General features: G+C 46.9%; 2 protein-coding genes and 1 long non-coding RNA gene across 3 annotated transcripts; all 3 read right to left on the bottom strand.

Moving 5' to 3' along the window:
- Window positions 1–4,099: 4,099 nt before the first annotated feature.
- LOC128928567 (uncharacterized) lies at window positions 4,100–11,859 on the bottom strand. Its single transcript, XR_008473844.2, has 4 exons — window positions 11,625–11,859; window positions 10,824–11,041; window positions 10,221–10,570; window positions 4,100–8,166 (listed from the first exon to the last, which is right to left on the bottom strand). It is a non-coding gene; the product is annotated as an uncharacterized LOC128928567 (long non-coding RNA).
- A 10,213-nt stretch (window positions 11,860–22,072) lies between these two features.
- KRT2 (keratin 2) lies at window positions 22,073–29,743 on the bottom strand. Its single transcript, XM_002752508.5, has 9 exons — window positions 29,087–29,743; window positions 27,893–28,107; window positions 27,426–27,486; window positions 26,500–26,595; window positions 25,665–25,829; window positions 25,225–25,350; window positions 24,230–24,450; window positions 23,050–23,084; window positions 22,073–22,949 (listed from the first exon to the last, which is right to left on the bottom strand). Exons 1-9 carry the CDS (start codon window positions 29,672–29,674, stop codon window positions 22,534–22,536), a joined length of 1,923 nt encoding a protein of 640 aa, XP_002752554.1. The 5' UTR covers window positions 29,675–29,743; the 3' UTR covers window positions 22,073–22,533.
- A 22,181-nt stretch (window positions 29,744–51,924) lies between these two features.
- KRT1 (keratin 1) lies at window positions 51,925–57,581 on the bottom strand. The gene is made up of 9 exons (XM_002807106.6): window positions 56,911–57,581; window positions 55,715–55,929; window positions 55,343–55,403; window positions 54,844–54,939; window positions 54,514–54,678; window positions 54,258–54,383; window positions 53,465–53,685; window positions 52,902–52,936; window positions 51,925–52,809 (listed from the first exon to the last, which is right to left on the bottom strand). The coding sequence occupies exons 1-9, from the start codon at window positions 57,520–57,522 to the stop codon at window positions 52,379–52,381; spliced, it is 1,962 nt and encodes a 653-aa protein (XP_002807152.2). The 5' UTR covers window positions 57,523–57,581; the 3' UTR covers window positions 51,925–52,378.
- Window positions 57,582–64,617: the final 7,036 nt, after the last annotated feature.

Raw genomic sequence — 64,617 nt, 5'->3', positions numbered from 1 at the left:
TAATCATTTTCTTAGATGTCTTCAGTTTCACTAAAGGTACTGCCACTTGGCAATCCTTTAATCTTTTTTAGCTAACACAAAGTTTTTTTGTTTTTGAGACCTAGTTTCACTCGTTGCCCAGGCTGGAGTGCAGTGGCATGATCTCGGCTCACGGCAACCTCCACCTGCCAGGTTCAAGCAATTCTCCTGCCTCCGCCTCCCGAGTAGCTGGGATTACTGGCATGCACCACCACACCTGGTTAATTTTGTATTTTTAGTAGGGACAGAGTTTCTCCATGTTGGTCAGGCTGGTCTCAAACTCCTGACCTCAGGTGATCTGCCCACCTCAGCCTCCCAAAGTGCTGGGATTACAGGCGTGAGCCACCACCCCTAGCCCAAAGTTTCTATTCCTTTGTAAGTTTCTTTGTAAGGCACAAAGAAGATCAACAAAACTGCACTGTGATGCATTGTGATGAGGATGCTGAGTATTCTGGCCAGAATCACTCCCTAATTGGCTCATTTTGGCACACCAGCATTGGGGTGGAGGTGATTCAGACCCATGTCTCACCAAAACTATGAACTGCTGCATGTCACAGGCCTTGAGATGACCCCCAATGGCATTCATGCTGTGAATGCCAACTCTGCAATGTGGCATGGGAGGACTTACGAGCAAACAGCCCCTCTCCTTAAGATTTTCCCTTCCCTTCCCTCCCTGGTCTTCTCGTCTTGTGAATCTACCACAGAGGCACCCCTGAAAACCTTGTCTGTTCACTTGTCCTAATCCAACCACTCCTCTCTTGCCAGCCTCCCATATGTTGCCTGTTGTCCAAACAACAGCATCTATTATATCAATTGTCTCTTCTAATTTGATGTCTCTACCTGTGTTCAGGAGGTATGTCAATATTTCCTGATGGCCGGAAATTTTCCTGAGGACCAGACCCAGGTCCTATCCTCCCTTTGGTCCTCTCTACTCACTTCCCAGAACTCCAGTGGCAAAGGACTCTCAGGCAGTCATGGACTGGGCTAAAAAACTATTAGGTGCCCTTTGAAATCCTTCTCCCTAAGAACAGTATCCCTAGCACCTGTTGTTAAAACTCCTCCAAGTGGGCTTTCATACAGTGAGTCCTTGTATTTCACATCCTTCTATTGCCCTCACCATTGGAAACTCGATGCCAGATGAACTCGATTACCAAGTCAGTCCCACTTCCCACAGAGGGGCTGTCTTGCCATTAGTCTTTGCCCAGACATTAGGGCAAGAGTTTCTGGTGATTTCAAGGAAAAGAGAGAGAGAGAGAGAGTGAGAGAGGAAAGCAGCTTCCCATCAGTCCCAGGGGCAATCAAATAAATATTGTGAAGTCAGTATTCCACATGTGGATATTCCACATCCAGAAAGATGAAATAGACATGCTCTTCCCTTCTTCACAGATGGAAGAAGACTCTGAAAGGTAGAGAAGAAGGCACACCAACAGGGACCTCAGGATCCAGTGAAAGGCATGATGGTGAGTTCTCTAGGTTTTCTATTTGTCTCCTATATTCCAGACTTGGGGCAGAAGAAGGCAGGAATCTGGAAAGGCTCAGATTTTTAAAGACCTAACAAAAGCCTGATCTCTCTAGCCAAATCATCAGGAAAGGGGCAGCCTAGCAAGACAGGAAACTTATAGAGAATAATCACTCTATCCTATCTCAACACTATAGAAAAATTATGGCCTCACCCACATCCACCTCAGCAAAAGCTGAGTGGGAGGCCTAGACCCGACTGCCCCAACTGCCGCCTCCCCCAGCAGTTAGGTGGAATCAGGGAAGTCCGAGAAAGGAGCTAGGACTTTATCCCCACCAGGAGGTGACAAGTGCCTGACCCACTTGGTGCCAATGGAAGCCATGTGGGGAGCCCAGACTTCCACCAACGCCTGGCAATAACAAGGTAGCATCCACACTCTTTTCCCCTGCAAAGGCAATGTCAGAAGAAGGCAGCCAAAGCAGAAGACTTAAACAATATCCAGAATCTTATAAGAATACCAAAATGTCCAAAATTTTTTTAAATCACTTGTTATGCCAAGAACAAGGAAGCCTTCAAACTGAATTGTAAAAAAAGATGACTGACAGATGCCAATACCTAGATGACGAAGTTGTTAAACTTACCTGACAAAGGTTTCAAAGCAGCCACAATAAACATGCTTAAATGAGCAGCGAAGAACATGCTGAAAGATGCAAAATTAGAAGGTTTCAATGAAGAAGTTAAAAAACAAGAAGAACTAAATGGAAGTTTTATTTATTTTTTATTATTTTTTAAACCACACCTGACTTGCTTGTTTCAGTGGAGAAGGGGACACAGAATAAATAGCTGGGGCCTGAGTCTGGGAAGAACCCCCACCCCATACATGCCCACTGCCCCAAATAAAAAATAACCAACTATGGGAGAGCAGCGGAGACAGCCACTAGGGGCAGAGGAAGGAAACATGGAACTCGAGGGTGGCAGTGAAGAGACCATGCATGTGCTGGGAGGGCCCAGAGGCGGTGGCTGCACGAATAGCGCAAGTACAAGTCTCTGTGTCTTCCCTGGGGTTATATATAAACATGCAGAGATGAGGCCTTCCCTCCCGCTTCTCTCCCTTTCACTCCATGCTGCTTGGCACCGTCCCAGCTCCTCTTTCCACATGAGGGCAAAGGGAAGTGGGGGATGAACAAGTCATCACTGATTGTGATCGGACCCACATCCATCAGCTTCTGGTCTTTAAATGGAAGTTTCAGAACTGAGAAATTCAATTGCCAAAATAAAAACCTCAGTGGATACACTTAACAGCAGCATAAAAGGCCAGAGGAAAGAATCAGTGAACTGGAAGAGAGGACAATAAAAATTACCCAATCTGAATAATAGGGAGAACTGAACAATAGACTGAAGAAGAATAAAATGAACCAAGTCTCAGGATCAGGGAGACTATAACAAAAGGTCTAACGTTCAAGTCACTGGGTTCAGAAGGAAAGGAAAACAAGGATTGCTGAAAGAGAGCTCAAGGAAATAAGAAAAAAAATTCCCCACATTTGGCAAAAGGTATAAAACGCACAGATTTAGGAAGCTGAGCAAACTCAAAAGAGGATAAACCCAAAGAAATTCATACCAGGATATATTATAGTCAGAATTCTGAAAACGACAGAGACAAATCCTGAAAGCAGCCAAAGACAAACAATGCTTTACCTTTAGGGAAAAAATTTGAATGACAGAAGATTTCTCATCAGAAACTCTGGAGGCGAGCAGGGGGTGGCATAGTTTTCCAGTGCTGAAAGCAAAGAACTGTTGATACAGAATTCGATGCCCAGTAAAAATATCCTTCAGGAATGAAGAGAAAATGAAAACATTCTCACATGAAGAAAAACTACACATGTGCTTCCAGCAGATCTACCCTAAAAGAATGGCTAAAGTAAGTTCTCTAAACAGAAAGAAAACGATAAAAGAAGACAACTTGAAACATTATGAAGGAGGAAAGAACATGATAATTTATTAAAAATAAGTTAATGCAACAGACTTTCCTTCTCTGGAATTTCCTATAAATTACGTTTGATGGTTGAGGCAAAAATTCTAACACTCTCTGATACCACTCTAAATGTATTTAGATGAAATATTTAAGAAATTATATTATAAATGAGAGAGGGTAAATTATAAATGAGAGAGGGTAAGGGGATATAAAGAGGTAAGGGTTCTTCAACTGGTAAAATAATGATAGGAGCAGACTGTGATAAGTTAGGCATATATAATAAAATAGCACCACTGAAAATGATATACAAGGGCATTTACTAAAAGACACAATACATAAACCAAAATAGATTCTTAAAAATGTTCAAGTCACCAATAGGAAGTTAGGAGAAAAACACAAATGGGAAAAAGAGAACAATTAGAAAACAAAAATTTAAATGGCAGCTTAAACCCTTGTATATCAAGAGTTATATTAAATATAAATGGTCTCAATATGCCAATTAAAAGAGATTAACAGAGTGTATTTTAAAACATGAACCAACTATATGCTATCTACAGAAAACTCATCTCAAATGTAAGTGGCTAGGTTAACATCAGATAAAGTATACTTCAAAGCAAAAAGAAAAAAAGAAAATTGAGACAGAGAGAGAGATTATATAATTTAAAAAGACCAATTCACTAAGACCAATTCTTCATAAGAAGAATAGTGACCTGGTAAGAAGACATTCCTAATGTTTATAACCCAAACAAAAGAGTTGCAAATATGTAGATGAAAGACTGATGGAACTAAAACACTCCATAGACAAATGCACAATTGCAGTTAGGGACTCCAGCATTCCTTTCTCAGTCAGCAGAACAGTTGGCGAGACTACTACCAAGGGTGTGAGAGAGCTCAACAGTACCATCAACCAGCAGGGTCAGTTGATATTTACAAGACATTCCACCTAATAAAAGCAGAATAAATATTCTGCTCAAGTGCCCACAGGACATTCACCCAGATAGGCCACATTCTGGGATATAAAATCAACCTTAACAAGTGGAAAATAACTTACACCATACAGAGTATGTTCTGTAACCAAAATAAATAAAACTGAATATAAACAAAGGAAAGACAATGGGATCTATCCAAACACTTATTAACTAAACAATATACCTCTAAATACATCCTGCAGGTTTCAGGTTTCAGCTTTGAGGGCTCCTTATCAAGGAAGTCTCCCTTCTCCTAATCTGGGTCTCTTGTTCCTGAGATGCTCTTCCCAAGACAGCATCTGTCTCACTATACTCAGCACATTCACTTACCTGCTTCCCAGTAGACAGAGGTCTTGGTCACCCTCTTGTATTAGTGTTGGGAATAGAATCTGGCACATACATGGTTGTTGAATGAATGCATGCTGCCTCTTCAGAAGCATAGGAGTGGCTCGAAGGCAGGACCTGTGCCCCATTATCCCTGGCTATCTTCCTCCCCTTGCTGCTCAAAACAGAGCTCACAACAGGGAACTGATGAGACCTGCCTTCCAATACAACAGTCTGGACTCTTGAGTGCAGTGTGGACTGGAAACCGCCTCCCGAGCAAAGCAGGAGCAAAGCAGGAGACAAAACAGGAGAGCTGCCCTCATGACCTGAGCCCCCAGGCTGCTTTTCCCACTCCACAGCCTCTGGCCATTTAGTCACCTGATAATAATCCTCTTACCAATAATGTTAGCAACACTATTACCCCGAAATTAGCCAATAATAACACCAGCTTGGCTGCCAAGCAAGGCTCAAGACCTAAAGTTATTGCTGTAAAAATGGAAGCTGAGCTTTCATAATAGAGAGAGGAAACAAGGGTCCTTTGTGCCCACCTTCCAAAACCAAACAGGTAAAACACCCCTTCCAGTGTTCCCTCCTGTGAGCACAGATAGCTGAACGAGGATAGAACAGAGAATGAACATATGTGCATGTATGTGTGTGTGTATGTGTGCATGTGTGCACATGTGTGCCTTGCAGAGTGGCAATTTGGGGTTAGTGAACAATACTCAGAACTGATCTGATTAGTGATTATTTTAAAAGTTTCCAAACAGAATGAATTCCCCTTGAAATTTACTGGAAAAGTGTGGGAGGGAGGGTAAGGTGGGAGTGGGCAACCCTTTACAACAAAACACAGGATGCAAGATCTCCTTCATAAACTGGAGGGTTCCAAGGCTCTAGTCATACCCCTCGTAGCCCAGCAGGTCGCACTGGATGTTATTTCAAACTAGACTCTGCCAAAGTATGGCCTCTGTGATGGATTTGCTTCTGCTGTTTTTATCTTCATCCCGGCAGATGGGGAGACACCTGAACCCAGCCCACACTCAGGTTGCCCTCCAGGTGTATAATCCACTGGCTTTCTCGGGAAATGGGGTGGGGCCAGGCTGGCACACCTTCACCCTCCCTGTCCCCGTAGATCTTCCTCACTCCTCCTCCCTTTGATGGCCACCCATGGTCTATGAATCCATGGAAAGCAGAGAGTCCCTCTGCCCCAGAATAGGTCATATGGGGCCCTGCAAAATGAAGTAAAAACAACTTCTTGCTGAACATGGTTGCAGGTTATCAGTGCCATGGCTGACATCCACTAAAGTGGATAACCGAGAAGTGATAGGAATCATGTTTCAAAAGGTGTTTATGCACGCCCTTGCTTCAGGACCGGAGACAGGGGAGGAGCTCTGGCTTCTGCACGGTAGAAGGAGACAGTGTGGGCTAAGCGCACGACGAGGCTGCCGGGAGAGGAAAGGGAGAAGGTGACCGACACCCAAAGGCCCACTGAGAGGGGGTTTCCTGTGGGGCCTGGCGTTTGGATGCATATGGGAGAAAAGGAAAAGAATTTGCTTTGACCCAAAAGTCCATCTCCAAACTGCCAAAGAAGGCCAAAAGGTGGGGCAGAGCCAGAGCAGGTATGCATACTCAGGCAGACAGATGCCAGGAGAGAGCAGGGCCAGAAGATTAGGCTTAGTCTCTGGGAGGGAGACCCACAGGCTTCTGTGGCCTGAGCTGGAGCCCTGGACTCTCACTGAACTGGACTCCTCACCTCTGAAGCCAGGACCAGCGTGTCCAGGATTCCTAGCTTGAGGTCTGATCCTCAGAAGCTCTAGCCAGCCCCTGAGGACCTCACAGCCCTGGACATGGACCCAGATGCTGCACTAGATCCTCGGGGGATGGTGCTCCCTCTCAGGAAGGCTCTGTCCCCTGAGCAGAAACCAGACGCAGCTGCCCAGGAGCTGAGACAGTGCTTGACACCACAGCTGTGGAGAGACAGTTCTGTGCACCCCAACACCCCTTCTGCATCCCTGAATATCCTTCTTACACAGAACTGAAGGCAGTTTGGAGATGGACTTTTGGGTCAAAACAAATTCTTTTCCTTTTCTTCCGTATGCATCCAAATGCCAGGCCCCACAGGAAACCCCTCTCAGTGGGCCTTTGGGTGTCGGTGGCCCTGGCCACCATTCCTTTATGGGACACTGCCCCCATGGCTCCCTCGGTGGAAGTTACTTTTAGTCTGTAAGTAGTGGTAGGCAGGTAACAGCTGCCTACCTGATACATTCCTGAGTTCTGTGTATATGTAGAGCACCTGTGTATTAATAAGAATAACCTGTCAAAGAGTAATTAATGTGTGGATGAATCTCTGCTGGGGGCCTTCAGTCCTGGAGAGCTGTCAGCCCTGCAGGCTCTCAGGCTGTTGGTTCCCAGATGGATCACTCTGTTGGCTATCTGGGTGTCTGCCCTTCAATACCTTCAGCCCACCTGGGTGGGAGTCTCCCGACCGAGCTGGTTCTCGGCGCACGGCCACTGTTCCTAGACTTGCACAAGCACTCACACTCTCCCAGAACCTCAGCCTCCATCCCCTCTACCCTTACCCAGCCCAGGACCAATGCACCCATGCCTGGAGCAGGTGAAACCAAGGAAAACTATACCTTTTCTCCCAGCCTTTCACAACAGCAGGGAAATCCTCACCCTTCTCCCTCTTGTTCAAGTGAGGGAAATTCCAGAGAGTTAAGGAGTGCAGCACACAGGGCCAGGATCAGTGCTCATCATGTGCACCTGGGACAAAGGCCCTGACCAGACAGCACTGCTGAATGAAGCCTGAGCAGCATTTCAGGAGTGAATGAGTTAATTAATTGCCCATCATGCAGATGGGAGGGCTGACAGAGAGTGCCTACCATGGCTGAGTGCAGTGAGGACCCTTGCCTGTCCTGTCCCCTCTGGGTGACCTACCTGCATGCCTGGCCCTCCAGGGCCAGCTTGATGCTCACCAGCTCCTGATACTTACAGAGCAGCTGTCCAGCCTCCACTCAGCCCACTTGTCCTAGGCATCCCTGAGAAGATGGCATCCTGCCCATCTTCTCTGCCTCCAGGATGGTGTCTAGCAGGGCAGCACTGTGCCGAGGGCCAACAGCAGGCAGTGACTGGAGCACAGGAGACCGGGTACCTTCCCACACCCACCTGTGCCTGTCTCTTCTCCATCCTCATAACCACCATTTATTGTGGAAAACCTGAGAATATAGACAAGTAGGAAAAAAATCTATCTTAATCCCACTCTCTCCCCTCCAAAGGCTACCACTGTCGAGTTGGGGTCCCATCTGTTTCCTGAGGTTGGTGATTTCCGCCTGAAGTCTCTGGATGGCTTAGTTCAGCTCATTGACCTCCATCTTAACGGTTTTGAGGTTCTCACCCTTCCTCCTGGCAGTGACCTGGAGCTCCTGGTACTGGAATTGGGAGAAGCAAGAGTGAAAACGTGTCACAGAAAGAGCAAAAGCAGGGCTCCTAACCCCAGATCTCTAAGCTTTGGTCAGCCAGGACTTGTATGTCCTGCCCAGGCTGCTCACTGTGGCCAAAAGCAACATACAGAGGAGATACATTCCTGTCTGCTAGGAATACATGGTCTAGCTGTGAAAACAAAACATTCCTATGTAACACACTTATGTAACTACCAAAGATCACCCAGCCTTTTCCTAAACAATAACACAGAATGGTCTGTCCCAGTCAGATCTTGAAGAAAGAGACAGTAACATAAACAATCCACTGTGGATTCAGTGAGAGGAAGACACCCACTATTTTATGTGTGGACCTAGAAGTATTATTTCTACCAAAGAACCACCTTAAATCATTTTCTACTCAGGTGAGTATTAGGAACGTCAGGCTTCCCAGAGATGGGCTTCCTTGCCCTGTGGAGGTGGGAAGGCAGTGGGGAGCCAGTGGAGGGAGAAGGAAGCCAGCCTGAGTTGCAATACTGGCCACCACGATGTGTGGAATGAGGAGCTGACTGCACTGGTGTGGGGGCCACTCAGTGTTTCTCAGAGCACCTGAGCCTGCAGAGTTGAGATGGCTCCCCTGATCCAGGACCAGCAAAACCCCAGGAAACAGGGGCCCTCATAACTTCCAGTGGTCTAGCTGAAGCCTTTCATCAGACGTATGCAGTCAGGCGATCTTCCAGACACGGGGAAAATGGAGGATGTCAAGCCTGCACACAGGGTATTTCTCTGGGTGACCTTGGACTGACCCGGCCCTCCCTGCTCTTTCACTTGTAGTTCTCAGGAATAACTGCAGGATGTTCTAGAAATGCACCATGCTGAGATAAAGGGGTGCAGGCCAGAGCAGCTGGGGCCTGTTCTGCTTTCCCCTGGAAACAGTGTCCTTTAATGCTTTAGCCCAGTGCATCACATTCCCCTGGGGCATAAGGCTCTGGACAGGCTGCTTTTCAGGGTTTCTCAGCTGTGGTGCAAGTCGGGTACATGACTCCCTCCACTCTGGACAGCTTTTCTAAGGCTTGGGGACCCGCTCAACTTGAATCCTGGGTTTCTGTTGTTCCTTGCTGTCTGGAAGTAAAAAAACCTTTTTCCCGTAACTTGTTGGGTATGAGTGTGGTCTGTCTCGCTGGACTCAGACAAGGTAGTAACCACTGGCCAGTGAGCCTGCTTCACAAACCCCTGTTAGTGGAGGGAGGGGTCCTTCAACTTCCCTGGGCATGACCCAGTGCGGAACACTTCTCTCAGTCCTCACTTTGGTCTGGTACAGCGCCTTGGCCTTGGCCCCAGCCTCGCACCTTCAAGTAATCTCCTCTCTCACTGCACCTCGACCTCAGAGAGGATGCTGCCAGGTCCAGGTGCTGGCTGCTGCCCATGGAGGGTCCCACGCTAGTGTCACTGATGGTCTGCTGCACCCAGGCCAGCACCTATGCAGCAGGGCAAGGATTACTCCTCAGGAAACACTCAGTCTCCCGCTTTTGGGGGCTCTCAGAGCCACATCAAGCCTTCTCCTTCTTCCTCAGTTCTCCAAGCATCCCAGGGCCCCCGGGGAGCTTGGACTCCAAACTTATGGCAAATAGAAGGCTTGGAAGAATTAAACCTCCTGCTGCAGGGCATCCGCCTTAGCACTGGCGTTAACCTGGACCAAGCAAGTGCTGTCGACATACTGGGAGAAAGGAGGCAATGAGCCCCTTCGGGTTGGGCTGGGAGACTTCTACCTGCACCATCAGGACGCCAGAGGGAGGGTAGCACAGACAGGGCAAGCACAGAGGGAAGGTCAGTTCCCATCTCAAAACCAGCAGAGTGGGCTTCTACAGAGATATCCGGAAAAAACAGGACTTCAATCCAGAATAAAAGGAAAGGCCTTCATTCTCACTGTTTCTCACAGGCTTGCCCTCGGCCACTGCTGACTGTGAGGTTAACAGGGCCCAGGGATTATTTACAGCTGAGGAAACCAGGCCCAGGGCAGAGCAGAGTGAATTAAGATACTAGGATTAAGACCAGCTGCCTCTCACCTTCTTCAGCACCACAACAAAGTCATTCTCAGCATTTGCCCGGCTGTTGATTTCTGCTTCATATCTGGTCTGATGTAGTAGATAAGAAGACCGTTGGCTGGGCACGATGGCTCACGCCTATAATTTCAGCACTTTGGGAGGCCGAGGCGGGCAGATCACCTGAGGTCAGGAGTTCGAGACCAGCATGACCAACATGGTAAAACCCCATCTCTACTAAAAATACAAAAATTAGCTGGGCGTGGTGGCAGGAGCTTGTAATCTCTGCTACTCAGGAGGCTGAGGCATGAGAATTGCTTGAATCCAGGAGGCGGAGGTTGCAGTGAGCCAGGATCGTGCTACCTTATTCCAGCCTGGGGGATAGAGTGACACTTTGTCTCAAAAAAAAAAACAGAAGACTGTTATGTCTGCAGATAGTCCCTCTTCCCTGGATTTCTTATACCCCTGAATGCACATCCACAAGAAATAGAGTCACAAGAAGTAAACAAACAGAAAGCAATCCCAAAGATTCCTGGCAGGAGAGGCTAATTCTCTGCCATTGTACTTCTTTCAGACCAAGATCTGGGAGTGAATACCAGCTGTCCCAGAATCCCCAGGCTCACTCACTTCCTCTTGTATTTTTCCACTGAGTCTTGAGTGTCCTTGAGCTCTACTTGCTGCCTGGTTTTTTCTACCATGACCTGGGCCACCTTCCTCCCGAGGTTGCTGATGTAGTCCTTGAAGATAAGCTCCGGGCTGGTGGTGCACCAGGAGCTGACATCCAGCTGCCACAGCAGCTCCCACTTGGTTTGCAGCACCTGGTTCTGCTCCTCCAGGAACTGTACCTGGAAATAGGAAGGTGAAAGGCTCAGCCCCAGAGGGCAGCCATAGTGGACTTCAGATGTCCCTGTTGGCCTGGCAAGAGTCACAAGTGATTCTGTCATGGCGTTAATTCCCACAGACTTTGACAGATGTAGTTTAACCCTATTACTTGCTGAGGCTCAGACACAGTCTCCTGGGAAGGCTTGGAGAACATGAAAAACAAAGTGTGCACCTTTCACCAGGGCCAGTTTCTAGAGATTAGGACTAAAGTGATTGGCTTCAGAGAATCTGGACCCACACTGTGCAATACCATAGCCACCAGCTACATTTCCATCACGACAGACAGGGCTTTTCCGAAGGTCCCTCGAGTTATCCACCTCTGGCTTTCTGACTTGTTGAGTTTCCTGATGTGCTCCTGCTCCTACTGCTTTACCTCCTGGACCTCAGGGTCAATCATCACATCCAGAGACTCCAACAAGCTTTGGTTTATTACAACCTCCAGGATGCCTCCAGGGCAGACCACAGAACCTATAGACCCATGCTCCCCAAAACCACTGTCAAGACCAAAGCCCTCCCTGCTGAGGTGTCCCATCCCAAAATGTCCACCTCGATAGTGCCTCTGTCTGCCTCTGGGGTCCCAGCCTCCAGCTACAATGGTGGAGATGCTCTTTCTCCCCTACAGGGCTGAGACTCCTGCTGCTGTAACTGCCTGTCTAGCACAGCCTTGGCAGAAGACTTGGCCTCATGCCCCTCTGTGCTGGTGCCATAAGAGTGGCAGCCTCTGCCAAGGCTGTGCTGCCCCTCTCTGCCACCTTGCTGGCAGCATGGCCCAGCCACTGCCAAAGCCTGTGCTCTGACACCTCAAAGCATAGCCCTGCCTGCTCATTATGACTCCAAGGCAGTGAGTGACACAGAGAGGTGGGAAGGTGTCTTCATGTTTCTCTGCCAGAATGCTGAGGTCTCACCTTCTACCGCTCCTGGGGCTGGCAGTGGGCCAAACACACATTCATGGATTTGGCTCCCCTGATGCTAAAAGTGACAAGAAAATAAATGCAGTCATCTCCTTGGGAACAGTCTGTCTCGTAACTGTTGCTTGGCTAGCAGGGTTTTCTTACTGTGATCTACCTATCAACTATCTGCTGACCTAGGCAATATGAAGCATGTATGATCATGCCCAAAAGCTCTCGGATAGGGAGTTTTCCGAGATTGTTGGTATTTCAACACTTTCAGTTTCTGCCAGAGTGATATGAAAACCAGAGATACATCTTCCTAAAGCTTTAGGACAGAGACACTGATGAATTAGAAACTACTGTCTGGAACGGAAACTGATTTAGAGAGAGATACTCAATGGAATTCTCTACAGCTGGTGATAGTTACTTCTGCCTCCCGACCAAAAATATACACAGTATACTGTATATGTTTTTCCAAAACGAGTGTCCAAAAAGGGATTGGGAATGAACTGTGTCCACCAGTGAAATATCACATAGCTAACAAACATCCTGGGCCTATGCAAATCAAAAAATTCGTTTTAATGTTAAGTGGAAAAAGGAAACCTGAAAATCAAATAATCGGTATGACCAATAGATCCTAGGCACAGAAAAGAAGGCCTAGGACAAGACTGGGAGATATAGGATGAGCAGAGAATTTTTTTAACTGACTGAGGCTAAATACTTCAGAAAAGCATGTACAAAAAGGAAATACATCAAAGTGTTAACGGTAGTTGTTTTATGTAGCAGTGGAGTTTTAAATTTTTTCTCTCTCTATTTTTCAAAGATTAAAATAATGAGCATGTATAATTTTTACAACAGAAGCAATCAAGTCCCATAAGGCTTCAGATTCCTCTGCTGGGAGGTGAAGTGCCCCTTCTTTTAGAAACTGTGGTGTGTACATATAGGATGGAATCCTACTGAGCCATAAAAGGAATGAATTAACAACATTTGCAGCAACCTGGATGGGATTGGAGGCTATTATTCTACATGAAGTAACTCAGGAATGAAAAACCAAGCATCCTGTGTTCTTACTCATAAGTGGGAGCTAAGCTATGAGGATGCAAAGGCATGAGAATGACACAGTGGACTTTGAGGAACCGGGGGAAAAGAATGGGAAGGGGGCAGGGGATAAAGGACTACAAATCAGGTTCAGTGTATACTGCTTGGGTGATGGGCGCACCAAAATGTCACAAATCACCACTGAAGAATGTATTCGTGTAACCAAATACCACCTGTTCCTCAAAATCCTATGGAAATTAAAAAAAAATTCAACATTCAAGCAGGTCGAGAACATTGGGTCCTTCTTTTGGTCATTCTGTAATTATTTAGCCAACTGCCTGAGAGAATATTCTGGGCTCAGGCTTCTCTGTATACCTCTTATCCAGGCCAGAGAAATGCGGACTACTCTTGTCTTGGGCCCCTACTTCTCTTCTTTCTCCTGAGCCCGCACAACTGTTAAGTCACCTGTGAGATGACACATGTGCCTGGCAGGGCCCAACGACCTCTCTCGGTTGGTCTCCTTCTCTGGACCCAGGCGAGAAGCAGAGGTGTCTTCCCACGCTGCGATCCTGTACCTTCCCTGCTCAGCTGGGTCCTGCCAGGTGGTCCCACCCATTGTCTGAATACCCCTAACCCAGCCACTGGGAACAGAATCAGGCCAAGGAGAAACACAGAGTAGGGTATATGGTGGAAATTAAGTGAAATGCAAGATCCACAGCTGTGGCTTCCAATGCCAGCTCTACCATTTCCTGATTTTAAGACTGTGGACTTTTCAGCTTCAGCTTTGTTATCTGTTAAACAGAGTGATAATGACCCCTGACCTTGTACTGTTCAGAGGGATGGAAATAAATGTTAGCTTTTGCCACTGAAAGTTTACAAAGATAAATGTTTAAGTCCACATCTTTTCCCAGCAGCAGCATCAGCAACAGCACGTGGATCACGTATTGCCTGATTTATTATTTCCCAGCTGCGGTAAGTGCTTTACAAAGACAATGTCCTTTAATCCTGACAACAGCACTATGAGGCAGCCGCTGTGATTATCTTCATTTTTTTAGAACTGGAAACTAAGGTTTAAAAGATTAAGCGCTTTGCCCAAATGACGCAACTGGTTAAGAAGTAGAAACAGAATTTGAACCAAGACCAGCTGATTCAAGAGCTCAACACAGAAATTTGGAGTTGGATCCATAAATGCTGAGGAGACATGAATTGGGACCCCAGCTTGGGGGTAGTGAACTTTGAGCAGGTTTCAGGGGAGGAGAGGAAGCAAGGAGAGGGCAGTCTTAACAGAGATGAGATGGGAGCCTCACTAGCCTCACAGGAGAGATTTGAGAAAGAGAAGGTCTTAGTGGGAGTCACAGAAAACCAGAAGGGGAAGAGTGGGAACAGGGCAAGAGGACAGGCCAAGGTCAAAGAGATTAACTGTGACAAAAGTGACAGCAGGAGGGTGGGTGCCCAGGCCGAGACAGAACATAACTGTACAATCTCCACTATTCTTTTTCCTCCTCCTTTTCAGGCAAGTCTGGGATTCTAGCGAAAGACATCACCTTCTTAAAATTTTCTGATAATCTTTCTTGAACACCCTGTACCTGTTTGACCCCAGATCAACCTCTGTCAAGGTCATGAATTTAAGAAAATGTTCTTCTATCTCTTAGGAAATTTCCAGGCTAAATAGGCAAAGCAAGACCCTGCTATTAGGGGTCCCCAAGCCCTCTCTCTGCTCCCAGCCTTGCTGTGCATCCTGGAACGCTCTCCTGTGCACACTTCTGCCCCAGCTGTTTCAGTGGTCTGCTGGCTTCATTTTCCTCAGACCCTGAACAGAAACCTGCAGTAGCTTCTAATGCTCTGCCACGATGGCTACTTGGAAAAAATGAATCTTTGTAGTTATTATAAAAGAAATACATGCTTTGTGCAAAACCTCAAACAATAGGATACAGTATAAGGGCGCAGGGTAAAAGTTAATTCTCTTCATACCTTTTCACTCTCTCTTGTCTCAGGGGTACTGCCAGCCTGTAGATGCATTCGTGAATATTAGACAAAGACCTTCCTTCCTCCAGACAGATACAAACATCTTCAACAAAATGGCAATTGAATCTAGCAACATATAAAAAAGATAACATTTGGGAGGCCAAGGCAGGCAGATCACAAGGTCAAGAGATCGAGACCATCCTGGCCAACATGGTGAAACCCTGTTTCTACTAAAAATACAAAAATTAGCTGGGCATAGTAGTGCACATTTGTAGCCCCAGCTACTCGGAAGGCTGAGGCAGGAGAATTGCTTGAACCTGAGAGGTGGAGGGTGCAGTCAGCCAAGATCACACCACTGTACTCCAGCATGGTAACAGAGGGAGACTCTGTCTCAAAAAAAAAAAAAAAAAAAAGGATAATATAGTATGACCAAATGGAGTTGATTCCAGGAATACAAGATTAATTCAACACTCTAAAATTAATCAGTGTAGTTCACTGTATTAACAGAATGAAGGAGAAAAGTTATATGGTCATCGGAATGTTGAAAATATTTGAAAAATATCAGTGTTCACTTAAGATAAAACACCCAGTGAACTAGGAGTATAGGAAACTTCCCGAATTGCTCATCTAAACAAGCAAACCAATTTTAAAAACCATTTAATATCACAGACAATGGTGAAGAAAAATAAATGTTTCCCTCCAAGATTAGGGAAAAGGGAAGGATGGCAACTCTTGCTGATCCATTCAACATTGCACTGAAGATCCTAGCCAGAGCAACGAGGGGAGGAAAACAATAGCAAACAGTTGGGGAAAGAGAAGTCAAAATCATCTTCATTCACAGACAACATAATTATGTACATATAAAATCCTAAGGAATCTACAATATAACTAGTAAAAGTGACAAATGAATTTTGCATGCTCACAAGAAACAAGGCCAGTTTTTAAAATTGTGATTCTATATATGAGCAACAAACACATAGCAAATTAAAATTTTAAAATACCACTTACGATAGCATGAGAACATGAAATTCTTAGAGGTAAATTTAACAAAATATACATGGAAAACTGTAACACACTGATGAGAAAAGTTAAAGAAGCCCTAAAGCAATGGAGAGAGGTACTATTTATAGATTGAAAGACTCAAGATACTTAAAATGTCAATTCACCCCAAACTGACCTATAGATTCAACACCATTTCCATTAAAAGCCAGCAGTATTTCTTGATAAAAACTTACAAGCTGATACTAAAGTTTATATTCAAATTTAAAAATTGTATCCCAAATAATTTTTTAAAAGAAGAAAATCGGAGGAATTATACTACATTATTTCAAGACTTATTCAAGCTACCAAACCAATACAGTATGTTAGAAGTGTTTCACAGATACATTAACCAATCGACAGAATAAAGAATCCAAAAACAGACCCACATGTATATCTCCATTTGATATTTGACAAAGTTGCCAAGGTCGTTCCACAAGTAAACAATAGTCTTTGAACAGCTGGGGCCCAAACAACTGGATATTTACTTCAGGGAATAGAATGAACTTTGGCCCTCAGACCATACCTCAATGACCAGTTAAAATGGGGTACAGACAATGTAAACTCTAGAACTATAAAACTTATTCTAGAATAAAATTTGTATTATAGGAGGAAATGTTTGTGAACATTAGGTAAGCAAAGATTTCTTGGGACATAAAAAGTCCAAACTATAAATAAAATTTGATTGATTAGAATTGATCAACATTAGAAACTTCTGCTGCTTGTAAAATGCCATCAAGAAAATAACAAGAAAATCCACACACTAAGTGAAAATATTCACAATACATTCCTGAAAAATGACTGTTATCCAGAGTGTATAAAGAACTCGTACAACTAAATAATAATATTTCAAACCGCCAAATAAAAACCTTCACAAGATTTAAACAGACCTTTCCTAAAAGATGTACAAATGCCCAATAAACGCCAAAAAGGACACCATACATCACAAGTCATCAGAAAAACGCTATCGAAACTACAATGAGACAATATGCACGCCCTGTAGACTAAAACAGACTGGCCATACCCCGTGTTGGAGTGGAGGTAGAGCAACCCTAAGAAACCCTAGAACAGGCAAAATCAGTCAATGGTATCAACAAGGAGATGGAAAGTTGCCTAGGGGCATAGGGTAACTCATTGCAGTGGTGGAAATCCTCTATAAGGTATTGTGGTAGTGGTTATAAGGATGTATACATTTGTTTTAAAATATTAAGCTATACACTTAAAATGTAATACAATGCATTTTATCATTCATAAATTAATCCTTGTTAAAATTGACTTTAAAATAAACAGCATGCACGTTCAAATGTGATCTGTAGTAAATTTGAATTTACTGGAGTCCAACAATGTATTAAATTACCTCATCTTTCTGCACCTTGAACTACAGCTTCCCCTGCCATCTCTTTCAGTAGAAAGTAATCAGATATTTCAAGACTCATTAGTTACAAATATTGTTACCATTTGCATCCATTTATCTATGTAAATCAAGATTTTCTCAATATAGAACTCTATTGACTAATAAGATAACTTCAGATTTCCTACCTACACAATCACATCATAGATTAACAAATCAGTTTGATTTCTTTCTTCCTATCTGTATGATTTTATTTATTTTTCTTGCATTATTGCACTATTCAGGAATCTCAGTATGATGCTGAATAGGAGTAGTGACAGCAAATACTCTTGCTTGTTCCCAAGCAATGCTTATGGGGAAAGCATCGACTTTCACCATTAAGTATGTTAGCCTTGGGTTTTCAGAGATGCCCTTCATCAGGCTGAACAAGTTCCCTTCTACTCCTAGTTTGTTAGAGTTTGCTGTTTGTTTGTTTGTTTGTTTGTTTTTACCATGAAGGGTGTGGAGTTTTGCCCAGTGTTTTGTATCTGTTGATATAGTCATGTTTTTTCTTCTATAATATGTCAATAGGGTGAATACATTGATTCCTTGAATGTTGAGCAAGCTTTTTAATTCTGGGGTAAACCTCGTGTGGTCATGAGGTATTACCATTTTTGTGTATTTCTAGATTGAATTTGCTCATATCTGGCTAATAAATTTTTAATATATTTATCCATGAGGGATCTTCCATCTTTAGCATCTTCCTTTAAACTATCTTTGTCTGACCTTAGTATCCAGGTAATGCTGGCCTTATAAAACAAGATGGAAGGTGTTTCTTCTTCTATCTTCTGAAAGAGTTCATGCAGAATTGTTATTACTCCTTAATTAATCCCACATATCTGCCAGTGCCTGGATATGAAGTTATCACATCTGTGAGGCCTTCCCTGGACCCAAAATGCTGTCTATAACTTACAATAATAATAATAATGTAGCCTACGGTACTGCTGGCTTATGATGGCGCAGGTCCTGCAGGATAAGCATTTATCATTGATTTCAGTGTGTAACCCTCCCAGCAACCCTATGAGGGAGCTGTCGTCATTGCCTCTTTTTTTTTTTTTTTTTTTTTTGAGACAGAGTTTCGCTCTTGTTACCCAGGCTGGAGTGCAATGGCGTGATCTCGGCTCACCGCAACCTCCGCCTCCTGGGTTAAGGCAATTCTCCTGCCTCAGCCTCCTGAGTAGCTGGGATTACAGGCACGCACCACCATGCCCAGTTAATTTTTTGTATTTTTAGTAGAGACGGGTTTCACCATGTTGACCAGGATGGTCTCGATCTCTTGACCTCGTGATCCACGTGCCTCAGCCTCCCAAAGTGCTGGGATTACAGGCTTGAGCCACTGCGCCCGGCCGTCGTCGTTGCCTCTTTACAAATGGGTAAAGCAAGGCTCAGAGTCATTAAATAACTTGCCTAAGTTCACACATTCTTTTATCTGATCATCAGCTTTTCACTGAATGCCTACTAAATTCCAAGGTGCCAGCAACTGAGTCCATCCCAGAGCCTGCTGCCTGCCTTACCCTGTCCATCAGCGCTTTCCAGAACATGGCCCTTACATCATCAGCATCAGAATCACCTAAGAGATGGTTTAAAATGCAGATTTCTAGACTCTTCTCTAGTGGAAACTCAGAGAGGAGGAGGGGATGCTGGAAAAAGAATATGCATTTTTAGTTAGGGCCCCTTTAATGAATGTAATTCATACTACTACATTCTGCCTTACGTTAATAACTATTTGCAAATTTCTCATTCATCTCCTACTAGATCATACATCCCTGACAGGACGCACTGTCTTATAAGTCTTGCTACACCCACGTAGCCACATGTACAACCTTGCTCACAGCCATTGTCCAGTGGGCATTGACTGAACTAGAATGGAAATCACTTCGAGCTTCACATGCTCACACCTATTCACATAGGGTCTCTCTAGATCTTCTGACAGTGTCCCAAATCCCCTATTAGTCTGAAAGGCTTTAGGAGTAAGCAGTGGCCGACCCACTAGCACAGACAGGATTCTTTTCATCAGAGCTGGAAAGATCTGTAGAAACAATCTTGGCCACTGAAAGTCCTTACAGTGAGGCAGAAATGGAGCCTGGAGAGGAGAGATGATTTGCCCAATGTCATGCCACGGTTCCCACAAACATGAGGATCAGCACAGGCATGTCCGCTCGCCCAGGGCACTCCTTCCCCGCTTCACAGCAAGAAAAGGAGGCATGAGTGTTCCATTTAGGTGGGCTTCCTGGAGGAGGTGAGCTGTCCCAGGAATTTCATTTGGGTAGACAGCAAAGAAAGAGTTTGGTGAGGAAGAGAAAAAAAGGTTTATTTGAATTCATTCTAAAGCTCACAGGCAGAGAAAGGGAGGGAACCACGCGAGGGAGAGTGTCCCAAATATTCTGCAACATCATCAGAATGTAAATGTTTAGGTCAGTTCCCTATGGAAATTGAGCTCGTAAAACCCTTCTGCCTGTGCCTGTCTCCTCTTTGAAGCCCAGGACCTGACAAGTCAATTACCAAATCTGGCAAAAGAGCAGTAGAGGGCCCTGTGGGCTGGTGTGGCCCTGCTGCTGGGCTACTCTATGACACTTCGGAGGGAAAGGAGAGTCCCTCTCCAGAGCTAGCCCCTCTCTCCAATACCTGCTTAGAGCTTGGTTTCTGTCATGCCTGAAGCCTGGATCCCTCTGAGTTAATGTACAAGACTAATTTAATATTGGAATCCAGCAAGAAAGTAGCATGTATCTGATCTAGCGGGTAAAAAACAGCTGTGTCTCAAATTGGGAAGGGATGAGGAAGTGGGAATGATAGAAGGAGCTGGAGGCTCAGACCACTGAAAGTCTCAAGAATTAAGGCCAGGCACAGTGGCTCAGGCCTGTGATCCCAGCACTTTGGGAGGCTGAGGTGGGCAGTTCACTTGAGGTCGAGAATTTGAGACCAGCCTGGGCAACATGATGAAACCCAGTCTCTATCAAAATACAAAAATTAGTCAAGTTTGGTGGTGCAGTCTGTAATCCCAGCTACTTGGGAGGCTGAGGCAGGAAAATCCTCGAGCCAGGAGGTAGAGGTTGCAGTGAGCTGAGATCACGCCACTGCACTCCAGCCTGGGCAACAGAGTGAGACTTCATCTCAAAAAAAAGAAGAATTAAGGCCCCTCCAGGAATAAAAGCTGGCACTTTACCTGCCTCACCTCTTTTCCCTCAGAAAGTTATTAGAATAGATCGCCATTCCCAAAGCCTTTTAAAAAATGAATGAATTGGGAGGGGGAGACCTGGTTTCTGTGTCCACCCTGGGCCTCACCTGTTCCCTCACCTAAGTGAAAAGTTCAAATACACTGATCGTCAAAACTCCTATCCAGCCTCAAATGTCTGGGACACAAGACCTTGTTAAAGGTTGTGTTCATGTCTATGCGATGTACATACCCAAAAACAGCCAGCTCCCCATGCCGCTTCTTCCCAGCCTGCACCCTCTCTCCACAGATCTCTTCCCATGACCAAGGCCCGGATAGTTCTCAAGACCCTTCTCTGAGCAGCAGATTGCTCTAGAATGCTGCTCAGATCGCTCTAGAAGGCTCAGCATGGCATCTCGCCACCTTGTCACCTGCAGCCTTCAGAGCTGTTCCTGCAGTGCCCTCATACCTGGGTCCTGGCTGGTCTGGAGGCAGGTGAACACATGTGTTCTCTATTATAGCCATCCCTGCAACCTCTGGGAACAGGAAGACAGTCACAGACTCAACTAAGGACTCTCCAAGGTTATAAAGCTGGGATGGAGTGGGAGAAAAGAGGACCCTCCAAAAACTGTCTCTGAGTGGCTTTAAGCCACAGCTGCTGTAATGTAACACCACATGCATAAAGCTAAGCTGACCCAGCCTAAACCACCAACTCCCATTTGAGCAACTCTGACCTGTCTAATACCAACCCCGAGCATGCCCGATCCCACCTACCCAACCATCCCTGAACTCCCTGGAAGCCTCAGTCAGGTGACAAGGCCTTTCTGGGGGAAGGGGCTGAAGGAATCTTCACACCTACAGGAGAAGGCCACCCTGATGGCATCCATGGGACAGGCCCCGGGGGCTGCGGTGAGGGAGGAGAGAAGGGCTTCGTTGCTGAGTGTGATGGGATGCCTCTGACAGGAGTGGGTGTTCTGTGAAAATAGAAGTGGCTGTTTTAGAGGCCACTTTATAGTCCCCCAGACACATCCCAGGTGTCCTCCAGGCTTGCTCAGAGTCACCGCAGGGACAGAGGCCAGGACCTACATCAGGCTGACGCAAGTCTGTGTTGGAAGCTTGGAGGTTGGAAATTCACCCTGATGGGGTCAGGGGCTCGACTGGTTCGCCCTCAGGAGAAGTAGTCTCAGACCAAAGCCCTTGTCAGAAAAGGGGGAGGGCAGTCTGTGGGAAATGCTCAGGAAGAATGAGTTTTTCTAGAAAAGAGACTCTTCCACAAATCCCCCTGTCCACCTTCCAGCAATGCCACAGCCCCCAAATCTGGTAAATACTTTCTAAGAACCTTACACCCATCCCCGGACTCCAGGGTCACCCCACCCCCATCTGTCCAGAGACTGGCACCTGGGCTTCCCTCAGGGAGGCATGCTCCTCACCCAGAAGCCGCTCCTTCATCACGTCCAAACCTCCCTTTTCTGTGGCTGCCCACTTCCACCAAGGTTTGACATCATCCAGACAGCACATGATATGAATTGCAAATGAAGTTTATTAGGAAGACCCCCAGATCACAGCACTTCCGAAAGCAGGGTGGACAAGAGGAGCTATATACACAGAAACACATTTCCCCCGGCACTGCCAGGTGCAGAGATGAAATCCCTGGGTGGGCCTGGGTCCTCCACAGAATACTCATCTGGAAAGTGGGCAATGTAAAGAGGCATGGGGGTGGGGCGGGAATTCGGCATGGCTAGAAGCGCAGACCTAGACACCACAGAGTCTCCCCCAGGACACAGTGATGTCACTAGTTCTAACTGGTTTGGAGAGAATATCTTTCAAAATGTGTATGTGGACATTCTTTTACCCAAAATGCCATCAGAGATAAATGACAAAATTCAACCTACTTCCAGTTAGAGGTACAGAGACAGGCTTCTGCATTCTGGAGTGCGAGAGTCTGGCATGGGAGAATCAGTGGCGGGGGCAGGGAGCTCATCTTTATCTAAAAGAGAAGCTTACACTGGAACCGAAACCTTCACCGGAGCTACCCTTTACAGAGCTAGAACCTCCCCCTCCAGAGCCATATCCTCCTCCAGAGCTTGAGCCTCCTCTAGAGCCGCCTCCAGAGCTGTGTTGTCCACCTCCAGAGCCATGTTTTCCGCCTCCAGAGCCATATCCTCCTCCAGAGCCGCCTCCAGATCCGTATCTTCCTCCAGAACCACCGCCAGAGCTGTATCCTCCTCCAGAGACAGAGCCTCCGCCACCGCCACCTCTGGAGCCAGACCCTCGGCCTCCAGAGCCATAACTGCTGCTTCCAGAGCTATATCCTCCTCCAGAACTGGACCCTCTACCTCCAGAACCTCCAAAGCCAGCCTTGGATGCCACATTTGATGAAATGGTGCTGCTTGTCACAGCTGCAGAGAGAGGTGTTGTTACCACAGAGATTCTGACTGCCTCTCCCTGCCCCTACCCCACACAACACCCCTTGGAACAGGACCACACCCCACTACTCACACACAGTCACGCTGCTGCTGAGGTCTGTAGACATCCTGTTAGAGAGAGAAGCAACAAGCTGTGCTGGAACACTCAGGTTCTTTACGCATGCTGTTTTACAACTTCCACCTCTAAAAGCAGCCACCAGGGCTCACAGACCCCACTTTCTTCTGTGCTGCCAGGTCACACCGTGACAACACACCCCCCTCCACTTATGCACAACCTTGCAACTCAATCCATCTTGATTTTTTGCTCTGATAAAAAATGAACAGTTGCATGGTTGATCCAAGGTAACTGAAAAGCAAATTCACTTCCGACTTCGAAACCCATTTTTGTATTTAAGTCCATCTTGTAGAGTCTGTTATTCAGAATCCATGCCACACCAGAAATTTTACAAGTAGCCTGCTGTGAGCATTCCATTTGGAAAGAACTGTGACTCGGCAGAGCCTCCCCATTCCTCTCTTCTTCCCCACCCTCTTCAGCTTCAACTGAAAACGTTCCCACTTCCTCTTACAAGCTGGACATAGAAGGCATCACATCTAGACCGGGATAGAGAAACCTGAAGAAAGCCACTCCCTCTTTGTCATGCTGGCTTGCTGACGGCCTGGGGGTAGCTTTTCCCCTTCCAATTGCTTCAGCCAGATTAAGTCACCCAAGATGCTGATAATACAGATAAAGGTCTCAGACTACAGAGGAAGCAAAGGTTCCCTCTTTGAATGCTAACAAATGGTTTCGTTTGTCACTCCAGACACCTGCAAAGAACTGGGGCTGGTGCCTGCTCCGGTCAGCACATCCCCATCTGTGAACACACTCCAATACATCACCTCCCCTGCTGCGGGTCACACGCTGGAGGGCACAGAGGCCACTCATTCTGTGGACCTAGAGACCATTGTTTCAGACTGTCTAGGATTAACTGGTTTTCCCATGATTTTGTTTTCACTTTCAGAAAAGACCAGGATGTTTAACTTACGGCTTAGCTTAATTTAATGTGTCTTAGCATCATTTCATACCGATAAATGTACAACTCTCCACTCAAGCTTTGTGTCCTGAGTTTCTGCTTGGAGAACACAGAGAATGTCAGCTCTCAGTCATCAGAAGGCCCTGCCCCATCCTCTGATTTCCCCGTCTTTGTCTCTAGCCCTGGTTCTAGGAGAAAGGAGAGGACAGCCCAGGGTCCCTTCTCTCTTCCCAGTGCCCTCACCTGCACTCCTCGCCCTCCAGCAGCTTGCGGTAGGTGGCGATCTCCACGTCCAGGGCCAGCTTTACGTTCATCAGCTCCTGGTAGTCACGCAGCAGGCGGGCCAGGTCCTCCTTGGCCTGCTGCAGGGCCTCCTCCAGGTCATTCAGCTTGTTCCTGGCGTCCTTGAGGGCATGCTCCCCTCGCTGCTCAGCATCTGCGATGGAATCTTGCACATTCTTACACTGTGAGAGAAGGGCAGAGAGTAGATTCTGCCTGATGGAGGGGGATAGGGAGCAGAGGCATTTGAAATGTGGGAAGCCAGAACCACTGGCCCGGGAAGTGTTAGGTCCCCTCTGGAGTTTATGCAAGTCACAAACAACTCGGCAGGTGCTAAGGCTTGCTGCTGTCTCTGGTGCATCTTCTTCCCATGTCACCTTTGAGGACATGCTTTGGCTTTCCCTATAACACCCCTTGATCCTCACACAGGGCCAGAATCATGATCCCATCTTACAGATGGAAATGAAAACATTCAAAATGGTCTGCTTGGCAAAGCTTCTGCTGCTGATGGAATCACTCTCTGCCTCTGCCTTTTCTATTCCAAAGCTAACATCCAGCCCCAAGCCAGCTGCCCCCGACATTCACTGCCCCTCTATGAAGCCAGTCGGCTGGTGCTTAGGGCCCATGCTGAGCACAAAAAGGAAGCTCCATGCAATCCACAGCAAATCAATCAAACTAACGTCTGCTCTATTTGTTATGACTTCCTTTTATTCATATAAACAAGTGAGCAAAATTCTACCCCTTCGCTAATCCTTACTTTGGAATGTCTCTTAGAGCACTCTAAGAATTGTTATAATAAGCCTTAAATTATGTTAAGCTGGGGACATTGGGATTGATACATGCTAAAGTACAACATCTCAATGTCTCTCATGTCTCACATGCACACTCACACACAACCACACTCTCACGCACACCCAGAGACAACCTACCGCCCCTCCCTGGACAGGGCCAGGCCTCACCTGCTTCTTCACATGTGCAATCTCCCCCTGCAGCCTCTGGATCACGCGGTTCAGCTCGCTGATCTCCATCTTGATCTCTTTCAGGCTGTCTCCATGTTTCCCGGCAGTCACCTGGAGCTCCTCATACTGACATGGGTAGAGAAGGACAGTTTGCAAGGAAGTTCCAGACTGGCTCACATTCCAGAGTGACTGGAGTGAAGGAGAGCTGGTTACTGGTCCAGGGAGGGTCAACCCAGCAAAATGTCATGGCTGCATTCATGAGAGGTAGGGACCATCTCACATTCCCAAAAGGACTTGGTCGCATTCTCAACATCCTTTCTTGGGAATGGTGCCCAACTTCCATTAGACAAAAAAAAAAAAACCAATAATCTCTCCAGGTGGGGGTGCAACCCAGCTCATGGCAGGCAGCCTGTGGCTATTCCTGCATTCCCTGTACTTGCCTTGCTGTGGTACAAGGCCTCAGCTTCATCCTTGCTCCTCTGAGCGATCTCCTCATACTGGGCCTTGACCTCAGCAATGATGCTGTCCAGGTCCAGGTTGCGGCTGTTGTCCATGGAGAGGATGACGTTGGTGTCAGTGATAGTCTGGTGCACCTGGGACATCTCCTATAATACACAGGAAGGTCTGGTCATGACATCCGGCCACAGCCACAGGCAGAGGAGGCCTCTGTCTCCCAGCATCAGGGAAATGCAGACCCTCAGACTAAGGATCCACTAGGGGGGAAGAAAATCATGTAACCATCTACTCCTGGGCCTTTCTCAAGGTCATCCTGAGAATTTGGGGGAGAGGCGCCGTATTTCTGAGCCTCCTAGTTAACAACCTTCATCATTTATGCCAGTTGTGATAAGTGTCCCCAGACAGAAGCCGGTCCATGGCAAAAGCCTTAAACGGTACTTCCTGTTTCAGAAATCATTCATGTGCCCTTGGGTCAGGGAAGGGGATAGGAGACAAATGCATTTTGACCTCTGAAGTGCAGTGGGCACAGGAAGGAACACCCGACTTGTCTCTTCCCCAGGGGAGCTGGACATTTGGGGAATGGGGGGAGGGGGGACTGTCCTGGTATTTCCTGAACCTTTCTTCCTGTAACATCAGAGGAGACAATTCCTCACCCACAAAACCTAGCCTATGAAAGCCCCCCGGTGGCCTGGAATGATGGCAGGTTGAAGTCAGCTGGTCCATAAACCCCATTCCCGCCACTTTTTCACCAAGTGGAAAAGACTCTCCTTCTGCGAGAAGGGTGGGAAGTAAGGGTCTGTCCCAGAGCAGCTTCCTTACCGCATCATAGAGAACTTTCAGGAACTCAATATCCTGGTTCAGCAGGTCCACCTTGGACTGCAGCTCCACCTTTATCATGTAGGCATTGTCCACGTCCTGCAAGAAAAGTCAGGACCTCTGGTGAAACCCACACCCCGCTACCTTGCACGGTTCCCTGTACAGGGCTCTTCCTCGCTCTGCCACTCCACTCTACTCAGTCCCTGCTGGTTCCTCTCCAACATCTCAGGCTCCCCCAGGCAAGCTCGGTCCCCATGGGACTTCTTTGGTCGTGCAGTTCACCATACATCTCTGCCAGGGACTCCATGCCCATGTTCACTGCTCACCCACCTCAGGACCATCAGAGCTCCCATGTGACCGAGCTTTACCAACCAGCCCCCCACTCCCGCTTGAGACATGGTGTGTTCCTCCAATGGGATCCAGTGTTCTCTGTGGGCTTCCTCCACTCTCTCATCCTGTCTGTCCATCTCACCTCTCCGGAATTTCCCCAGAATACACACCAAAGCCCCTGCAGAACCCAGGAGGAGAACCCATGCTTCTGGCCTGCGAGCTCAAACCTTTGTCATCACAACCAACAGTAACTTTAAGCAGGCATTCTAAGGGAAGTCCCATTCCTTCCTCAGCTCTTTAGAAGGGGAGTATAAAGAGATTTTTGTGCTTGTATTTATCATGACCCAATAGAGGCTTTAAGCGGGTTACTACTGGGAAGCGCTCTACCAAAAACGCAGAGCAGCTTTGAAAACTGTATCCAGAAGCTTGACCTACAGAGACACTTTTGCTTGTAAGAGAATGGGCCCTGGTTGCTTTCAGCCCCTTTCTCTGGTTGCTGCTTTCGCACTCACAGTTGTTTTCCAACCTGTCTGCTTAGACACACTGGGGCTGTGAAGCGCTCCTATCCCCACCCCCAGTCAAGACATTCTCTTGCTCACCTTTTTAAGTGTCACAAAATCATTCTCAGCAGCTGTGCGCTTGTTGATTTCATCCTCATACCTATTGGGACCCAGATGATACAGCGGTTAGATTAGTTCTCATTTATTTTTTTCTTTTCCTTTTCATACTGGATTCACCCAAAATGCCCCATTCTCTGGGAATATTACACTCTTAAATTTAGACATTTAAAATTTAGACATTCAATTTAGATGTTTAAAAATGTCTAAATTGAAACTATGATTTCCAAACTAAAGGTAGATTTCTATAAACTGACTCTCAAACATACAAAAAACGAAAATGATCTCTAAAGCCTCACTGTCTTCCTCACTAATAATCAACCAAGATACATACATCCCTTTCCCCGTTATCACCACAAATACAACTGGGAGATGACTGGCTTTCCGGGGGATGATCAAATGGCTCAGCGCAATGTTTATCTCCACTCAGCATTTACTCTGCCACCTACTTCTTCTTATAATCCTCCACAAGATCCTGCATGTTGTTCAGCTCTGAATTCTGTGATGTTCTTTCCGCAGTGAGCCCATCTAGGTATCTCTTGAGGTTGTCGATGTATGCCTGGAAGATGGGCTCCAGATTGATGGAGCGGGTGCCAACATTCATTTGTTGTAGCAGCTCCCATTTGGTCTGTAACACCTGGTTCTGCTGCTCCAAGAACCGCACCTGCCGTGACCAGAAGGAGAGCACATGAGCCCTGGATCATCCTTCACAACAGCAAGCCATGCTGGCCAGGGGCAGCTCAAGACCTCAAGAAGTCTCTGAGGCTGAATGCGGAGTCATGCTGGGCAGAGCCTCTGAGCTCCCTGCCTTCACCCCTGGAAAGTCCCACAGGCTCCTAATGCTACATCCGGCTCTCGCCATGAAGATGAGTCTCTTGGCTGCTTCCCTGCTCACCGTTTTGTTTGCAGCCGCTCCCAAGACTCCAGGTCACTTCCCTCCCCCATCTGGTTGAATTTCCAGCAAAGATCCCATAAATTTTGGGGAAAACCAAAAGCAGGCATCTGCTGGCACTGCTCCCAAGAGCTGAGTATGAGAGTCCTGGAGGGCCGGGCTCCTCAGCCTGATTTAAGAGTGTTGTAAATATTTCAAGGCAGATAAACCAACACAGGTTCATCTGCCTTCAAATAGGAGAAAACCCAGTAACACTCCAAAGTGACACCAATAAAGACTTTATAGATCACAAAACTGAGAATGCTTCACTTGAAGGCAGGATTTTCACACATTCCCAATCAGATATTTCAGGTTCAGCTTCCCAGAATTTAATAATCACTGCTAAGGAAGGAAGCACTACCTTCCTTAGATGTCTGCCCAGTCCCTTCCAAAACCTGCTGTCCCATGGCCTGTCCCAAGGATCAGTTCCATAATTGCCTATATCCACTTTTTACGGTTTTCAGAATTTTCCATAAATATTATTTATCTGGACAATAAACCCAAAGGGACAAATGCTTCCTAACTACAGGGTGCCATGGGAGATACAGCCCACAAAGCTGGCGTCTTCCCCATCCGGAAACTGCAAATAACCCAGGCAACTGCGGTGCACCACTGGCTCCTAAGAAATACGAATCTGTGTCATTTTCTTTTCAGTTGGTGCTGGAAGTGAGGTGGTCTGAGCATCAGTGGGAGCCCTCTCCTCCGGACTCACCTTGTCGATGAAGGAGGCAAATTTGTTGTTGAGAGTTTTGATCTGCTCCCGCTCTTGGGCCTTCCTTTGCTGGATATCTGGGTCAATTTTCAAGTCGAGAGGCTGCAGGAGGCTCTGGTTGATAGAGACTTCGTGGATGCCGCCACCAGGGTATCCTCCAGGCCCGAAGCCACCAGGACCGCCAAAACCTCCAACACCTCCAGGGCCCCCAAAACCTCCAAAGCGGCCTCCACCAAAGCCGCCTCCTCCGAAACCACCGCCTCCAAAGCCGCTGCCGCCTCCAAAGCCGCTGCCGCCTCCAAAACCACCTCCTCTGCCACCAAATCCACCACCGACGCCAAAGCCTCCACCTCCTCCAGCCACACTAATGGAGATGCTCTTGCTCCCTCCAAGGCCAACAAGACTCCGGCTGCCAAAGCCGCCTCCACCGAAGCCCCCGCCGCCACCACCATGGCGGCTCAAGCAGGAGAAGCTGGAAGTTGATTTCCGGCTTCCACGAGACACCACAGCTGAGCCGCTGCTGAAGCCCCGGAATCCTCCTCCACCTCCTCCTCTTCCTCGAGATTTGCACGTTATCTGACAACTCATGATGGCTTTGTCCAGGGAGGAAAATCGCAGGCTCTTGAGAAGAGTCAAGGCTGGAGACTCAACTCTGCTATTGGGAGGCTTTCAGGGTCCCCTTATATACCTGACAGCTAGGTGTTGGTGTACTTGGGTGTGGACCCACTTATACATGGGTTTGGTCTGCCTGGGAGCTATTCCTGGTGAGTGATTATCAAGCTAATAGCCATTAAAAATCTACTAATCAGCTCCATCCTAGAACTTGCTTTGATTGCAAACTTCTGTTTATCTGGGCATCTGTCACGCAATTTGATTTTTGTAAAATCATCAAAAGAGGAGATCAGGATTTGGGTTTCTCAATCTGGTAAAGGACCTTCCTTCTGCAGAATGCTGCTCCCTGTTCTGGACCTACCCAAGGGAGGTTGGCTGCCACCCATGCCTGTGCAGGCTCACCACCTCAGTTCAACAGTGAAAGGGATGACGGGTTTAGTGACTGCAGGAGCCCCTCAGTGCCAGCCTTACAGTTCTCCTTGATTTCCCCACTTCCCCAGAAAGAGTTCCAACAAGTGTAGGAGAGACTGCAAAGGTCTTAAATGACCTTAAATGCTTATTGGAAACCCTCTTACAGAAAGAAATTAGCCTAGGATACTGCAAAAGAATTGTCGTTTCCCAAAATATCTTGGCTCTTTTCTTCCCATGCCACACCAGAAATACACAGTAACTCGGCACTGAATAAAGATTTTTTTATAACCATCAACTGTCCCTTGGCTACATGAACATCCAGAGGATGAGGGATATAAGAAAAGTTTCTCTGTTTCTAGATTTCTGTGGTGCAGGACACCCAATGAAAGTTTGCAAACAAAGATCCAAGTGTATATTGATTCAGTCAGTCAGTTATCATGTATTGCCTGATGATTCTGGGAAGCAATTAGGAAGTCAGGCTCTTCAATGACATCCACACATGCATGAGTATCAGAAGACTAACCAGCCTGCACAGAGACTCACACTTAAACTCAACCACTTCCTCTGTCCAGGTGGCCAAGTATGTGGGAGAGGGACTTTGCAGTAATAAAACTGAATTTAATCTGAAGTTCTGGGTTTGAGTCCCAGTTTTGCCATTTATTGGCTGTGTAGCCTTGAATGAAACCCTGAGGCTCTGCAGTCCTAGTTATAAAATGGGAAATTCATATGATGTGTTTTGAAAACCACAATGCACAATAAAATGTCAGTATCATTATTGTTTGGGGTGAGAGAAAGATAATTTTCTTTCCTCCTTGCCGTGTTACTGCCTTGTGGTTACTATGAAGATGCAGTCTCCACTGGCACCATAAATAACAGAACCAAGTTGTTCAGATCCCAGTACAAAGTTACCACAAAATAATGTAAAAAAGCATAAGCTTAGAGGTCAAGTCCCAATTTTCTCTCATCTTAGTTAAGTGACCTCAGAAAATCCATAATCCTCTTTGAGCCTCAGATTCCTCATCTATAAAAAGTGAACAAGAATAATAGAAGTATGGCTATTGTGAAAACAGAACGCTACACACATGTGCTAAACACAGCAGAAACTGGATAAATTTGAAGGAAACAAGCCTACATGTTCCCTGGATATTTTTCCAATCTAGTTTGTATAATTATAATCAGGCAAATAAATCATACAGCTAAAAGCTTTGGAGAGAGTCTCAATCCAAAGTCAAATGTGTCATTATCTGCAGATGTCTCAGCAACGCCCTATTTGTCCCTTTACTCCACCATGGCTGTGCTCAGGCTGTGCCAGCTTCAGTGGGTTCTTGGTCCCTCTCTGAAGGAAAGAAACAAGCATTTACTGAGCCAGATTTGTGCCAGATGCTCAGCCTGCAGGTTTGACTCCATTTGATTTCTGCCCTCACACCTGGTCTCCCTCGCCTCTCTCTCCACAGAACATCTTCTCCTTCTAGACCCATTCACCAATTTTTTAAAGTCAGGTTGAAAGAGAGTCCTCCTACTCTCTTGAAATGTGGAGAGTAGAATTAATGCAACTTGGATGTTACATAACACATTCTATTTCCATGTTTTTAAAGTTTCAACTTTTACATAGTCTCAATGTGCTTTTCTAGAAGATACGCCCTGCATTCTTTAAGAGATATGGAAGTTAAGAATCTTGGTCTGGTTGTGATTTTGCCTCTACCCAAACTGGTATCCTCAATTTCTTCATCCATAAAATAGGAACATTTGTCCTGAATCCCCACTGTCCCACAAGGACATTGACCTACAGCTGCAAAGAGTGTTAAGTGTCACTCTCTCTGAGAACAGAACGGGAATCCTATAGAACAAAATCCTTCTTCCTGTTACCCACTTTTTCTTTCAACAAGCTGCCAGCAAGCCCAAGATTCTAAATGCTTCTCCTCATAGGTTTTCAAAAGCACATCTATTGGTCATTGGGGTAGAAAAATGAGCCCCAGTATTAAGCAGAGAAGGGGTTAACTGTCTAGCCAACAGGACATAAACTCTCAGCCAGGTGTGGATGCTAACACCAGAGTCTCCAGGGAGGAATTTATTTCCCCCTCTTCTGTTCATTAGTGGCATGTCTACCTCCCTTACAGCCTCATCATCACAGTCCCCTTTGTGTGACAATCAGCCATGTTGCAGGACTTCTGCAGGGCAGAGGCAAGGTCATGTTTATCTTTACCCCAAAGCTTCATCCCCTCAGCACAGAGAGTCAGTTGAGGAATAAGCCTATATTCCAAAAACTCATTTCTGTGGTTTTTGGTTTGGAATTGCAGGTTTTTCCAGATGTGTGCATGTGATGCTGGCAACACTTGAAGTCTTCACAGCCTTTCATGGGCCCGTTGCCTAAAGGTCCCACTTGGAGTTATCTCAGGTTTCTGCCCCAGCTCTGATCAGGGTTCCCTCCTCCAGCCGGTGAGCCTAGTCTCTTCTTCCCAGACTCAGTGCATCAGCTGGAGAGGGCTGCTGAGCCCTCAGGGTATCTGGCTCCTACCACCTTGAAATGAAAACCAAGAGTTTGGGTTTAAGAAAACCAAACCGAAACAAATACAAAAAAACAAAACAAAACAAAACAAAAACCCTCCTCTTCCAGCCCCTGCTGCAAGGCTCAGGCTACTCAAGAGCATCCAATAACATCAAGAAAGAAGTTAGGAAGCCAGAGAGGCGAGTCAGCGGGAGGCTGAAATAAGCTGAGCAGCAGGTCAGCCGGAAGCCGAAGCCTCCATGGGCAGAGGGTGCCCGGCCTCTGCACGGGCTGCTGATTCCAGGTGCCCTCCATCAGAGCGCCCAGGTGCTGCTCCAAGGAGCTCCGCAGCTCCCGTGACTCCCAGAAAAGATGGGCCAGGAGGCTGACAGACGCCCGGCAGGAGCCACTTGCTCAACGTCTCCCTCCAGGGCATCCCTCGTAAATGATTATTTAAAACTGCTTACTCAGTCTCTTCCCAGCCCCTGACCCAGTTCTCCATCTTGGCCCAGGCTCCCCTCCTTTCTTACCTAACATCTCCTTTTCTTTTTTTTTTTTTTTGTTGTTTGTTTGTTTCAATCAGCCCCTTTTCTTGCAGCGAGACGGGTAGCTATTGGATTTTCAGGTGCCCTGGCCAAACTGGTTGTGTCTGAGAAGCCAGGCTGGCAGGCAGCCAGGTCCACCCTCCGCATGAAGCGCCAAACGTTCCCACTGTGCAGAGCCCATTCTGGAATGAAGAGATTCCAGGACACACACAGCAGGCTTATCAGGAAAGCACGGTGTGTCCTCTGCTCAGAAGCAATGCAGATCCCAGAAGCAGAGGAGGAGGGAGGGCAGGGACACTGCCCAGAGCACGACAGGGACCCCGCACATGTTGGTTGAACAAGAACGGCCATCTAGCAAGCGGGTATGAGCCACCGGTGGAGGACGGCTCCAGCACAGCACCCTAGCAGAGTGAGTCACCTCCTTTCCCATTACCAAGGCCGTAAGCATCATGTGTGTGGGTCTAATTTTCCACCTGGATCCCAGAATATCTGACCCAGAAAATGGCAAGTTGCACAGTTCAGCTTTATTCTCAGTGGGATCAGCCTCGGGTTGAATTAGCTCACTTGCATGCCGTGGGCTACCGCAACTCCCCAGGCCCCGGGCCTTGTTTGCTAAACTGCAGTCTAGTTCATGATACTAGTGTGTCATGGGGCTGTGTGTTCCCAACTACAGCAGGTCTTCATTCACACAGAGAGAGCTGCCTAAGGGTCTTCTGTGAAAAGCTCTTGTCCTTCCCCGCTGCTGCCCTCACTCCAGCCCAACTGTTTCCCTGGACCAAGTTCTGCTCCAGCACTGATATTCTTATTTTGTCAATGATCTGTGCAGCCACCCAAATGTGGAAGGACAAGACAGCTGTCAAATACTCCATCCCATCCTGGTTGTGATTTCAGAAAAAGAGGCTCACCATAATCATGCCACTCAGTGCAGAGACTTCTCCAGGTTTTGCCAGATTTCATGCTGCCCCTTTCTTACCCAACCTCTCTGTCTAGGGGAGCCTTCCAGCTAATTCTATATTATGCTGCTGCTACTGACAGCTAGAATTCACTTTGGTGCCTCTACATGGACATCCACAAGTTCTTCAGCAGCAGCCTGGGCCATGCACCCCATGGAACTCTAGGAGACATCCCAGCCTTCATCTGCTCTCCCACCCCAGCCCCACCTACCTGCCCCATCACTGAGAGTTACCCCTGCCCCTTCATGAGCTCTTTCACCTGCAATGGTTTGGCTAGAGATCATTGCAGAAGAAGGCAGGTGGGAAAACATCCCCCCAATAAAAATCAGAGAGTAAGCATGAAAATTAATTGAATTTTATAAGACCAAAGTCAAGAGACTCCTGCTCCTCTGTCTAGCAATAAATGTTTTAGAGACACTGTCAGACCTTGGGTGCTGGGATACCTTGTGATAGATGCAGCGGCCCTATTCTGAATGACCTGATTGCTCCAGGGATTTTTATGGAGCAAAGCAAAAAAGGAAAATAAAACTGCTCAAAATTCTCTGGACAGACTTTTTTCCCCCCACATCAAAAGCCATAGGCCTGACAAATTCTTCTTTAAAAGCCTTTCAATTCTAAAAAAGCAGGTGAAATCATTGCTAATTATGCAATTAATGTTTAGCAGAGCTAATATAGTCATTCATGTAACACTATTAAATTTATGACCCGAATTATATTTTTATGAGCCACAGGCATACTTCATAGCCCATTGGGTATTCAAAGAAGTATATTAGTCTCTGTTTAGAAGTACATTTATAAGGGAAGCCATGTGCTGCACTGCGAGGAATATGTGAAGGTTGGGTGCCTCTGCCAGAAACCAGCCATGTTACCTTGGCATGTCACCTCCTTTGCTGGGGCCCCCTTTCCTCCTCTGTGGACTGAGGGATCTGGAAACCAACAGAGAGGATGACTCCTAGATAAGGAGGCAGAGGATGTTCCATTTGCAGCCCTGTGGCCAACCGACTCCAGAACCTAAGGAACCTCAGCTTTCCTGAGCCTCGACTTTCTCATCTGTGAAATAGAGCCACTGGGCTACGCCGATTCTGTCCATTTCAGATAGCAGTTTGTGCTTTAAATGGACACAATAGCTAAAACCCTCAGAGCAGATGCAGACTCTGGGAAAGCGTGGAGACAAAATGCACAGACACAGACCCTGCTTTAGGTTATTTTCTCACCAAGAGATGAAGGGAGAAATGGCAGCAGTCAAGTGGGCAAAGGGAAGCAGGAGAGGAGGGAGAAAGGTAAACAGGTGCCCCACAGCTGAAGAGGAGGGTTTGCCATCAGGCGGGAGCTGCCGTCAGTCAGGGCCAAGAAGCTCATGTTCATTATTTCTTGATGCCCAGCTGTAAGTCCCTCAAGGGTTTATAATGCTTGTTTTTCTCAAGGATACCTGGAAGTAGAGTAGATCCATAAATAGCTGTCTCTTTGAAATAACCCCTCACCATTTCCAAAAGCTAAACAAAGTCTCTTAGGTTTGGGACCGTTATTTCTCCTTTAATTCTTTCCCTTCCCTGGCATCAGCACACCCAGGGCAGGCAGAGAACTTGACCTTCTCTTCTGGAGATCCATGGAGCTCTTCTGGAGCAGTTTTGCGGAAAATTTGCCTGGGTTTGGAGGGGTCTCTGGGTGTGTAAAATCTCCAGGCTCTCTCCCCTCCCTTGGATGGACACCACTTTGCTGCTCCTGGCGTGTGCCTGGACACCCTGCCTCATTTGGGTTTGCGTGCTTCAGGCTGTGAAGAGTGATCTCTCCCACTCAGATCAAGAACAAAGATGCAAATCTCACTGGCTCTCCAGTAAGACCCTTTGGACGTCTGTATGGGTCTGCATGGAGCTGTTATCCCCATTGGGTCTCCATGTCAGCACTCAGCTGGCACTTACACACTGCAGCCTATATGCAGGGGGCTTCCTGGGACCCCTCTTAGGGGAAAGCCCCAGACACCCACTTCTTCTGGAAACCCATTAATATATCCATGAACTCAGCTCACTGTCTATACATTTGAAAATCAGATAGTGCCTGCACGTCTCTCTGTAGAGGGTTTAACTCTATGCCATTCATTCTATTAAGAATAATAGCAGAAATAATATGCAGAAATAATGTTTTTCTGGTAAGGAAGAGAGAGAGGATAATGACAGAATTTTATAATGGGGACGTAGTGGCAGGCTTGTCTGAGCAAATCCATGAAACCAGATTACTGCTAACATTTTCTACTGCCCAGCCTGTGCAGACACTAATCATCTAGACACACACAGAGGCCTTTGCAGTGTCCAGTGTTCTGGGTTTCTGCTCAGGCTCAAGCAGGTGGAGACATGGGAGGGCAAGCACAAAGGAGGGGAGGGCTGCTGTGGGGTGGTGGTTGGCTAAGGAGGACTTAGCAGGGGCAATATAGTAGACTATCATACTGAATGTGAGGAAGAGGGGCTCCTCCCTTCTCCCATGTCCCAGGGAGTTCATGTCACCCATGATGAAAGAAAGGCCAGAGAATGTGGAGATCCTTTCCCACCACGCGGAGTGTGAATACAATGCACAGCCTCTTCGGTGCACCATTGCCAAGGCAGCAGAGAACCGTCCAGGGCTTTGTTAAGACCCAGTTTCAGAGGCCCTCATCCTGCTCCCTCTGGGGGCAGAGGCATGGACACAGACTGCTGTGCTTGGTACTGAGCCCAGGTACAGCTGGAACAGGAAGGGTCAGCAGGGGCCCTAGCCCTGCCTATACCTGGGAGCTCTGCACCTGTGCATTGGGCAGTGAGAAGAAATTGGAGGAGGCAACCTGCGCAGTTGCCACCCACATGGTACAGGAGTCCCCAGCGTCCTGAGGAGGAGGTCTCAGCAGTGTGGGAAGGCTGGGAGACAGAGAGCTTGGTCTCCTGGGGGCTGTTCAGGGGAAGACGCTGGGCACTGGGCAGGAGCCACCAAGGGAGTGAATCTGCCTGGAAGGACAGGAGGGGAGCTGATAAGGACGCATGAGGAGTGAGCACCAGTCCTGCTGCCAGTCTCTAATGCTGCTGAAAGGCATGGCAGGGTGTCTACCCAGCATTTTACAGCTCCACACCCTTGGGATTTGATCACTTACTCACCAGCCACCCTCCACCTCTATTTTTCACCTCCGCTTCCCTTCTTCCCTAGACCAGCAGCCAGGAAATTGAGCTCAGCCGGGTCCCAGGAGCCTCTACATCTTCTGAACCCTTGCTCCTACTGGAGATTTCTACACTCCCTCACCCACCCACAGCCACGCTGCCTGGCATCCTGGACCTTGTTGGGGGCACCTGCTTTCCAAACAGCAAAATGAGGAGCATCATACTAGAGCAAGTTGGCAGTTAACGTTATCTTGGAAAAGCAGCTTTTGCCTTTGTCCTGAAACCCAACCACCATCTACCAAGGGGTGAGCAGGCTCCCCCCGAGTTCCTCTGAGAGCCAGAGGAAAGAGCACTGCCAGGCAGGGAGGGGCAGGACTGGGCTGAGACCTGACGATGAGGTTGGGAAATGCCAGCTTATGTTTTCTCACTGGTGTTTCAGCAGCAGCACTCAGCTCTCTGCCTGGCATTAGTGGAGAGCAGCTGCCCCTGCCAGGGAAGACCAAGGTCCCTTCAAAGGACCAGAGGGCATGGCTCCTCATCACCTTCCCAAGGCTGATGGAAGGAAAGAGGACTGAGAAAAAAAACCTTCTGAGGCCAGGTTCAAGGCAGACCTGTGTTGCTCTATCCTGGCTGGTGGAAACCTCAGGCTTTCCAGCACTGGGCTCTTGGGCCCTCTGCCTGTCCCCTGAGTCTTTTCTTTGCCTTCTGTCCTCATGTAAAAAGTTACTACAGTATCCCAAGAGAAAACATTGTGAGGGATCTTCTGTTTAGGGAGAAAAGCTAAGTAAGGTAATTAAAAGTAATGGCCAAAACCATAATAACTTTTGCACCAACCCAATATCACAATTAATCACCCTTGCATGGTGCCTTGTAACAAGCAAAGGCCACCAGTGTACTGGTTAAGGATGTGGATTTGTCCAACACACCTGGGTTGGCCTCTTGGCCTTGGAAAGGTTACCTACCCTTTTATGGCCTCCATTTCCTCATTTGTAAAGTGGGGGTAATAGAAGAACTGACCCTTTAACAACTGAAGGTTTAGGGGCATGACTCCTCATGCAGCTGAAAATTCAAGTGTAGCTTTTGACTACCTAAAAACTTGACTGCTACTAGCCTACTGCTCACCAGAGGTCTTATTGATAACATAAACCATCAACACATATTTTGTATTTTTATATATATTATTGCTGTATTCTTACAATGAAGTAAGCTAGATAAAAGAAAATGTTAAGAAAATCATAAGGAAAACATATTTACACTACTTTACTGCATTTATCAATACCATAAGCTTATGTCATGTGTTTACCAGGTGAATTATCTGTGATGTCAGAAGTGGCAGGTGACTGCCACTGCTGACCTCAATCTACAGTGTGGCTCAAGGAATTCAGCTTTTCTTGTCATGCCACGGCTTTTTTCTGCTTTTTAGGAGCACTTCCAGCATCACTAGGCTCACTCTGCGTGGGTCCCACAGTGCTATTCAGGGTTTGCCGAAAAGCACTAAACATGACAGAGAATACACGAGAACCCCCAGAGACCACTTTCTTACTGTGATAAGCAGTTTACCGGAGTAACTGATCGCTCTCTCGGAGCTGGTCAGCATCACACAGTGTTTTAATTGCAGCCCTTCAGGTCACTGAAGCAGCAGCAGGAGGTGGCCACAAAATGATTTATGCCGTTATGATTTAATAATGCATCTTTACAGTCGCTTACATTTTTCTTGACTTTGGCACTATGTGGAGTCTGTGTGCGCACAGATTTTGGTAAATATTGACTTTTCACAATAGATTTCTGTATATTTTATAGGAGTAAGTGATAAAATAGAATACTATCTACATATATGTTATGCATTTATGACATGCCTAACTTTTTCTTAATTTTTTTGATGTTTTTTAGGATGCAAGCTCATCTTCAAGGTTTTTCAAATTTGCCATACAGCTGCAAAATTTTTCCAATACATTTACTGAAAAAAAATTATCATATAAGTGGACTGGTGTAGTTCAAACCTGTGTCGTTCGAAGGTCAACTGTACTACTTCAGAGTGGCTGTGAAATAGGTAGTTTGTGCGACACGGCACAATTTCTGGCACAAAGCAAATGTTTCTCCTTTCCCGCTATCTGTAGAAGTGATAGGAAATGTCTAGAACTTCCAATGTTATGTCAATTTTCTGTTATTGCCACAGTCTCCTAGCCTGCATCTTGCCATCTGACCATGACCTCTTACTTTAGCTTACAAGCCCACCCCTAACCCCACACCCTGGAGCTCTTGCCCCTTCTCCCATCCTGCTCCCAACTGGTGATCTGCTCCTCCCTCCTCAGGCATTAACTGGCCATTCATTACAAGGCCAGTGGTAATGGATTCAGGATATGAGCCCCCTCTTCATGAATGGGTATTTCTTTTAAAAGGAGGATTCTTTAGTGCTTCAAGATGCACAAGAATGAAACATGGGACCCCACTTTGGTCCTCAAGTGAGGAGCTCTTCCTGCATTCCCAGGCTGCACCGCTGCTCTTCGGCCCCGTCCCACTCCTGCCCTTGGGTGCCTTCTCAAGGAAGAGCAGCAGTGGTGATGATCACTCCCTTTGTGTAATACTTCAGGCCCCTGTTGCCTGTGTCATTTCACTTTGACACTCTCCCTCTGAAGTAATTAGGACAAATGTTATCCCATTTCACACATGACCACACTGAACCTCTAAGAAAGTGAAGAGACCTGCCTGAGATCATAAGATGAGTGGTGATAAGGCTTGGCCCAACGTCTTCAGACGCCGCATGTGTCTGGGAGCCCCACTTCTGCCCTCTCCACCTTCATTCCCCTAATTCCCTACTTCCAACACAGAGATTGAGTGAGAGTGCTCTGCCCTCCTGAAGGCACTCCACCCCGCTCTGGCATCTGTACTAACAGCTCAAAGACATGATAGACGCCACCGTGGCTGACATCTTCATTTCTAAGGTGAAGACACTGAGTTCAGTGCTTGTCAAGGCCTCATGACTGAAGGGTAACAGAGCAGAGCCCAGCCCTGCAGCTCCTCCATCTTGCCACACCAGCCTGACAGCATTGAATTTAGAGCCAGAAAAAGCCTCAGGTAGACCAAAGGCAGGGGCTTAATAAATATCGCAGTCAACACTCAATTACCCATAATAATAGAAAATAGGAAGCACATAGGAGCTGTGTCCTTTACAACTTCTAGATCTGTCATTGCCACACTTCCCTCAGGGCTGTTAAGGCATCAGACCAACTGCTCCTCCTATTCTCATCCCTGTGGATGGCCAGGAAAGGAGCTAGTAGGGTGGGTACCAGGCAGGATGGTCCAATCCTTGCTTCATCAGACCCCCAATAACCACAGCTTGATGACTGTCCTGCTAAAAGATGGACTACATTTGCCCTGGTCCTGCCAGGTGTGCACCCCTCCATGGTGGCACATGGCAGGTCAGAAGTGCCAGTGAGGTGGCATGAGGCTCCTGCCATACCACCTTGCCTCAAAGTCTCATGTCCTCACCATGGGAACTTTGTTTATCCATTATCAAGCCAAGAGAGAGGATTACTGAGGAGAAGGCAGCCAAAAACAAGGCACTCCCTTTGAAACCCAGCGGGGTTTCTCTGATCCCAAGCACACCCTAGTAGTCAGCACAGTGTGAACAAAGACACCCAAATGTTCATCTGCGAATGCTAATAATGAATGGTTGCAACTACAGGATCAACTTGTTCTTCCTTCAGGGACATGGAGGAAGACATCATGTTCTGCATTTGCCTAGAATGCTCTTCCAGCTCCACCAGGTGTAGGACAAAAGGAAATGAACCATGGTGGCATCAGCAGAAACTTGACATAACAAGAGGGACTAGGCAACTACTCCATTGCATACAGGGTAGGAATGTGGAGGGTGGGAATGCCTGGGTTGTTGGGTCTAGAAATCTAAGCTAAGAACCACTGCCACACACTTTCACACTGTCCATGTAATTGAGGTTAATTAAGGACCTAGAGCCAGATGAGGGGCAGGATGGCCTCACCTCAGACTTGCCTCATGCACACCTCTGCATGCAGGCAGGCGACTATAATCCAAGATGGAGCTTGCCTCACAGGATCTTCTTCCCAGACAAGACTTTCCTTGCACCAGAATTAGAAACATCCCCAGGGATCCCCCCACTTCCCCCCAGTTACCATCAACACATCCTCTGAGACCCAACTCAACCCAGATGTTCTCGCCTCTTGACTGATGACCCTGACCCAATGTGGCCCTTCCTTCCTGTACTCCTCCAGTGCTCACTCTCTGTCCAGTTCATTGACTACCAAGAACCCACCCATCACTTCAGTAGAACACACATTCTGCTGCATTCCTGGGATGAAAAGATAAAAAAGACACAGTCCTTGTCCTCAAGAAGCTCATTATTCCACAGGCACTCATTTCTGTGGCATAAATATGCCTACCATGGTTGATCTCAAGCAATCAACATGGTGTTGCTGAACATGGAGTTAGGAAGGAAAGCAGGCGATTGGCTTTCATGAACTGGTGCGGGCCAGCTCCAGGACATCGCTGACATCATGTGCCAGAAGCAAGGAAACAGAAATGGAAAAGGGAGGCAGGAAAGAAAAGTGAGGCAGAAAAGGAAAGAGGAACTATGAACTGGCTTTTAAAGGATGCATGAGAGTCTACACACAGAAAAGGGAGAAAGGAACTCCAGGAAAATGGAGAGGCATTTTTCAAAGGCCTAACAGCATAAACATGTGCAAAAGTTTGGTGTATTTGGAGAACGACAGGACCCCCTCCCTTAAGCCTGACCTACATGAGAGACTGGTTGGCACTCAACCTCCAACAGATGCCCATGAGAGATGCGCATTCTTGGCCAGGACTCTTTTGGTCCTGCCTCCTGCGTCCAGCCTGCTTCCATCCAGCTCAGCCCAGCAGGGCCCAGCCTCTGTCCCAGGCAATCTCAGGAGAATCTTCTCAGTGTCTATAGGTGTCTGGGCAAGAGAGCACCAAACAGGGTTTTAAACTAAGGTCAAATGTCCTTATGCATGTTTAATCATCCTGTTCTATATTTGGCGACCTTAAGGACAGGTCTTAGAGAAAAGGGATGACACCTAGTCTTCTATCCCAGAGGCCACTTATCCCAGGGGCAGAGCTGGCAGCACCTGTCCATGACTGTGGCTGAAGTCCTACAGCCCTTTGCTCCTCTCCCTAGTAAAAAGTAAAGCACGGTGCTGAAGTCAAGAGTCCCATGGCATCCCTAGAAAAAGGTGAGGCCATCCTGACTTAGCTTTCCCTGTCCAGTTCTCCTAGAACCTACTGTTGTGACACCCACTTTCACCCCATCAGAAATTCTACTGGTGAAGTATGTAACAGACTCTACTCCCACCCCACCCAGGGCCCCCACTTAGGAGAACTGTTACCCCCTGAGGTCTTTTCTAAGAGACTGGGCCTCAAACCCTCCCAGTCCCTATCCCCTCGCTTTGCTGGTTATTTGTCTCCCTGGGTAGGGATAGCCGCTAAGGCCTTCTCTGGCCCAGGATTGGTCAGGCATAGCTACTCCTAACGGCCAGTTGAACTCAGCCTGCCAGAGGCAGCTCCCTTACAACCCTTCACCACAGGAAATACGGTACCAGCAGGTGAAAAGACACCCAGTAAAGCCAATAAATGCACATTTCTCACTCTGGAATGTGCTTTTCTAAGATAAGTTTCCTCATCCGAGGGACCAAAAATCAAAGACCTCCTGTGTTGTTCTGGTGAGGGATTTTTAATACATTTTCTTGGAAATAATCAGAAATAAATAAGACATGCCTCTCACCCACTCATCCATTAAGGACAACACAAATCACTGGAACAGACATGTAAGCAGCTACCTCTATGATGTTGTGGGGTTTTATTAGGTTTTGGGGGGGATTTGTTTTGTTTTGTTTTTTGAGACAGAGTCTTGCTCTGTTGCCCAGGCTGGAGTTCAGTGGCATGATCTCCACTCACTGCAGCCTCTGCCTCCCAGGTTCAAGCAATTCTTTTGCCTCTGGGACTACAGGCACACACCACCATGCCCAGCTTATTTTTTGTATTTTGAGTGGAGACAGGGTTTCACCATGTTGGCCAGGATGGTCTTGATCTCCTGACCTCGTGATCCATTCGCCTCAGCCTCCCAAAGTGCTGGGATTACAGGCGTGAGCCACTGCCCCCGGTCCCTATATGATGTTATTAATGCCAGGGCACAGGCAGGTAAAATGGGATGAAAACACAAAAGAATGCATTCTTCCCTGCAGGAGCAGGTAGGCTTCACAGAAGTTCTGGCATTCAGCTGAACCTTGAAGAAAATGTTGATGATCAATATTAATACTAAAATACATGCTAATAATGATACCTAGTTTCTGGTCACAGCTGCATTTATTCATCTTTACATAGGAAGAGGGTCTAGAATGGAAAAGGAAACTTAACACTTGTTAGTTGGGGTGAATTTCCTGTTCATTTTCATTTTCTTTCATATGATTACTATGCTGTTGTGCAATTTTTCAATAAGAATAAAAACTACATCCTAGTAATTTCATTTGGACTATGTCCCACCCCTCCCCTTTAAACATCCTCATGAGGTGGCTGGAAGACGTAGCTCCTTCAAAGCTGGAAAGTTTCTAAAGCTATAAAGAACTGCATGACACTGGGCATGGTGGCACATGCCTGTAGTCCCAGCTACTCGGGAGGCTGAGGCGGGTGGGCTGCTGCATGTGCAGCCTCAGGCTGGCCTCTCCTTCATGACAGGCCCCACCTGCCAACACCCCCACAGCATGTACACAACAGGAACTTGAGCAGGATTGAACCAAATCAATCATAAACAACCCCTGCCCAAGGACAGAACTCCAACATTTTTTAACTGAACAAGCAAAAACTTTCCCCAAAACACCTATGAGATCAACTCAAACCAGAACCAAACCTTTATGCTTTTTAAAATAACTGCTCAAAATATTCTGAGAGTTTAGTCTGGGAATCTTGGAAAAGAAAAAAAAAGAAAAAGAAGAATCTGGAGGACTTGAGAGGAGAATGGGGAAAGAAAGCAGCCTTGGTTTCCGAACTAGGGCGGGAATCGCTGCTCAAGTGCCCTTGCCTGGGGAAGGACCCTTCTACCCATGTTTCTCCAATGCAGCTTCACTCATCTCACAAGGCAGCTCCTGCACCATCAGGCAACTGGGCCGGGGTGAAAGTTCTTCTTTAGAGTTACTCCTGTAACTTACAAGCAAGAAGAGGCTGACTCTCTTGCCTATGAACCATGCTATAGTTTATCTTCATTGAAAGTGATCACTGACCAGGTACAGTGGTTCACGTTTGTAATCCTAGCACTTTCGGAGGCTGAGGCTGGTAGATCTCTTGAGCTCAGGAGTTCATGAAAAGCCTGGACAACATGGAAAACCCCATCTCTATAAAAAGAACAAAAATTAGCTAGGTGTGGTGGCATGTGCCTGTAGTCTTACCTACTTAGAATGCTGAGGTGGGAGGATCACCTGCAGAGAGGTTGAGGCTGTGGTGAGCTGAGATCGCACCACTGCACTCCAACCTGGGCAACAGAACAAGACCCTGTCTAAAAAATTTTCTTTCATATGATTACTCTGCTGTTTGTGTCAGGATGGTCTTGATCTCCTGACCTTGTGATCCAAAGTGCAAAGGAAGAACGAAATCATCACACCCCACCCTCAACTGTCTTCCTTAATCTTCTTTCCAGTCCCTTCTCTGCTCTAGTTCCTGCCTCTGTGCTCACATTAGCTTTTCAGTGGGTCACCTGAATTTCCAAAATGCTCAGGACTGAACACCCAGGGACACACGCTCTCTCCCACGTTCAGAGATTCTCTGTATCAGGAAGGATTTAGCTGCTTCCTTATGTCTTTACAATTCATGAACAGAATCAAGAGAAGTCTTTTTGTTTCTGTTATTTCCAATAAACTTTCTGAAATATCCAAATGATGTCATCTTCACCCTCACCCTCTTTGGGAGCCGCTGCCTTGTGGTGACCAGCACAAGTACCATTACTGCGTGTAGATGAGCCTTTGTACCAGCAGAGGACACTCCATACTGCCTAGAGAGAACACACAGGGCCTATTGACAGATTGGAAACTGGGCGTGGGCGCCTGGGAGGGGTGGGAATAAACCTACATGAACTCAGGAAGGTGGCAAGTTGACTAAGACTGTGCCATTTTTCTGATAATGGATTGGCAGGGAGCATCAGCTTTGCTCCAGCAGATATGGGAGGGGCAAACATGGTGACACAGAGCATCCCAGGGCATCCTGAGGATCCCAACTTTCAACAAACAAATACATTTGCTGGCACTACCCAGACGTCTTGTGAGCATCTTTACTCTCCCTGTCACCCAGCACAAGGCTCCATCCGCAGCTCCAGGAGGCAACTTTACTGACCACATATCTGGCCTCCAACTGTAGTCAGACTATTATCCATGTCCCCTTCACCAGGGAAGGGGCCTGTAGTGCCACTTCCTCCCTGCCACCTGCCCAAATCTGGACCCTATTTCTAGACTCGCCTCAACTTGCAGCTCCTCCGACTCACATTGACTTCTCCTCCTGGCTGCTGATTGAAATGGGCTGGCCTCTTGGTTTTCAAGACACCATTCTCTCTCACTTCTCTCAGCCTCAGGGATGGCTCCTTTGGACTCAACCAATTGCCCTTTCTTTGTCTAATGCTTAGGCATAATGGTCCCTAGGTTCTGTTATTGATGCCCCCCTCTCTTGTTTTTTTTTTTAAGAAAATAAGTTACTTTGTTGGCAAATAAAACTAAAATTAATGGAGAATTAGTTACACAATTCAGGGTTCCATATAATCTACCCTCAGGTGGAAACACACGCTTTCCAGAACCCTTTCCCACAACACACACACACACACACACACACACACACATATACAAACAAGCATAGTTGAAAATATGTGCCTATTCTCCCCGGATGCTCTAAAAATGTCCCCAACCTCAAAAATGTCCTAAAACAGCAATATTGTCCAGGGATCTTTTAGAAATCTGTGGATGCATTTTTTTGCTTGTCACTGTGACACGGGGAGCTGTGACTGGCATTTAATGATTGGAATCTAGATTATGCAAGGCCTCCTGCCCAGCTTTTGAGTGCCCCGTAATGCATAATGGTTGAACCCAGAACCTAATTCTGTATCACATACAGATGCAGAGTTTTAGCACTGTTTTCAGATATACTGAGTGGTTGAGAAATACAACTACTGTATAGAGAGAAGATTGTGTCTCTTTTCATCGAAGCTTATAGGAGTTTTTTTGCTTTGTTTTGTTTTGTTTTGTACCTTTTTGGAAAATTGTGCCATCAATGGCAAAATCCTCAGGGTTTTTAAGTTGTCCATAGACATCCTGCATCTGTCTGCATTCGTAGCTGGTTTAATGCATGGTGATTTCATCCATGGGCACAAACATCTGACTGCTTCATTTTGTCTTCTTGCAGTTCTTCTGCCTAAGATCTTACAGGATGAAATATAATATGATATTATACCATGTTTTCCTTTTCTGTCTCCTTTGTATCATAGTGGGGACACTATCCTGATTTTTTTAAACTATGTGTGATCACAATATATCTATGTGCTTTTCTATCTTTTCCTAACAGTAAAGGGTGTTACTTTAATTTTTGCTATAAGACAAGAGGCAAAGCAACTGATACCGTTAGAACTGCTAACCTAAAGAAAGAATATTCTTTTCAAAAGAAACTTGTATCAATAGCCATAAAGTCCCTGTAAAAATTTTCACACTAGTTTTTGATAGAACTGGGCAGTTGTGTGAAACTCCCTCATGGTCCTTCCAAGGGACAAACAGAAGGTCCCCGTCCCAATGAAGTCTTTCCTGGACTTCCTAAAATCCCGAGAATACTACAGGCTCCAGCTCAAAACGATCATTTGGAATTCTTTCTCCCAAAGTGCAAGAGAACAGCCCCTGAGGCCAGTGAAGACTTTCCACGGGAAGGAGTTTGGAATAGCAGAATTGAGCTGAGCTAAGATTAGGATCTGAGAGGCAAGGGGCTCAGGGAGAATTGCTGGATTCTGCTGTTCTCCACGGGCGCTCAATGGTTGTCTTAGGCCTGGAGGTTTGGGAGAGGAGGCAGTTAGTGTGTGGGAATGGGAAAAGGTGGGACATCTGTTCTTCTCTAGAATTAGATGAATCCCCAAGCTCTGTCAGAGATGTGGCTATGTAGGAGCCACACAGTTATGGGGAAAAAACAAAGAACTTTGATCAGTTATGGAAGGAAACCTGGCCACTGAATTGATGGCTGCAATGTTGTGAAGCATAGCCCAGAAGGAGCCTCATGACTCCAGTGACCAACCAGCTGAAGGTGAGATTTTTGTCCTTCTAACTGTGCTGATATTGGGGAGGCACACGGATCTAGACCCAGGGAGATGAGGGGCATGCAGGTATCTTAAAGTCAAGACAAACTGCAGGAATTGGCCAGGCATGGTGGCTCACCCCTGTAATCCCAGCACTTTGGAGGGCCGAGGTGGGTGGATCACCTGAGATCAGGAGTTCAAGACCAGCCTGGCTAACAAGGTGAAACCCTGTTTCTACTAAAAATGCAAAAATTAGCCAGGCATGATGGTGGGTGCCTGTAGTTCCAGCTACTCTGGAGGCTGACGCAGGAAAATCGCTTGAACCTGGGATGAAGAGGTTGCAGTGAGCCGAGATCGCACCATTGCACTCCAGCATGGGTAACAAGAGAGAGACTTTGTCTCAAACAAAAAAAAAGGCAGGAATTGTGTCATAGATTATAATGTATGGACAGATTCCAAAAGGCCTAGCTGCTGAAGAATATACAATTCAAATCCATCCGGGTGAGGATGGTCAAGTCGACTGCGGTGGGAAGGCCAGAGTACAAGGACATCTGAAAAAGAGAGTTTATATATATGTACCTTTTTGCTTGCATGATCACAGACACCTTTTGAAGGACCCACAAGAAACTGAGGGCAGTGGTTGCCACAAAGAAAAGGAACTCGTGGCGGGGAACAGGAGAACTTTAACCCCATGTTTGCCCTTATAGATTCCCCACCTACTGAGTATTGTTACCAGGACGCTTCCCTCCACTCTTCTCTTTGCCTCACCCCACCCCATCCTACACCCAATCTATCACCAAGTCCTAATGATATGGCACCTAACTATCTCTGTAGTGCATATCCTCATTTCTGACCTTCTACTACCTCTAAGGGCTAGAATTAAATCACAAGCCCCTATTGTCTTTTGCCTTCACCTTTGCAATAGCCTCCTAAGTCTTCCTGCCTCCAATATAGGCCTCTCCAGTCTGCCCTGGCTGATTTTTCCAAAACACCAATCTGACCATGATACTCTTCTATTAAGTCCTTTACCAGTTCGTCCTCACCTACAGCAGCTGTTTCAGACATAAAATTCAGAGGGGAAAAAGACACTTCCATAAAGAGAGCTTGCATAAGCAGACCAGATTTCTTAGGGGACACTTGGAAACAAGACAAGCTGTGGTCCATGCCCAATTCCTATTCCACTAGCGGTAAGACAACCCCTTTCCTACCACTGGCCCAGTACATAGTAGATCTAATAAGTCAATAGGTACCAAAACCCCATCTGAGAACCTCTGACCCACAAGCCAAAGTCCAGACTCTATAGAATGCCTACAAGGCCCTTCTTGATTGCGTCTGGATATCTTTGCAACATCAATTGTTGTCACCAATTCCATGCTTCTCCAGATGCTCAACTACCTCATGAAATTTCCCTCTTCCATGTCCTTATCTATATGACCCCCTCTTCCTTGAATATCTTTGTCTTCCTGAAAAACTCTGATTCATTCTTTATAAAGTCCTGCCAAGCATCCCTTTTAATCACCTATGCTCCTGAATGTAGTATGTCTGTGCCTTGTATGTATCTACCGTTGCATGAGTAATGACATGCTTACATCCACCCACCACCCAGGTCTCTAGGCTGTCCGAAAGCAAGAGCCACATCTCATTCATTACCGTCTCCCCAGTAACCAGTCTCATACATAGTATTGGTAGCAGAAAATGTTTTTTGAACAGAGCCAAATCCATATTTTTCCTTTACCGTCTTTTCTAATAAGGATGTGTTTTAGCATTTGGTCTAACTCAATTTACTTCTTCATTATATATGGACTTACACAGTCAATCCTTGTAACCTTACAGGCCTTGGTAATTTTCCCTGCAAATTGTATTTTTCTGTTTCATGGCCTTATCATAAAAACTCAAGTCCAGTCACGACGAACAAGACTCCCCAGTACTGAAATGTGACTAAAGTTGTGACATAAGGAAGAATCTAGAAAATGTGAGTATGGTGTAAAAACACACCACTGCTTATTGAACAGCGTCCCTGGGAGGGCGGTGCTATGTCTATTGACCCCAGAAGGCAGCTCTTCTGTGGAGGAGGGTGAATCATTCCCTCAAGACCTCCTAACTCCCATTGCTCTAAATCCACAGATCAAGCCAGCTCTTGTGACTGCTTTAGTTTCCCAGATCTCTTGATAACAAGATGGTATTTCAGTCACTATAAGGATGTGTTTCCCCATAAGCTAATGCATAAACATTCTGATTGACACACCCATCATCTCTTGTGTTTGGTTCCCATGAATCAGGACCATTCATTACGTGGATAAAGTAGATGCACCTGCTATGTAACTCACCATCTTTCCCCATAAGCCCATAAATCAGTACTCAGGAGCAGATTCAACTTTGGGTGCACTAACAAATCAATTTCCTGTCCCCACAGAGCTGTCACTGAGCCACAGTGACCACATCAAGGTACTTCCCTCCATGGAGGCCCTGAGCAGCCAGCTGCCTTTTACGTTTTTGTCACTCCCTTTTAATTATGTTAACTACTTCTGTATAACACATTCACAATTCGCAAATATCTTCACATTATGTTTCTTTTCCTCTTGATGTCTAAAGGCAAATATTCTCATCCCCATTTCCCCTACAAGACAATTGAGGCTCAGGACGGCCAAGTCACATCTGAGGATCTACACGTCCTATAAGCTATAGATTACTTGTCCTTGTCTGCCCTTTACATAGTACAGTTCCTTATTCTTTCTACTTTACCATAGTGCTTTTCAAATCCTCACATCAGTCCGAATGGAAATGATCTGATGAAAGAGTTTCATCTAGTCGAACCCAGTGCTGGACTCATGTTGACAGTGATAGCAGGGGAATTTCCATGAGGAAGTGCCCCAAACCATCAAACCATCCCAAAATGGGACCAAGTGATATTCCAAAAAAGAAGCACTAAATGCCAGGGTGATTGTTCTGCAGTATTTAATAGGAGAGCAAATGTTCAAAGTGGAGTGCAGCATCCTCATGGTGGAAGTGAGATGAGGGATGTTCTGGCTGGGTACGTCTGCAGTTACTGAGTCAGTTTACAGAGTTTTATAGAACAGCTTAAGGAATTTGGCTCAGGGCAAAGGCTAGTTTCCATGTGTTTAACAAAAGGGTTGATTTTCCAGTGTTTTCCAGTAACAACTAAACAGCTTTGTCAGTGCTTGAGACTATCCAAGCCCAGCTTTGCTTCAAGCCTGCAGAGGAAAGCATGGAGATGGCCAAGTGAGGGCGTGGCCAAGACACTCTGTGTTTCCCAGTAGCAAAAAGACAGCAGGGACACTGGGATCCCTACGGAAGGGATAACTAAGAAGGAAAAATAGAGCTCACCTGAGTTGTGTTCACATAATGCATGTGTGATCTATACTCTCCTTATTCCATTAGCCCAGTGGGACTCTGGTGCTAAGAAAACTCTTCCTAATTGGAAGCTAAGGAAATTGATCCTCAGAGAAGCTGACTGCCTTTATCATGGTCATCGAACCATTACAAAGTTGATGTTAACTTGTTTCTTTGAGCAAGCATCTACCGAGTTGTATGGAGTCGAGTCCAGCAAGCAATGTTAAGTCATTATCATCACCATCATCCTCATCATCATCATCATTAGCATTAAAACTGGCACTTACTGAGTACTTACTATGGGCTCAGCCACATACTAAGTACCATTCCATCCTCACAATAACTCCCACAAGCAAGTCATTATCATCCCCATTTTAGACATACTAAAACTGAGGTGCAGAGATGTCTGTAACTTGCACTGTATCACAGAACTAGTAAATGGTGATGGTAAGATTCAGACCCAGCGTATCTGAGTTCAGCTGTCCATGCCCTGGCCACTATGCTACTACCTGTTGTACTACTTCACAAGTACGAGCTATGTGTCAACAAGGGAGCTTCTCAGGGTAGGCAGAGCTTTGGGTGGTGACACAAAAAGAGAAAGAAAATGGGATATCCAACTCTCTAGTACCACTCTTAGTTGTTGAACTCCCCAAGCCAAAGTCTGTATTCTGGCTGCAGTAACTGCTGACCCTGTATTACTCATGCCCCTCACTACTAGCTGTTCCACATGAAGAATTACTTTTCCATGCAATACTTTCCCTTTATCTCTATGCCACACCTCTCCCTCCCAACCTGCTTGCTCACTGCCCTTTTCAAGAAAGCCTTCTCAAATGAATAAAACCTGCCACCTGGTCTCTCCCATTCTCCGCAATATCCCCGTCGCCTGGGAAAGTGCTTGCTCTCTCTCTGTGATTCCACTCTAATGAAATGTTGCCTGCTTGGCCTCTGCATCTTTTTCATGTTTGTGTCCAACTCTCCGACATGCCATGTGGCTCTAGTGTCTTCTTTCACCCCACAAAACACCCATCCAGGTTAGACAGTGCCATAAACAAAGGAGATCAAGCCACACGGAGAATTTCAAATGCAGTTTATTGCAGCAAAATGAGGAAACGGGGAGTTTAAGACCTCTCCACAAAAGACAAACAACTTGCTTACACCTTATGTACAAAATCAAAACAGCACAGAAATAGGATACTAAGGAGCTGCCCATGCCCTGGGTCTAACTGGTCCTACTCTGGCTGGCTTAAGGAGGTGCTCTGAAATGTCACGTGTGTGTATCGCTGAGCTGTTTCTCAGGGAAAGCACAAAGCAGAATCATAGCCAGGGGACTGAGATTGCCACTGATCTGAATACTCCATTGAGAAACAACAGAAAAGAAAGAGCTGGGGGAGTAGGATGAGCTGGTGTAACTAACCATAGCTCTTTTCTCCAGTAAGGCTGGGACAGATCGACCTTGGTCTTGCCAAGCATATGTGTTAGTGATGCTGAGGGAGAACTAGAGCTAACGAGACAGAGGGCATCTCTTTATCTGGTTACCCCAGAATAAGTGGTAGAAACAAACTTCACACTAGAACTGCCACCAGAGGACTTGACACCCCCAGAGCTGGATCCCCGGCCTCCTGAGGAGCCTCCAGAGCTCCCACCGCCAGAGCCCCTGCCTCCTCCTCCAGAGCCTCCTCTGTGGCCCCCACTGCTGCTTCCGGAACCATAGCTGCTGTGGCCACCGCCACCACCTCCAGAGCCGTAGCTGCCACCTCCAGAGCCATAGCTGCTACCTCCGGAGCCGTAGCTGCCACCTCCGGAGCCGGAGCCTCCACGGCCACCACCGCCGCCGCCGCCTCCAGAACCATAGCTACCACCTCCAGAGCTATAGCCGCCACCTCCAGAGCCGTAGCCGCCGCCGCCACCTCCTCGGCCACCACCTCCACTGATGGTGGTGTGGCTTGTGCTCACAGCTGTAAGAGGAGGCTCGGTTATTTTCAACTTCAATTCCCTTTCCAACCCAACAAAGTCTACACATGCTCCTGAGAAATCGGCTTGTACTTACACACACTCACGTTCGGGGCACACTCTCCAGACATCCTACAGCAGAAAAGAAAACAATTCCTCAGGACACTGCAGCTTCACAAACCCCTTCCCCATTCCCAGCTCCACCACCTTGAAGATTCTCCCCATCTGGGGCCTCTCCAATGCACTCGATCTGAAACTTTATCCAGTCCCCTCTGGCCTCCCAACCCTGTCATTTTTCTCAGCAAGAGTATAAACAGGGAGAAATTCCCATATACATGAGACAAGAGCCTTGCAGCCAGTGAAAGCCACCTCTGAAGGTGCTGACTTTAGTCCAGATGCCATCTGAGGCAGCACAGATAAAGAATAATTTGCTCCACCTCAAAGCTCTTCCTAGATATCTTATATCCCTAGAAGGAAAAATAAACAACTGGCACTCCAGCTCACAAAGTGAAACTAGATCTTTCCTCCTGCTCCATGTACCTTTCATTTCCCCATACCCAGGACAAGCTGCAATCAGATGGCTGTGTCTTCAACAACAGTCAGCTTTGCAAGGAAGTAAGACCATGAGAAGAGGTTTGACTTCCAGCAACCCTTGCTCACCTGCTTTCCTCTCCCTCCAGGAGGGTCCTGTAGGTGGCAATCTCCAGATCCAGGGCCAGCTTGGTGTTCATCAGCTCCTGGTAGTCACGCAGCAGGCGGGCCAGGTCCTCCTTGGCCTGCTGCAGGGCATCCTCCAGGTCATTCAGCTTGTTCTTGGCATCCTTGAGGGCATTCTCGCCACGCTGCTCAGCATCACTGATGGACTGCTGCAAGTTGCCAATCTGAAAAACAGAGAATCCACACATGACACCCTCTCGTATTATGCACTCCCCCCTTGGCCTCCTCATCCCATTGATCTCCTCACTCCAGTGAGGCCAATAGTGAGTCCGACAGAACCGCTGGACCTTATGTCATCTCACACCCACCTCCAGGTAATGCATCACCACGCTGACTTCCTTAAAAGACTTTAGGGGTAATGCAACAGCCTATCTTGGCCCTGAGTCAAGGCTCCTACAACCCTTACAGACTTGACATTCTTCTAAATGTCTACTCTAAAACCTCCTGACTACCCTTCCTCTCACTCCCCAACTCTTCAGTCCACTCTGGGTCATAGGCTAGGTTACTCACACTGACCATCCCATCTTTCTCTACTAGGCCATTCTCACAAATTTCCCTAAAGAGGACCCAGCATGATGGCTGCATTCTGGAAACTAGCATAGTGACCAAAGGAACCACAGGTAATAATGTAGCCTTGGTCTGAATTGCAAGATTCAAAACCAGGAAAGCACCCACCCTTTACCTGAGGGTTACCCCCATTCCATACAGCTGAGTGCTAGAAGGAGGAAGCACATACCTGCTTCTTGACATTGTCAATTTCAGATCTAAGTCTCTGGATCACACGATTCAGCTCAGAAATTTCCATCTTTGAATTTTTCACGCTATCCCCATGTCTGCCAGCAGTGATCTGCAGCTCTTCATACTAAAGATGGTAGATCGCATTTGTTAAATGCAGGCAGGACCCAGCATGGCACAGGCACAGAGACATGAGATAACACAAGGTAGCAAGACAAGCCATGTTAGGGAAACTGCCAGGCCTTCAGCCCACCCACCTTGCTCTGGTACAAGGACTCGGCCTCAGCTTTGCTCTTCTGGGCGATCTCCTCATACTGGGCCTTGACCTCAGCAATGATGCTGTCCAGGTCGAGACTGCGGTTGTTGTCCATAGAGAGGATAACATTCGTTTCACTGATTTGAGTCTGCATCTGAGACAACTCCTGCAAGACACAATAGGTCAGTGACTCTCACACAGCTAAAACAGAAAACAGATTGGAGAATGCGGTCAGGAGACAGAAGAGAAATCTCTATTCTTCTGAACTGTGGTGGGTGCAGGCTTAAAAACTCTCTGTTTAGATAAACTTGGTTGAAATGGGAAGACTTACTGCTTGGTAGAGTGCTGTAAGGAAATCAATTTCCTGCTGCAAGTTGTTAAGCTTGGCCTGAAGGTCCACCTTGGCCATATAGGCAGCATCCACATCCTAGAGGAACAAAGGGCATCATGAGGTCACATTCTCTCCAGGGCAATTCCCTCTCACTGCCTGTGAGGGGGTTCTCTGAACAGAAAAGGAGCTTTGGGTCTACTTCACACCATTTTACCCCAGATAGATCACAATTCCCCAACTGCTCCACCATCAAGGGAGCATGCCTGGCTTCCTGAGAACCTGCCTCTCCACTTACTGTGTAAGGTGCTGGGAAATATGGAGAAGCCAAGTGCCTGGATCAGTCCAGGTGCATGATGATGTAAAAATATAGCTCCACTCCAGATACTCCTCGGGTCTACTACCTGGCTCTCCATATCATGGCTGCTTTCTGCTTAGTAATTGGAGACCCTCTTCCATTACTTATTTCAAATGTGAGTTCCATCCTGCAGAATCTGCTCACCTTCTTGATGGTCACAAATTCATTCTCTGCATTTGTCCGCTTATTGATCTCATCCTCATACCTGCAGGAAAGCAGAAACAATTAGGAGATTCAGAGGAGGTAAGACCTGAAGTCCAGCATTCTAGACTAAAGGTGACATTGCCTATCACTGCCTTTCTATTATGAGCCTAGGATACATTGGCCACTCCTTTCTACTGAGCAATAAAACCACTAGACTATTTCCATCTCCCAAGAAAATGAAGATTTCTGAAAATGCCAAATTGACATGCCTCTAACCTAAGAAAAGACATAGCTACATACTGCTTCATGTATGTAGCTTTCTGGAACTCTTTTAGAGCAAGAGTTAAGAACTGCCCAGCCAGGCTCCCTTACTTGTTCCGGTAATCCTCCACCATGTCCTGCATGTTCTTCAGTTCCGAATCCATCCGAGATTGATCATTCTTCAGCTGGTCCACTGTCCTTCTGAGGTTGTTGATGAATGCCTCGAAGTAGGGCTCCAAATTATGGGTTCTAGTGGAGGTATCCACCTGCTGCAGCAGCTCCCATTTTGTTTGCAGTACCTGGTTCTGCTGCTCCAGGAACCTCACCTAAAAACACAAGATCCCATTATTCCTGATGCAGAAATTGGGTCCCATAGATGGAGGCCTGTGCCTCATTTGGAAAGGAACTTCAATTCCTATCCTCTGGCCATGACAGAGAAATACGAAGATGTTCCAGTTAACATCATCTGTATAAAAAAAACCCAAGCCTTGAAAGGGAGTAACTATACAATTATCAACAGCAAAGCACATATAGAATTATTGCAATTATGTTTTGAAATAGATGCATGTTACTTAAGAGATCTGCCTTCCAAAATTTTGTTTGGTATATTACCATAAAACTGATTTGCATCCCCTAGGCACACACATACTTCACAAGTATGTCAGGAAAATTCAAAATTGAATTTGAAATTTATTGTGGATAACCTTGGATTGACAGTACTAATGATTAAGCAGAAAGTTAAAAAAAAGGTTTATGTGGGGTTTTTAGAGCTGATTCTTGGAAGTATTAGTATTTTTTTAAAAACTCTACCCTTATCCAGTACCAGTGTAAAATTACTAGAAGGCAGAGCTACCCTCTGACAGCAAAAGACATTTGGCACTGACTTACTGCATATTTTCTGCTACAATAGCACTCTATACTACGTTCACACTCAGCTTTCCTTTCTATGGTAAGGAAAACCTTTCCAGGGTTCTTATTTGCACCCTGGAAAGTTCAATTCACCCCATTTATATTATCTTCACTCAACAGATATGAGTCCCAATTCAGCTCAAGATCTGAATAAAAAACACTTAAATGTAAATGTCTCACTGACTCATCTTTAGGTAGACCACAGACCTCTTTGTGCAAGAGAGAGGCATTGCACCATTCACAGGCATACTTCTAACATCTAGGAGATCATTCCACAAAGCAGCCTTTTAATCATGGAAACATTGAAACTTGAGGTTCAAAGCCACATGTATTTTGACTACACCAATCCCAAGTGGACCAGCAGCAGCTCTCACAGTGCACTGAGCAGAGAAACTCACCTTGTCAATGAAGGAGGCAAATTGGTTGTTGAGTGTCTTGATTTGCTCCCTTTCTCGAGACTTCACTTTTTGGATCTCAGGGTCTACCTCCAGATTGAGGGGCTGAAGAAGGCTCTGGTTGATGGTGACTTCCTGTATGCCACCAGGGGGACAGACAGGCCCAAAACCACCCCCATATCCACCACCCCCAAAGCCACCTCCACCAAAACCACCACCACCACCACCACCACCACCACCACTGCCAAAACCACCAAAGCCACCACCCCCAAAGCCACCGCCACCAAAGCCACCACCACCAAAGCCACCGCCACCAAAGCCACCACCACCATAACCACCACCAAACCCACTACCACGTCCACCTCCTCTAGCCACACTTATGGAGATGCTTTTACTGCCACCAAGGTTAACAAGACTCCGACTTCCAAAACCACCACCAGCACCAAAGCTACCACCACCGCCACCACCGCAGCTTGAAAATCTCCCACCCCCTCCTCCACTGCGGCGTGTGGAGCTGCTGGTGGTCCTGCGCTGGTAGTTGATTATCCCAGCAGAGCCAGAGCTGAAGCCCCCTCCACTTCGATACCCAGACCTGGAACTAAACTGCCTACTCATGTTGACTTAGAGAAAAGTAGGAGCAAGGTAGAGTAAGGGAAGGAGCTAAGCACTCCTCTACACCTCGCACAGAGACTTCCCCTTATATACTGGAGAAAATTGGGCTTAGTCCTCCAGAGTCAGCGGAGATGCAGTGCCTCTCAAGGGTTTGGCTTGCCTGCAGCCATACATGATTTTTACGAGCCTCAACAATACGATAAACACTACACACCTAGCTCCCAGGATGGGCTTTCAAAATTGCTGTGCATGCAAGATTGGTTCATGTGGTAATTATTATCAGACAAGATCTTCCTTGAAGCATTTGTGACTTTGAGAAAACAGGACCCCACATCTGATACCTGGTGTTTCTTGGTAGGATTTCATAACCCCCATCACAAAGGCATGCAAGTTTGCATTCTTACCTTGCCCTTGTGAACTACTAAGCACACTCTCTCACCATGCACAGCAGGTGCAATTCCCCATGCTTGGATCTCAGAAGGAGCTCTCTAGTTCGTTTCTAAGATCTGCTTTCCAAACTCCAGAGCTCACTCAGTTACATCCTGACAGAGTAAGGGCTTTAATAACTAAAAGATTAAAAGGTCTTTATAAATATACATTGATTAATTAAAGGAAGAGAAGCTGTTGTTGAACAAGATAGATGGGTAGATGGTCTGGAAGGACTAGAAGGGAGAGACATTTTTTGTTTTCTCTGTTTCTCAGTTGTTCCTTTTCTTCAAAGACAGAGCAGGAGAAAGACACCAGCAACAGAAAACAGGTGGCAATGGTCAGCATCCAAACCCCCTGCATGAAAAAGCCCATGGAGCGGTGAGATGAGTAGACAGATGCTCTAGTACAGTTTATAAAGCACAGGGGTGGAGGTAAAGCTGGACAGGTGATTCAAGCCTCACACTGGACTATAAAGAGAGAGAAATAAATGCAGATTTGGAAGGGAGGACAATGACAGGTGTCTGGGGAGATCCTGATCTGAGAAGTTTAAATTGTTTCTGGAGATAATGATAGTAGCTAACATGTATCAAAAAATGACCGGGCCGGGTGCGGGGGCTCAAGCCTGTAATCCCAGCACTTTGGGAGGCTGAGGCAGGTAGATCATGAGGTCCAGAGATCGAGACCATCCTGGTCAACATGGTGAAACCCCTTCTCTACTAAAAATACAAAAAAATTAGCTGGGCATGGTGGCGCGTGCCTGTAATCCCAGCTACTCAGGAGGCTGAGGCAGGAGAATTGCCTGAACCCAGGAGGCGGAGGTTTCGGTGAGCCGAGATCGCGCCATTGCACTCCAGCCTGGGTAACAAGAGCGAAACTCCGTCTCAAAAAAAAAAAGACCATGGACCAGGCACTGTTCTGCATAGCGCGTATGCATTAACTTGCTTAATTTTCACAACTTTGAGATAGATGCTATTTTTCTCCCCATTTGTAAAATGAGGAAACTGAGGCACAGGGGTTGAATAACCTGATCGAGTCTACACAGTTGTTGTGGCTTGGATCTGAAGCAAGGATACCTAGCTATAGTGTGCAAGGTCCTGAACAGCATGTTGTACGACAGCACAACAGCCGAATTCAAGTCACCCTGCCCGCTGTGTGTGAAGCCAGACAACATGCGAAATGCCCTACCACAGAGGACTCTGAGGACAGAAGGCCTGTTTCATCACTCTGAATCCTCAGCTCCTGACACATGCAAGGAGGTGCAATTCCCCATGCTTGGATCTTGGGAAATGCTTCTTCAGTTCACTCTGAGAAAAAGACTTTGATGGTGCAGAGTTTAGTGAGGAGATTTTACTTCCATCCAAGTGGAAGAGCACCTGGCATGCGTTGCAATGGACCAGAAAACCTCAGGGGCCTTCCTGGAGAGCAGCACTTGATCAATATCTATGGATAATAGTGGCATTGAGATCTGGACAGACCAGAACCCCACGCAGACTTTCATTTGAAGACTTCTTCGAAGCCTGGCATGCTCCCCAGGCTTGCACATAAGCACAGAATTGAGGACTCAAAGGGGAGAAGCCAGCTCTAACTTTGGCTGGCTCCAAGCAACTCTGTAAGTGGTAAATCATAGATGTACATGGAAAGTCTCCACTATAGTGTGCAAGATCTATGGCAGAAAGGGAGCCTGTGAAGACCATCTGGTCCCATTGCTCTGTGGCTCTGAATTGGGATGGCTGTGTCTGTCCTCTCCATTGTACTCTTCGCCATCAAGCCTGGTCCCTCTTCTCCTCCCACAGTTTTTGCCCTATGCTGTCCTCCAGAAAGTGCTCCTCACCACTCCCCTGCTCCCCGTCTCCCTTGCCATCACCATGGCACTGCTTTCTGGAACTCTGTCCTAGCACTAAAATCCTTCGTCTACTGAACCAACCATCTCTTTAGGGAATGAGTAATTCGGTCTTGTTGGGAACAATGGGGACTGGGACAGTCTTGGTGTAGTAATGACTGTTGCCTAATCATTTTCTGACAGGCAATCAAAATTATTTTAGTTCAGCATACTCCCTCATGAGACATATTGTTCTGCACAGTCGATTCCTTCCAGCATTTTGGAGGGAGTGTGAGTCTGTGTGTGCACGCATGTTTGTGTGCACGTGTGTGTCAGCCAAAATCAAATTTTGGCAGTGATTCACACTCCCATCTTTGAACTAAGAAACTGACATTCAGAAAAATCAAAGGTTTGGATGGTCGGGGAATTTGCAGGCAACTAGAGAGCTGCAAAATGTACTCCAGGTGCTCCTGTGAGAAGGGAGAAATGAAAGGCTGGGAGGAATAAGGGTCATCAACCTCACCATAGCTTACATTTGCACAGCTCACCCCACCAAACACATACACAAAGAGCATCCCCACAAGAGCCCTGAGAACTGGGCAATCGAGCTGTTCTAAACCATTTAATGAAACAGAAAACTGATTCCAAGAGAGATTAAGTGGCTTCTTCTAGACATTCCAACTAGGAAAAGACACAATTGGGATCAGAACCTGGGTTTTCTGATGTCAATTCAAGTGATATTCCCCTGAACTGGGTAAGAGGCTCAAAGAGAGGCCAGTGGAACTGGGTCCTGTGGATGAGTACACAAGAGAATTACAGAATGTTTCCATTCATGGCGCCTCAGAGATCACACCATCTAACCTGCCTCACAGAGAAGTGAGAGCACAGGCCCAAAGAAGTATAAATTTTTTTTTAAAGTGTCAAAGTCATAAGTCAATTCCTGAGACTCTTCCCATTACTGAATCAAACTCCTATTCTTTTTCCACTGCCCACTTTTGAGGCAACCCAACAGGGCTGGAGCTGCAGTGCCACCAGACCAGGCCTGTCATCTCCTGTGAGTCTCCAGGATCAAGGTGGGTGTGTGGGAAATTGAAAACCATGTGCAGGAAAGGCGTGAGCCACACACTCTCTCCTGTCTTCCTTACATACTGTGCATTCATAAAAATAAAGACAAAATGAGAGAGAAAGAGACACTAACATCTACAGGCAGCAACTACATTTTAGGAGCCACGTTGCATTTAAATACCACACAAAGTCTGTGTGGTAGGAGCTCTTAGCCTCATTTTAAATAAAAGGAAACTTAGGTTTATAGGGGTTGAAATATGTCCCCAAGTTCATCCAGCAGGTAACTGACAAGCCGCACTTGCCTCACTCCAGCGTCCAAGCCTGCTGCCTCGTGTGGGCTCCTATCATCGGCCTGCCTGCACCATCTGCACCTCCTATGCTCACCACTCCCCTGGCCTCACGCCTGGACCTCTTCACTCCCATGCTTTGCCCAGACTGTTCAACTCTCTTCTTTCCTTTCTATCCCCATTTCTCTCTGTCTTCTAAGCCCACTTCTACTCCTCTTTTCTGAAAGGCCTCCGGTTGCCTCGGCAACTTGCCACAAATCCCTACCCATAGTCAAGCTCTGGGCCACCAACGATCTCAATTCCTGAGCATTTGGTCCTGAATCTGTTTTCAGTCCATCAGGTCTTGTGGGCAAATGCCTTCACCTCTTGCTCCAAGCAGGCAGTGGACAGGTCCAGATCTCATCTCCTCCAGGAAGTTTTCCTCGATTCACACCTGGCAAGTGCCCTGTTGGTCTCTTTTCCCAAACCCAGCTGCTGCCAGCCTCAGTACATATCAATGCATTGGTTGGCTCATTTTCACACATGTGCTTCTGTGTTTCCTGGCCCCTCACTCACTCTGTAAGCCTTTTGAAAGCAAGACTAAGTCCCCTGTGCCTTTTGATGCCCTCCCAGCCTCCCACATGGCCCCTTATACTTGAGAGCTACCCCAGCAGTGCTGGATTACAGAACACCAAAACACCTCCCACCCAAGGACTCTCTCAAACACACACACACACACACACACACACACACACACACACCCCAGAACTGATCACTGAGATGAAGCTGCCAGGGGCTTGCTGTGGGGCATGGGCAGGAGCAGGTGTGGTGATGTTTTGAGAGCTTTTTGTGGGATGGGACTGAGAAGAGTTGAGAGACATGCAATGACAAGCCACCCAGCCCTGAGGGACTCCACCAGGGACGTGGGAGAGGGAAATCCCAGGGGAGTGGAGAGAGCCGAGGCCTGGGCGGAGTGAAGAGAAATCAGACAGTGGGGAGGTGGGGTGAGATGTTGAAAGCAGCGGGGCAGCAGAGGAGGGGCCAAGGCTTCTTATGCAGGAGGGAAAGGCACAGACCGGAGCGGCAGCCCTGTTTAGGACAGACAGCAAAGGAGGTTCCTGGGAGTCACTCACTCGCAAGGCTGAGCAGAGCAGAGGCCAGGAAGGAGGAAACCAAAGATGGGCAGAGAGGAGAGAGGCAGTGGGGCTCCCCTTTGTTGCCCTGCACCATGGAGGCCTCCAGGCCTGGGCTCTGCTCCTGACTCTGCACCTCTCTAGGCAGGTCACTGACCCTCTCTGAGCCTAAGTTTCCTTCCTCTGTAAAAAGGAGGCCTTATCTACTTTCCAGGTAAACTGTAGTAGAGGATAGATAAAGAAAAAAGGAAAGATTTTCTCTCACCCTTGAGTTTGAAAGAAGCCAGAAGCTGACATAATAATCAGAAAAAAAATTTTTTTGAGCAAGCTCCTGCTTTACTGGAAACAGTGAAAAGGCTGGAACTGGACATTTAAACTCTTGACATGGGCCCATTTCCCTCATCTTGTGAGGGGAAAGCCTTAAGGAGTCCATGGACCTGCCCTAGGAAACCTAGGGGCCATCCCATGGATGAAGGGATGCTGAGTGCACCTGAGGCTGGAGGGAGCTGGGGCCAGCTGCGAGGAGCCTTTGTCTCACTGCAGTGCCTGCTCTGCAGGGTGGGGGGACACAAACACTGATGGCTGAGCACAAGGAGCAGGCATGGAGGCCAGAATGCACACTTGGAACCCCCTGGAAGTCCTTCCGGGCTTGGGATTGGGCCACTTGGGATTGAGCCACTCCATGCTAGAAAACCCCCAACACCCGGAATTCCCAGCCAGCCCTGCAACAGTCCTGTTTCCTGGACTAATCAGAAAGCTGATAAAACCAAGGCAACCTTGAAGAGGGACCTTCCAGCTCAGTGTCATGTCCAATATTTTGTTGGATTTGCTGCCCTGAGACCAAATTAATGAGCAAATGACCATTAGTTTGAAGATGCATCCTGGGCAAAAGGACTGGGTAATTGAGAAGAGATGACATTTTCAAGAGACTCTTCTTAGACCAGGAACTTTCCCAGCCGAGAAATGCACACCTTGTCCAAGGTCAGATGGAGTTAGAATTTTACTGAGTCAATGGTTGCTCCTCCAGTTCACCATGTCCTCAGATCAAAATCTCTGTAGATGAGAAGCCAGTGGAATTAAATTTATATTTCCAGAACACCCCACCCTGCCACAGCCTCTCAGAGCGAGGAGCAGCTGGCAGCCTTTCCCTGGGACTCTCACCAGCCTGGGTGCTTGCTCCCTCCTGCCAGCTTCTTGATTTGATTCATGAATGGGTCCGCTTGGCTCTCCCTCTGAGTATGTGCCTTGTGGGAATGGCATTGATCAGGGGCAGAGATGGAGCACTCTGTGGTCCCTGGAAGGACCACAGACCCCAACACCTGATCTCCCCAACCCACTCCCAGGTGCAGTGGGACTCAGGCGAGATAACGCATATGTGGGCATTTCCTGCATGGTTTATAGAATTGATTGGCATTTTCACTGGGGTGAGCTGAAAGTGAGAGACATTTTCTTCTGATGGGATTTCTCATTGTCTCTGATGGAAATATTGTCTGTTTCAGGAAATCTCCTTCAGTGTCTTAGTGCCAGCCCTCTTCATTTAGGTCGCTAGAGTTACACCCTCTTATATAGAACATCAAATCAATACTTCTCATTTAGACACTGAGATGCCTTCCTCTCCTCTCTGGTCTTTATTTTTCCTGCCCTGTGGAATCTCTGTTTTAATATTCTTCAGATTCAGGTACATGGTCCCCTCCATCTGTCTCCCAGGCCTCCATGACTGACAAAGTCAAGAATTCTGAAGAGAAAAGGCAAGACCACATTTTCTGGGACAATCCCAACTTGTTCCCAGGAGAGGATGGGAAAGGTGAGCTGTGGTTGGCCTTACCCTTGCACTTTTTCTCAGAGCCAACCTGGATCTCCTTAGAATATCACACGCACACGTGATCCCAGGGATAATCAAACCCACGCCCTGTAATACACCCTGTGCTCCCAGAAAACTTAGCCTCATTTTACAATCCTGGCTAGGGCCCTTGGCCTCTTTGTGACTTTAGCTTTTGCTGGTGTCTGACCTTATTCTTCCTGTATAACACAGAGAGTAGAATTTCTCTCAGGCTCCACCACGTGAACTCTTGGGACCACAAAGATGTGAGATGCGTCCACACACATATCCCCACCCATCTCCACTCCCGCCCTCAACCTCCTGCCAAATGGTTAGCCAATCTCTGCTTGAAACTTGATCACTCCCCAGGTAGCCTCTCCCATGTCAGGATCAATAGAAAGGTGCTTCTTATATTGAGCCAAATCTGCTGTAGCTTTCCGCAGGGATATTGATGGAATTTGGATACAAGATTCATTCGAATAGGATGCCAACCCATATCGATAAGACATTGTGCTCCCAGGCACACCCCTCCAGAAGTCTTCGGGGGAGGGATGTAGCAGCTAACTG

Source organism: Callithrix jacchus, chromosome 9, assembly GCF_049354715.1.
Source record: "Callithrix jacchus isolate 240 chromosome 9, calJac240_pri, whole genome shotgun sequence".
In the NCBI taxonomy this organism is placed as follows: domain Eukaryota; kingdom Metazoa; phylum Chordata; class Mammalia; order Primates; family Cebidae; genus Callithrix; species Callithrix jacchus.
The sequence above is the reverse complement of the archived record's forward strand: the minus strand, read 5'-3'. Positions and strand labels throughout refer to the sequence as shown.

What these genes read in the sequence shown, in the direction of transcription:
- KRT2 (XM_002752508.5), bottom strand. Translation starts at nt 29,674, where the DNA reads ATGAGTTGTCAGATAACGTGCAAATCTCGAGGAAGAGGAGGAGGTGGA. An exon ending in TTGCACATGTGAAGAAGCAG is followed by an intron (nt 24,451 to 25,224) that starts GTGAGGCCTGGC and finishes CTTCTCTCACAG; the next exon opens with TGTAAGAATGTGCAAGATTC. An exon ending in CAGCAGCAGCGTGACTGTGT is followed by an intron (nt 22,950 to 23,049) that starts GTGAGTAGTGGG and finishes CTCTCTCTGCAG; the next exon opens with CTGTGACAAGCAGCACCATT.
- KRT1 (XM_002807106.6), bottom strand. Translation starts at nt 57,522, where the DNA reads ATGAGTAGGCAGTTTAGTTCCAGGTCTGGGTATCGAAGTGGAGGGGGC. An exon ending in AATTTGTGACCATCAAGAAG is followed by an intron (nt 54,940 to 55,342) that starts GTGAGCAGATTC and finishes TTGTTCCTCTAG; the next exon opens with GATGTGGATGCTGCCTATAT. An exon ending in TTGACAATGTCAAGAAGCAG is followed by an intron (nt 53,686 to 54,257) that starts GTATGTGCTTCC and finishes TCTGTTTTTCAG; the next exon opens with ATTGGCAACTTGCAGCAGTC.